At 37.2% G+C, this 72,089-nt stretch overlaps 1 protein-coding gene and 1 long non-coding RNA gene across 2 annotated transcripts; one reads left to right on the top strand and one right to left on the bottom strand.

Moving 5' to 3' along the window:
- The first annotated feature begins 43,266 nt into the window (after positions 1–43,266).
- Positions 43,267–44,520, top strand: LOC118613574 (PC-esterase domain-containing protein 1B-like). Its single transcript, XM_036235837.1, has one exon. It carries the CDS (start codon positions 43,279–43,281, stop codon positions 44,518–44,520), a length of 1,242 nt encoding a protein of 413 aa, XP_036091730.1. The 5' UTR covers positions 43,267–43,278.
- Positions 44,521–48,061: 3,541 nt separating this feature from the next.
- Positions 48,062–70,988, bottom strand: LOC118613793. Its single transcript, XR_004955874.1, has 4 exons — positions 70,342–70,988; positions 68,563–68,904; positions 52,647–52,748; positions 48,062–51,496 (listed from the first exon to the last, which is right to left on the bottom strand). It is a non-coding gene; the product is annotated as an uncharacterized LOC118613793 (long non-coding RNA).
- Between the last annotated feature and the right edge of the window lie 1,101 nt (positions 70,989–72,089).

Here is a 72,089-nt window from a genome sequence, read left to right as displayed (position 1 = left end):
TCGTTGGAATGGTGTTTTTGTAACTGGATTAGACTTTTATTACACTCAAACAATTGAGCTAGTGCTGTCCTCTTTGAAAAAATGACTCCATTCTTTCAAATTATATAAATTCTCCCATCTTTCAAGGTTCATCTCAAGCCCAATTTTCTCCTTGAACACTCCCTCAAAATTCTACCCTATACTGGCAGAATTTTTATTGCATATCAGGGTTGCACCTTATCATGCGTAGTTTTGCAGTATTCTTTCATTGCTTCACGTCTAATTGCATCATATATACATACTAAATTTCCCAAAATTTACTCTGAGAGAAGGATGAGATGGGAACCAACCCTGTACTTTTATTATACCAGACACTTTAGTGTGATCTTTAATCTTCACAGCTACTCCCTAAGACATGTGTTATTATCCTCATTTTTCAGATGAGAAAATAGAATTCCAGAAATACTATATGCCTTACTTATAGTACACACCTACTTAAGTGGCACTGTTGGATACAGACTCAAACTAACTTTATTTCCAAATCACTCACCACAATATCTTTCCCAAAACTGCTCTGTATGCTTTCTGTATTGTAGAAATTGAACCTAGTTCCTTGAATCTGTGATATCATCGCTGCCACTAAGTGGAATGGGCTTCAGATACTGGAAACTAGAGTTCCAATCCTACTACTCCGAATGCCAGTCTCTTCTCTTTTTGAGATATACATACAAAATTTATCAAATTTCCAAAGTATACAGTCAGCCTACAAATTGTACATTTAATGTGCATTTTTTTTTCAGAAGTAGTATACAATAGTACTCAGGTTGGGCTTTACAGTAAAAAGAAATCTGGGTTTAAATTCAGGTGTCTACCATTCTGGAGTCATCCTAATTTCAGCAAATCATTTAATTTCTCAAAGCCACATATTCTCATTGGTAAAGTGGATTTAATAATCACCATCTCATTGGATCATTAAAGGATTAAATGAGATTATATATGCAAATTCTTTAGCATTTTGCTGGCCCATAGTATGTGCTTCATAAAACTATCATTTGTACTCGTACCCACTGAATTAATAAAATATAGGCATTTATGCTATAAGTACATTAATGTTATTATAAGTACATTAACATAGAAACTAAATCAAAACAAAAAAGTTTGAAATATATTATTATAAAAGTTTAGAAAATGTTATTATAATTCCCATTAGTTTGGGTATCTGATACTTAGTAGGTCCAAAGTCAAAGTACTAATCAGGGTATGGTTACAATTCATGGCTGTGTAGTCAGAAATATTTTTGAAAATTTGTAAGAAAAAAATTCACCTTTTCCTGAAATGACTGGAAGATAACTGCATCATAGAAGGTTATCTCAGTCACTTGTTTTTGCTTTATCACAAAATTTAGTAAAATGATGAGCAGAAACTCATAAAGACACACTTCAAGAATACTGTGTATTAGTGGAGATAGTGAAAACATAAAATTATCTTATTTTCTCACTGTTGTCTGTATTTAAAGTAATAAAAATAAAGCTAGACAGATCTAGAACCAGTAAAAATGACTCGTGTAGAAATAGTGAACATAGACTTTATTTTTCTTGGTGAAAATGTTTTTAAAAATCATCAAAAAAAAACACATTACTTTTAAATGAGGTCTCAAGTCAGCATATGTTCTAAGGTTTCTACAGAAATTTGCAAATGAAGTTAGCAGAGCCTTTGCATGTGACATTATATTGGAAACATATTTATAGATAGGAAATATGACAATATTTTTTTAAGTTTCTTAAATTGAAAACAGCTTCAAAAAAATGCAGGTTCGACTGAGTCAAACTTTACCCCTAAAGCTTATATACTTGTTTGAAAGAACTTCACTTGAATGAATACTGGCCTATCAAGTCAAGCACAGCTATTTTAGAAAGAGAAAACAAAATGGACAGCAGGAGTTAAATTTGATGTTCATTAACATTAAAAGAAATTTCTTGCACCATTTAACTAATATCTTAGTTGGTACAATGTGACAAACAAGTTTTAGTTGTTAAAATCTATTATACCTGATTTAAATTGCATCTCCCTGAAGCCAGAGGCTCACTAGTTGGTTCAATTCAATTTGAGTTGCTAGGGGCTGTTAATGAGTAGGTTTTTCCATTTATTCTCTTAATTGTTCTCTGTCTAAATTATCACTGATGATGAAATCTTATGTGCACTACATTCCCACATAATCAGAAGGTCTAAATAATTTTTCCTCTTCAAGATAATGATATGGAACTTAAGGCCTGTAAAAATCTTTAGGGATGGTTCTTTTGGTTGTTTTGTTGTTGTTGTTATTGTTTGTTTTTATAATGTGCCATATTTAATTTCAACATAAATAATTCCACTTTGGCTTCAACAGCATTAAAACAATATGGAAATAACAAACAAACAAACAGTATTATAATTGCTAAACCCACAGTAGATTCTTTAAAAATGTGTACTGATTGACTATCAGAGTGTATTTCTAGCATTAGAATGCCCTTCGAAATCTTTAAAATGTAAATTGTTCTGTCTTAAGTACAGCTTTATAACTAATGTGTTATGCGCATGATATGACACTGATAAGCCATTTTTTAAATTAGTTACTGAGTTTATGATATAATGGCCAGCATAAATCACAATGAATTGGAAAGGAAAATCTATACCAATCACTTCCAGCAGAGGTCTCTACAGAGCAACTAAAATTATAGAAATAAGGGATGCATGTTCAGTAATTTTAAGTACAAAATTTAACTCTTCAGCTTTATGTGAGCCCTTTCTTTTCACCCACGCCCCTTTCTCTTTTGATGTCTGTGCTCCTTCATCAGATAAAAGGCTGTCTAAAACACTGATCAGAAGTAGACACAAGAGAATAGGTTAATCCCAAGTGCACCGGTGTAATGTGTCACAAAACAGACAATGTAATTATCTCAGCAGCCTGTTTAACCAGCTAATTCGGCAGCTTTGCATACCAGGGGTGAGCTCATCTGTTCACTATATTACCAGCCAGGACATTTTTCACCAATATCACTACAGTTTTACAAAAGCTTGTAAAAGCCTGAGGATTGAGTGTTTCCTTGGATGTGGTATAACAGCTTTTTGCAATCTTTTATCTATAGGGAAGCAACAGACTAACAAAGAGAAGAAAATGGAGATGAGGACTGCATGATACCAAAAAAATTAAAAAATAAAGAATGGAGTCAATGATATAAATCTCTGTATGTGTTCATGTAAAATAAAATACCCTATCTTTACTGGGAAACCCTGGAGAAATGTTAAACAATTTAACAGAAATGTGATTTTGATGGTAAAGACTTATAAATCTGGTTCTGCTTTTCTTAAAAGTAAATTTATTTGCTCCAAATGCGTTCTGTTTGGGGGAGTTGGCTTTAGAGTCACATTGACCTGAACTTGAATCCTGGTTCTTGGGCTTTTTCATCTCCTGATTTGGGGCAAGTGAAACCCACAGTTTCCTAATCTTTAAAATGTGAATAATAACTAACATATCACATGGTGACTGAGGAGCTTAAATCATGGAAATGCCTGGCACAAAGAGATAAATAAATAGTTACTATTTTACTACATGATGTACACACATATACAACATACACAAATACACACACAAACACACACGCAGACACACATATACACTTTTTACATATATATTTGACCCTTAAACTATACAGTAGTTGGAGTGGCAAATCCTGCACATTCAAAAATCCACATATAACTTTTGATTTCTCAAAAACAACTACTACAATTTTTCCTCGGCGTGCATGTGGCATTGGTTCCAGGACCCCTTTCGGACACCTAAATCCGCAGATGCTCAGGTCTCCTACATAAAATGGTGTGAACCAACGCATGCAGTCAGCCTTCCACATCCACAGAATCTCAGCCATGCATAGAAAACAGTGCAGGTATGTATTGAAAATAATCTGCATATAAATGCATGCATGCAGTTCAAACTCATGTTGTTCAGAGTCAACTCTGTATGTGTGTGTGTGTATATATAATATATATACATACATACTCAGGAAAAAATAATAATAATTAACCAAAACCTCAGAAAACATTGATACATTATCCCAAATCTTTCCTTAAGTGATTACCCACTGACCACAGTGACCACAGTACATAATGTGCTGGTCCAGCATCTAGCAGTGCCTGATGTCCTCAACAATATTTGTTGAATAAAGTAAACAACTAACTCGAGGGTAAAAAGCACTGCAGAACATATAAGATTAGTCAATGATATTGACAATATTTTAAAGTGATATATTTTGCTGTTTGTTTCAAAACTAAACTTTCACATCAAAAGACAGTAAGTTCTGTGTCTAACAGCTTAGATGTAGGTTATACATTTGATGTCACATGTTCATTTGACATAGTTAAATGACAACAGTGACAGGAGAGCCAAAGTCTTTGAAAATCATGAAAATAGTCTTGAAGGTGAGGCAGAGATAAAGGAAGGTTCTGATTCACAGGAAAGTCGATCCGAGTGCCTGTTACTACACTCATGTACTGAGAAAACACAAATGGGTTACAACTGAGGAGCAAAAGGCCCAAGAGGATGACATGGAAAAACTCCAGAGACAGGTGGCTAGAAAATAGACTTATGAGTGAGCCAAGCACCATCTTCCAAAGTCTCATGGCATGGAAATCTCAGGTCTTCAATAGCAAGTTCAAAAACCGAAGAATAAAGAACCAGAAGGTCCCCCTGCCAATGGCTTCCATTTAACTCTCCACAGAGACAGACTGTTCTCCAGATGTCGGCTGAAATGAAAACGGGCTTATGCAGCTCCCCTACCTCAAATTCTCCTTCAAATTCTGCTATGATTTCCCCATCTACCTCTCTCAATTTATTTCAAACCACTCCTATTTAAAATTGCTCTCTTGAGAACTTATTGGCCTCACTGTCATTTTATTATTGTTATTACTATTATTAATATTAGTTTCAAGTATACGATACATTGGTTAGACATTTATATAGTTTATAAAATGATCCCCCTGATTGCTCTCTCTCTCCTCTGGCTCTCCACCTAGCCATTACATTACTGCTAACTGTATTCCCTGTGCTGTGCTCCCCATGCCCCTGACCATCTATCAACCACTAATTTGTACTTCTTTAACCTTTCACCCCTTTCTTTCAGTCCCCCAAAATCCCCTTCCCTCTGTCCATTATCAGGTTGTCTTCTGCATTCGTGAGTCTGTTTTTGATTAGTTTGTTCTTTTTGTTCCTTAGATTCTTCACATAAATGAAATTATATGGTATTTATTTTTCTCTGACTTACTTCACTCAGCATAATAACCTCTAGGTCCATCCATGTCACTAAGAATGGTAGGATTTTATTTTTTTAATGGATAAGTAATATTCCATTGTATATATAAACCATAACTTCTTTGTTCAATCATCTGTTGATGGGATTTAGGTTGCTTCCACATCTTAGCTATTGTGAACAGAGCTGCAGTGAACATAGGGGTGCATAGATTCTTACGAATTATTGTTTTGGTTTTCTTTGGATAAATACCCAGAAGTGCAATTGCCGGGTCAAAAGTTATATCTATTTTTAATTTTTTGAGAAACCTGCAGACTGTTTTCCATATGGCTGTACCAATTTGCAATCCCATTAACAGTGTATGAGGGTTCCCTTTTCTCCACATCCTCACCAATATTTGTTGTTCTATGATTTATTGATGATAGTCATTCTGACAGGTGTGAGGTGATATCTCATTGTGGTTTTAATTTGCATTTATCTGATGATTAGTGATCTTGAGCATCTTTTCATATGTCTATTAGTCATCTGCATTTCCTCTTTGGAGAAATGTCTGTTAAGGTCTTCTGCCCATTTTTAATTGGATTGTTTTTTGTTTCTTTGTTGTTATTTTGCTGTTGAGTTGTATGAGTCCTTTATATATTTTAGATATTAACCTCTTATCAGGTGTATCATAAGTGAATATCTTCTCCCATTCAGTTTTCTTTGTTGTTGTTGTTGTTGTTGTTGTTGTTGTTGTTGATGGTTTCCTTTGCTGTGAACAAACATTTCCATTTTCTTTTACAACAGCCCGAGTCATTTTCATCTACCATTAACTATCAGTAAGTCTCTTCCTTCTAACTTTGCAAGGCTTGTTTCTTCACTCCACTTCCCTAAGTCCCTGCTGAAATGTCATCTCCTTACAAAGGCCTTAACTGACCATCCTTTTTAAAAGTCTTCTAATGTTATCTTTTACTTTTCCTCACAGCACTTGCCTGGACTTCAGTTGACATTATTTATGTACTTTTATTTAGCATCTCTCACCCCAGTGGAATATTCGCTTGGTGAGGCCAGGTATTTAATTCATTTATTGGTCCACCTCCAATGCCTAGAGCGGTCCCTAGCATACCTGTAAGTATCCCATAACAAAGTACTGCTACTGATAGAGCTTTCCCAAGTTCTTCCCTGTGTGATGGGTGCAGAAGACTTGAAACAAAGGCAAGGGGGAGGTGTGCTTAAGGACTTGTAGCCCGAATCCATGCTTCAGTATTTGCTGGGCCACGGGAAGGAGAGAGAGGCATGGCAAGGAAAGCTTGGCATTGAGTATTTCTTGTGTTGTACTGTTTGGCTTCACTCACCGCCTGCACTTTATTAGTTGGAACTGTTTATAAAAGCAGCTTGGAAACTCCAACGGGTCACATTTGAAAAAGGCAGAACTACTACAAGCGAACTTCTGGAGGTGTTGGCGCTCTTAGGCGCGTCTACCATTGCAGCTGCATGGGGACCTACGGTACCTCGCAGTTCTCATGGGGGCCCTTCACTGTGAAGTTATTTATTGGATTTCTTTGGAGTAGCTGAACGTCTGTGTTTCCACCACATTCTGTTCATTCTAGTTTCATGCTGTACAGTAACTGTGAATTTCGCTATTCTAGCGCTGTCGTCAGTCCGCCAGCTCCTTAGGTAGGGTAGGGACTAGATCTTAATTCAACTTTGACTATGATGTCTGACACACTGTGGCACCTGAGTGTCTAGTAAACAAAAATTTTTTAAGTGAACAAAAAAAAACCTGAATATTAAAACTACTGGAGTATTTTTAAAATTGAGAATCATAGCACATTTCTAAAAGTAATTAAATATATCAGACTAATATTTCTGTGATATGAAAAATGGTTCAGTGATAATGAAAAATTTCAGACACTGATTTTATCTTATAGAATTCTCATTATACCCCTGGCAAGGTCCCATTATTGTCATTCCTTACTTATAGGTGGAAAAATTTAAGCAAAAAAATAGTTAAGCATCTTTCCCAGAATCGTGCAGTTAATAAGTGGTAGGATTTGAATCCTAATCATAACAACTCTCTTTTGGAGTCCTTCAATATCAACTCTTCAGACTGATATTCAGATATTTTAAATATTTCTTCTATACCCTTTTATTATTAATGCTTATTTCCTACTTCTCTCTTTAAACAACCAAGTTCCTATCGCTAAATTAAGAACTTAAACATTGCAAAGTTTTAGTAAGGTTTGGATATCAAACTCTTAAAACATACTTAGTAATAAATGTATATAAGGAGTTAACGAAGGTTAATGTTGTCTTTGGGGTAGCAGAATTTAAATTTCGTAAGAGTTTCCTAAACGTATCTAACAAAGAAAAACAAATGTTGCCATCTTTTTGCAAAACCTATATTTCAAGGCACTTTTATGATTTATGAACTTCTCTCCCACAGAGAACGAGTGATATATGGTTGGAGTCTAATTCATTCCAACTCGTCACATGTATTTTGTAAGTCCGTACCACCTTTTGAAATCAATAGGCAGATAACACTGAGGAGATATATTTAAGTTTGAAAGAAGATAAAAATTAGACCGTGAGCTATTCTTTGTATGAAGTCCTGTTAACATATTTTCATATGGCATCAGGTCAAACACTTTAACTTGTTTTTTTAGACTCCCTGTCCAATATTCTTCAGCTCCCATATAATTTACTCTTATATTAACTTACAGGCAATATTAATTTGCATGGGTTAAAAAGGGTCATTAGTTTATTACTAAGTATCTTATGGCCTTTGGCTGTGCATATGAAATTAATAGTTCCTTCTTCAGAACATTTTATTTTAATATTCTTAATTTTTATTTATCACATAACTTACATAGTTCTGTTCATAAAGCTCATCATTTTGAAGTATAATTGCCCTGTATACTGGCACACTGTGGCGCTTGAGAAAATAGTTGTCTAGTAAACAAAATTTTTTTTAAATGAACAAAATGTATGAATATGATAGTATGGAAAAAACAGACACAAAGAGTAAAAAAAAAAAAAAAAAGTCCAAAGGCATCTTTGAATGCCATTATAATTATAAAATCAAATGAATAGTCACAACTTCTTGGCATATTTCACATATAGGGTCAGATCCTGTGATTGAATAAAATGAAGTAATACTTTGAGGGTTACAGCAACTCTCCCCAGTAACTAAGGTAAAAAATATATACAATGTAAATGCATTTAGCTATTCTAATATCTGAGCATGCAAATCATAAGTGTATAGGTTGCCCAACATTTTACTAAGTTACTGAAGCATATTTGGAATTTATTTCTATGGAGCCTTCAAAAAAATATAGTGTTCTATCTTTTGGTCATGATTAAGGTGTGTTTGGAAAGAGAAAGGAATGGATTAACTTCTGAACCCAAAGTCCTGGTATTCTGTGCAGAAAGAAACATGTGAGATGAGGCAGGAAGTCTGGGTGTCCAAGCCAGCAGTTAACCCCATTTGGTTAAGGCATAGTGGTAGGAGAGAAGAACAGTGGGAGATAATGTTGAAAACATAATTTAGCAGGGGTATTGAAAGCTGTGCTTGGCAGATCAAGGAGTTGACGTTTCTTAGGCAGAGGAGTAACATGATCAGAACAGGGCTCTTAAAAGATAACTCTGATAATAAGATAGACAATGAATTGGGGAGGTGGGAAGAGGAGAAGCAGAGGGGCTAAAGGAGATGCCGAACCCAGTGAAGGCCTCAACTAGAAGAGTTTAACTAAAAATGTGCAGTATCACTGAGAAACAGATTAGATTTGGGTTGAGAAGAATCTGCTCACAAAATAAGACAATTTTTTTTTAGCATGTGTCTCACTAAAGTTTCTGATAATGGCAAATCAATATTTTTTTTTAAGGGTGCTTTGTCTAAGATAGTCTTTAGATAAATAAAACTGTCTCCGTAGAAAATGTTAATACTTATCAATAGTGAAATATTATATAATAATCATATATTACATTCAATTATATCCAATTAAACATTATATTCACACACACTTATTATTTTTAATAATAAACTAATATTTATTAAGCATTTACTAGATAGCATATTTAAATGTACCAGACAGCATATTAAGGATTAAATATATTACATTCATTATCTAGTTCAAACCACAACAAATCTACAGGTATTATCTTTTTTTACAAGCCAAAAAAAAAAAATTGATAATTAGAGAACTTAAGAAACATAAGCCAGACTTCTACATAAGCACTTAATTACTTGTGAAAAAATAATTACTTCACCTTGAAGACCAAAGAAGTTACAGAATTTATCCTACCTACTTATCAAAATGAAATCCTGAAATATTGTATTCACATATAATGAATGTCACTGAGCACCTACCATGTGCCAACTTCTGATTTAGAAGTTTAGGCACTGGATTTTTAAGTGCTAAATAAAACTCATTAAGTACTATGTATGTATCATGACCATGTATCATGGCCCCACATAATCTGTTTATAATAATCATTAAAGTACAAAGTTTAAGAATGAATGAATTCCATTTTCTTTGTAAATTAGAGTAGATTAAAGAACATTCTTATAATAATATTGTCATTCATTCATATTCTGAAATCCTTTTTTTTAAGAGGGTGACAATGAGGTAGAGGCATAGCCAGCAGGAAGGTAGTTGAATCTAGCCTGCAGGGAATACATAACAGCACTAAGAACAGTATCATCTACTTTAACAGAGTTTAAACTATTATAATAATATACTTAGTGGGGAAAAGAGTAGGGAATCAGGAGTAAGAGTAGGGAGTCAGGAGTGGGAGTGGAAAATCAGGGATCATGAACGGTACCCTTAAAAAAGCTCCCCCTCACTGGTAATGACTATCTATCTCTCTGTCTCCAAATTCCTTAATCCTACATTTGATCTCCTCCCAAACTCTAATACTAAGTCTGTCCTTAGATCCATAGCTGACTACAGCAAATTCAAATTTGCTTCTGTTCCTCCTCTATCTTCATATTTCAGGAAACAGTTTGTTTTCTTTTTGTTTTGTTTTGTTTTGTTTTGTTTTGCTTTACTTCCTATTTTTCCCTGAAAACAGCTTTCTCCATGGTCTTCCACCAACAATGGATTCATATTATTAAACTAGAACTTATACTCCAACAAAGGTTTGAAAAATGTATGTGAGAAAAAAAACTCTTACAATGATTACTAAATATCCTATCTTGCTTGCCTCTTTCCTATGGATTGATCTCCAAGCATCAGATACATTTTTACCCCTGACCTTACTATCATTTTGAACCTTTGCCCCAATACTTGCCCAGATTTATTTATTCATTCCTTGGCAACTTATGCATTCTTTCCTTTACAAAACAGAACAACTCTGACCTTACTCTCTTTCCAATAGTCCAGTCCTCAAATCGATCCCATCCTCAACTCTCCTGTTACTTTGCTGCTGGGTCACCAGGGAAGTGAGAAGGGCCAGGCCAGGACATGAAGACTAGCCCAACAGAATGTGAAAGCAAGAGTGGCATACAGGAGATCATGTTTGAAAAGTTCACATAGACAGGGACCATGGGTATCATGAATTCATCCAGGAAGGATCTGGGTTGGATCCTAGATTCAACCAAAAGAGACTCATAAGATACAGACTGTGAACATAAATCCTAGTTAGACATGATGAAACAAGCTAAAGATCTTCAGAGATCCAGATTAAAATTGCAATGAGTACAATGGGGTACTGGATAGAATCTGCATCACAAAACTAAGAATCATTTATTCGTGATATAAATAAACAGCCCAAACACAATAAACAACAGATATGAATGATCCTAGGGCAATGACAAAGTGCCTCTTATTCTGGTTATAAATGTCTTGTTTGGTGTAGGTAACCTTGACTGCTCTAAAGAGTGACTCAGCATTATGATGGTACTTTTTGTTGATAATTTTAACTGGTATTGCGCTACAGATTTCGATACTCTCCATTAACTTCATAATAATTATGTACCCAAATATATATTTGCCTTATATTAATAGTTTCTCCCCCAAAGCATGTAAGCATGTCTGTTCACTCAGAAATTATTTATTATTTAATCTAAACTGAATAGCAATTTATTTACTCTATAACAAAAAAACTTCATCAGTTAATTTTTTTCAAGTAACTTCTCACACAGTAAAATGTTAAATGCTGTCATCTACCAAATAATATGCATGTTTTATAACCGGTTGTGAGGGTCAGGAAAAGGTAGATAAGAGAATTAAGGGAAAAAAATTGTTGACCCAGTTCTGTACCAGAGTTAGAGTGAAAATGCAGATTTTCGTCTTTATCTTTGCCAGCACTGCTGCTGCCAAGTATGTTAGATTACCTTATTTCCTCACTCTACCCTAATGTTGACTCTTAGTGTACTACATACTATACAAGGGCTAATTGCAAAGTTGTAAGTAAAGCTACATGAGATCTTCTGAAAAATGTATTCAAGGAACCACAGCGTATTATAATTAAGACAATTTCCACAGCCTTGAAATCCTCGAAAGGCCCCAGGCTTGGTTTGGTTTGGTGCCAGAATATATCAGGTTGACAGCCAACAATCATTGCTTATTTCATTTTTTGTTAAATAAAGAGAAGCCTTCTGGCATACTACTGCATGTTACATCACCACACTACCACAGGAGTCTGATGAGTTTCCATTGATTTAAGTCAGCACTCAATATGAAATGATAGATGCTGGACTGACACGTGAGGACAGGACAGTCAATTTTATCTTGGCAAAAAAAATAAAAAATAAAAAAGAAGGAGGGCAAAGCTAGTTTCTCTTCCTTCAACAAATTAGTGCCATCTCTTTACGTTGTTTCTATTAACGTCTATCAACTGGATGGTATTCAAAAATAATTAATTAATATCACGAAGATCTAAAATTATAAATACATCCAAAGAAGGCATACGAATGGCCAAGAGGTATATGAAAACGTGTTCAACATCATTAATCATCAGGGAACTACGAATCAAAACCACAATGAAATATTACTTCGCACCTGTTAGAATGGCTATTATCAAAAAGACAAGAGATAACAAGTGTCGGCAAAGATGTGAAGAGAAGGAAACTCTTGTGTACTGTTGGTGAGAATGTAATTTGATAGACACATTACGGAAAAGAGTATGGGGTTCCTCAAAATATTAAAAATAGAACTATCATTTGACCCAGCAAACTCACTTCTATGTATCTATCCAAAATAAGTGAAATCAGTTTCTCAAAAAGATATCTGCTCCCCTATGTTCATTGCAATATTACTCATAATAGTCAAAATATGAAACAACCTAAGTGTCCACAGATGAATGGATAAAAATGTGGTATATATAACTGAATATTATTCAGCCATAAAAAAGGAAATCTTGCCATTTGCAATAATATGGATGAGTGTGGATATTATGCTAAATGTTATTTCAATTATTTGCCAGACACAGAAAAATAAATTCTGCATGAACTCATTTATATGTGTGTGTGTGTGTGCGCGCGCGTGCGCATAGATGACAGATAATAGATAGATAGATAGATAGATAGATAGACAGATATAGATATAAATATGTGTGGAATATATATACATACACACACACACTCTTAAAATATCCAACTCATAGAACCAAAGAATAAAACTTGAGCACCATTTCATACAAATTATTCTACTATTACAAGTTCCCACCTTGATTAATTTCTCTAGAAATGAGACTTTTATCTCACATTCCAATTCCTTCTCAGGTGTGCTGTACATGCTTTTTACTGCCTATCTCGTAGTCATCTCCCCACCCTCTTTCTTCCTGGTAAATATAACCCTAATTCTACACAAGTCTCAAGTAGTCATATGTGTTTAGGGAGGGTGAGCTCTTTCCCACTCCACTGGAATAGTGTTGAGCCTCTGAATTCATCACCCCCAGAATTACCTACCTTCGGTTTTCTTGTTATACGAGATAATTGGTTTTCTTGGACACATTTTATTGAATTATCTGGTTTCTTTCAATAAAAAATATTCTAAGTGGCTTATTCCAGAAGTAAAGGCTAAGAAAAACTGATTTTATTGAGATGATATTACATGTCAGATTTATGTGCATTATTTAATTTTTATAACAACCCTGTGAAGTGCATATTTGTTCTCCATTTACAGATGGGGTCTTATTCAAAAGCTTGGATTTTCCCCATAAAATTGAAAGTCATGACATCAAATTTTAGCATGCTTCTTCTAGACATCCTTGATACTAGTTTCTGAGACCTCAGACTTTTCTCTTACAAATAACAAAGTGCTGCAGTAGAACATGGGGCTATGAGTATCGATTGACATATAAGACCATTCAAACCTTTTTTATTAACTGGTAAACTAAGACAGATTACTCAGGCTCTAGATTCTGTATTATTATCTGTAAAAGACAATAATAGTATCTACTTCTAATGACTATTATAAGTATTAGATTAGATAATACCTGTATAACATTTAGCAAATATCAATACCAATTTAGTCATGTAAAATGTATGTCTTTATTTGTATGAAAACTTCTATTGCAAAATACACGGCCACTTGTTTTTTAAATCACATTCTAGGATTTTAGGACTATGAAAAACTGCAGATATGAAATTTTGTAATATTCTTCTATCAAGCAGTAAATTTTACCTAATTAAAAAACTAGCTCGGGGCAAAATATATAAATGATCTTCTTATGAGTTACTTTTAAAAAGCTAAATAGAGTGAATTTATATCACTGTTATGATAATAATCATTTGAAATTGACCAGTTAAAATATTGCAACACAATTACGAGGAAGAAGAAAGAAGAGAGCATTTAGTTAAAATTTAAGAACATGGTAATTCTTACCTGGCTGACAACTTTGTATTGTTGTGTAGTTAAAAGAACACTGAACTTGGAATCAAAAGATGTAGCTGGTATCAAGCCCCTTTTCCATTATTTATTAGTTCTGTAACTTTGTGCAAGCCCTTTACCATCTCTAAATCTCAGCTTCTTTATTCTTAAAATAGGGGTGATGATTTAGCCCTTTGCTTATCTCACAATGATTCTAATATTCAAAGAGTATACAGAAGACTTTTATACATTGAAATGTCCAATATGTTTGTAAGGAAAACAATAAAAATTTCAGTTGACATAAATGGTGAAAACTTCAGACTCTGCATTCTGTAACATGTTCTTCAAGTTCCCTCCCCCCTTGAGATATTTACTCATTACTTATTCTGAAGCATCAGCAGCCTTTTTGAAACTTCACAGTACTAACACAGCTCAGTGCTAAGGACTGCTGCAGATTCAACCAGAGCCTTTTGATGATGATGATCTTTGAAGGTTTCCCATATACAGAGTTGCACTCACTTTGCTCACTCTAGTTGACGGAATAGAGCTACAGGCTTAGCATGTGCTAGTCTGTTTAAGCCAAGGTTGGAAATCACTCAATCAAGAAACCACTCAATCACTATGTCTAGAAAACAAATGGATTAGAGAAGAAAAACCAAGATGACTCAGACCCAATTCTGAAAGTGTTTTAATGGGGCATTGATTTAGCCTCTCCTGAATATTTGCTAAAAATAAAAAATAACATTGGCAATACTCTTTGTGATGCCTCTTCCAGACAGCTGTGACATCTGAGAACACTTAGAACATTGCATATAACGCTTATATAAATAGCATCATCTTTATCTATCATTATTTTTCTCATTCCAAAAGGCCTTGAATAAAATGAGCTGTTTTCCAGGAATGTCAGAAAGCTCTAGAAATTAGTAAATTAGATATCATGTCTCACATTTTCAGTTGGTATAATAGTCCAGGATTCCTTTTCACCATAGAAACTATGTTTTAAATAGTGGTTAGATTCTCCCACTGGCTCAAAGACTGATGGCAAACTCGGCGTGATACAAAATGGAAAGGGTCTGCTCAGAAAACTAAGGTAATCACTGACACCACAGTGGACACTATACAAGAGCCAGAGCAAACTAGGAGCAAGAGGATCATATTCTAATTCTGGGGGCTATGTTTGAGGAGGAAGACATCCAGAAAAGATCAGAGAATCATGTAGAAATCACGTTCTCTCTCTCTTTCCTTTCACAGCCGAGCATCTAAAAGTGTAGTCTATGTTGGTTGACTGTGCTCCTGTTCATTTAAAAATGCATAATATTTGATAATACAAATGGAGATAATAAGTTTGGATATATTACAAACTAGAGCATACATCTAGGAATGCAGTTATTTGGTTTTAGGGAATGCAAATGCCCAGCGGTTCAAGGAAATGTCGAACTGTTTTCTGAAGTTATTGTACCAATTTATTATCCCCGTGGCAGTATACGAATTTTCACATAGTTCTCTATCCTTTCCTTACTTGATATAGTTAGATTTCTTGATTTCTGTCTATCTAATGGGTATAAAATTATATCTGATAATGCTCTTAACTTGAATTTTTATGATTATTAAAGAAATTAAACATCTTTTTTATGTATTCTGAATTGTGTTTCATGTCTGTTCATTCCATTTGTCTACTTTTCTATTAGGTTACTTGTTTTTTCATTGATTTATAAGAATTTTTAAATATGTATATATAATATTGGAAACGAATCCTTGGTTAGTTAAATGTGTTGTAAATTTTGTCTACAGTTTACTGCTTGTCTTTTTACTTTATCTTTTGATGAAGAGAAACTCTTCAATCCAATGGAGTTAAATATATCAGTTTTTTATGTTAGTACTTTTTGTCTCTTCTTTAAAAAATCCTTTCTTACCAAGAAGGCATAAGATAGTCTCCTTTGATTCTTTTCTAAAAGACTTAACTATTTCACATTTAAGCCCTTAATCTACCTAGAAGTAATTTCTGAGCATGATGTGGTCCTCCAAAAACTTTTCAATCCATGCATTTTTAGCTGTGCTGTAGACTTCCCCTAAAATTGCTCTGGTTCAGGTCATCGTTTTCACATTATCAAATCCAACAAGCAATTTCCTGTCTCTGATTTTCTTTCTTTTTTTTCATTATTATTATGATGATGATGATTATTATTACAGCATTAAAGAATCTCCGGAACCCTTTCCTTTTTGAAGCTCTGTCTTTCGCTTCATCTGTTAATCACTCTTCCCCAACTTTATTGGCCTGATCATTTTTAGCCTTCAACAGCTTTCTCTATCGGCATCCTAAATGATGGTGTGACCCAGGAGCCCATCTTGACCACTCTACTTCTCATCTATTTGATCTTTTCCAGTGTCCCTCCACACATGTTTAAATAGACAGTATATTCTAATGACTCACACATCCATTAAACTCAGCTTAGGCCTGTGTCCATAATTCTAGGTCCCTGTAGCCAAATGCCTATTGGATATTGCTCTTGGAAAACTAACTAAGGAATCTCAAAATAAACGTTTTTAAGAGAACCCTCATTCCATTCCTCTACCTTCCAAAATCTGTTCCTCTTGTTTTATTATCAAACCCAGAGACTGATACTGCCCTCTACCTGGCCAAGAAATCAGAAATAGAAGCCGCTCTACTTCCCCTGCCATCGCTCTCCTTCGTCCTCCATATCTCATCAATCACCTAGTCCTATGGATTCTTTCACCTAAATGTAGCTGACATGCACAGGCTCCTTTCCATTCCCTCTGCTGCTACCTTAGTTCGAGGACCCATCATTTTTAACCTGGGTTGTTGCAGTAGGCTTTAAAACTGTTTTCCTGGATCCAGACTGGTCTTCCAGAAACCATCATCTGCACCTGTCAGAGTGATCGTCATAAAATGCGTATCTTATCATGAGGCAGGAAGGGAAAGCCTTATCCTCACATATACAAATTCCTACACCCCTCAATCATGCTGCTCCAGACCACACTTCCAGGCACACTATTCCACACAGAGATGGCCATCAGTCCTCCTGAAATTTCCATCAAAGAAACTTCTGCTGAGCTGTTACACCTGGATTAAGGAGGATGCTGTGCCTACCAGTACTTGCTTTTGCCAGTTCCTGGCCCACCAAGCTGCCACCACATTAAGGATATTCACCTCAGCTCCTCCCTTTATTAAATTACCACATGCAAATCCTCTTCTTAGCCCTTTGACTCTGATCACTGACTCTCCCTTTCCACAACTAAATGACTCTATGAATCTAAATTTTTCACCAAATCTTTCCTATAGCTCGTCACCTGAACTAAAATCTGACTCACCTAAAGATATATCAACCATCACAGATCATGCAGGTACTTTTGTTACCCAACAACACCTACTACACAGCCTGCAGGAAGTCCCTGCCATCCTTGCTCCTCACTACCACCTCCACGCTGTGACTGCTTCACCTTTATGTAAAATACTCTCTTCCCTGTGTCATTCTGCTGCATGGACCTGTATTCCTCATAGCGCCTTTACCGGCAGATTTTCTGATCCTCTCTCCATTCATCGACAAATTTAATATCTGCTACAGCCTTTTCCATATTATAAGTGTGTTCAACATCATGGTGTCATAAATATTTACAAAGACAACACGCTCAAACTTCAGCTGCTCATTTCTTGACCTAAGCCCTAGTAACCTACGACTTAACTACTCCACTATTCTTCTCACTCTATATGTCTTCTTTCTGAGCAATTTTGTCCTTTTGCATAGCTCTAAGGACTTTCTATATTCCTACCAAAATTCTATGTCCAGCCATACTCATACTTTGAGCGCCCAATGTGTATATTTAACTCCTGCTGAATATTTCCATTTAAATGTCTTCTAAACACCTTAAACTCAAAACTGAATTCATTACGTGCATCTCTCTTCAAACTTTCTCTTCCTCCATTATACCATATCTCAAATAATGGTACCACTATCTAGCCAGTTACAAAAGAAGTCTTTATTTCCTCTCTTTGTTCATTCTTCCTCAAATTAAATCGATCATGAATTACCACCTCCTGAATATGTCTCAAATCTCCTTCTTTATTCCCATCCTCATGCTGCCATCCTAGATCAAATGACTGTACTCCTTTGCCTAATATAGCAACATCCTTTTGATGGGTTCCCCTTTTTCTAGCCCTTCTTTGTCTTAATGTAGCTTCACATGGCATGGCAACAGGAGTCATTTTCCAAAAATGCAAATCTGTTCATGTCCCCTGTTAAAATCCCTTGGAAAACTTAGCACTTCTTCCCTGATATGAAATGGAGTTGGGGAGTGGCAGTGGGGTACAGTTCCTGCTTCCAAACGCTCTTACTTTTCTGGGTCAAGAACACAAAAGGAATCTGGATGTCTGTATAAAACTATCCTTGACTTCTGACTAAAGTTGTGTTATGCCCTGACTCGTATCTCCACGAACCACCAAGAAGCCAACAGTGATGCAAGAGCAAGAGGGAGTTTATTTCAGACTCGAGTCCGGACCGCAGTCGCACACCAACGCAGCAGTGAGAAGGAGGCGGTCCCGAACATGGGGCCTCAGGGGTATTTGAAGGGAAAAATCGTAAGCATGGGGAGCGATGTCTTGGCGTTACAGGATTGGTACCACGAGCTTGTCTCTTAGCAGGATTGGCTGGGTGATGGCGCCAAGGAACAAGGCGGGGAATTTGGAGAGTTACTTTCTAGAGTTGCTCTGATTGGCTGAGTCTAGGGTGAGGTGATCGTCTCGCTATCTGCGGCTTTTCCGGGAACTGGCCTGTGCTTAAGATGGAGTCTTATACCTAAGATGAAGTCACTTTGGTTGTTCAGTTGTAGTAACTCATAAGCATTAGAAGGTCTACAAGAGAGCTATAGAGATCCGGGAACAACCTCTCCACCCTATCCCACTAACCTCCCCACCACCCGCATGCTCAGCCTCAGAAGCTTTTAGCTCTTTTGAACTTGTATCCTCTTTCCTCTTAACGAGTATTTTTGATGTCTCCTTTGCCTCATTCTCAAGGTTGTACCTCTTCTTGTGCAAGGTGACCATCAGTTTTGTTGACTTTCCTGATAGATAGGGATGGAGAAGAGATACCAGGAAAGAAAACCTCACAGTGGTGAATTCTCAGTGATGGGCTCTTCTTGAGTGATATCTGCAAGATAATAAGAATTTCCACCTCCCTGTATAGCTTTATTATCTCAAAAGAGTGCTTGTTCCTCCCTTGTCCTAGCTGAAATATGCTTGACTCCAGAAAGAGGAAAATAAGTATTTTTTTTAAATGTAGCCATATTTTATAGTGTATAACTGCCCTTAGTATAATTATTAATGTCTACTTTTTCTACCTCACCTTTCCTTGTGCTCTGACTGACACTTGCTTATAGTACATGTCGGTCCCTCCTCCGTGTCTATCAACATTCACCATTTCTGTATGTACTGACAGTTTCATTTAAGTACCTGTGACTGCCTGATTGCTTCCTCATTTATGTGAGAAAATAATATATGTATGTCATGTACGTCAGTATGCTTGGCAATTGTTTAGGTCAGGTCAGAAGTGCTGGAAAGACACTCAGGAGCAGCCCTTGATCAACTGTGGATGGGAATTGGTGAATAAATTCCCTTAGTTTCCTAACCCCTTGAGTGGAACAGTTTGAAGAATGTTCTATATAGTCTTTCAGAGGTCCCCTGTGGGATTAGGCCCTACTGATCCAAAAAGATAATTGGGTCATTAATGTACCCTGTAATGGCTTTGCTAACTTCTCAGTCTCTCTTCTCCCAATTATGTAAAAAAAAAAAAAAAAAAGAAAGAAAAAAAAAACACTTTTTCAGACTTCTCTAATAAGCTACCTATGCTCAAATTTTTAAGACCTGTACAATTTAAGACAATTAGTACCAGAAATAGGCCTAAGCAAACATTCGGGACTAGATTTTGGAATTCGATCATTCATTCACCAGATAGCAACAAGAACCCCACTGCTGGTGACAAGTCAGCTCATGATGCTAACATGCTGCAGCATCACTATTACTTAGGTCTCATTTTTAATGAACTGAAATCAGAGGTAGGAAAAAGCCAATGATCTTAAGGACTATGAAGCCCTGAAGGAAGAAAATGACATTCTCAGGTCAACCGACTATCAGTCAACGTTCAGGTTAAAACCAGAATGCCTTCATGGCAGCATTTTATAATACTCTCATTTCCCATTGTCAGAAGGCAGATTTTTTTTTTTTTTAATTATCTATGCCTATAGCACCTGGTCTTCCTAGGTGGTCTCCCTTCCAAGTACTAACCAGGCCCAATCCTGCTTAGCTCGCAAGATCAGACACTCGGCTTGTTCATGGCGGCATGGTAACAGACCACGGACTATAGATCTATTGGGGTGTGAACCCAGGACCTTCTGTGTGTAAAGCAGACGTGCTAACCACCACACTATAGAACCATGTCCCAGGCATTGTTTTAAATCAGGCCCAAACTTGGATTATAGGAGTAAAAGAAAGAGTTTCAAAAGCAGCTGAATTTAAAACTCCAAAGCTTCCTATGCCAATGTCAGGAAAAGAATAATATCCTATGACTCAGGATGCAGACATTTGAGTGAATAAGTTTGAGAACTTTAAACCTCCAGATTTCTCTGGGCCAGTAAAAGTGGTTCCCTCCACTTACTAGAGGGCAGGCTTCTATTGCCTGAACTCCATGAAAAACTCTCCCCAGCCCTAAGGCAAATGATTTACAAGAGAATGCTTGACTCCTTAAGATCTATTCAAGCCGCACCTCATTGTTTCTGTATTAGCAATTAAGAGTCACATCTCCATGTCCTCTGAGTAGGGAAGTATTGTACTCACCACCCAGAGGATAGCAAGTATTCACTGAAATAATGAGAAGACTTGGCTAAAGCAAGAACTAGGGGAAGATGCCTGGGGACAGATATAAGGGTGATCGATGGGACTTGTGGACAGGAATATAAGCTGCATACTATAGTCTATGGATATAAGAGACCTATTCTGTGTCTCTGGTTTACTATCCTAATATGGATGCCTACAGATAGTGTTAATGTTATACCACAACGTCTATTTGAAGTTTAGAAAAAATAATAGCCGATAGTACATTAAGCAGAGATGACAAAACAGCTTTGATAAAGTACTGAGAAAGGAGTCAAGGCCTTAGAGATTTGCAAAGGCTAAGATGAATTTACTACATAATATGAGAAAGTTCAGTGATTTTCTCTGCTCCCCCTCCCCCTTGAAGGTAGGAGCAGGGCAGAAGAAAACTTTTCACTAAAACAATAACGATTAAGAAATGCACTAGTTCGTGAATGGGTCACCAGCCCCATTAAAAAGCTCACTGGTGGCTGTTCTATATAGATGGAAGGAGATGCTGCGATGAGTGTCAATAGGGATGTTAGGATTTTGTAATAGCGGAGGCCCACTAACGACAGTTACGATATATAGTAACAAGGCCAAAATGGCAACTATGGGACTTGACATGTAGATATTTGAGGTAATGGCTAATAGGTTATTAGTGTTGCTAGTAATGGTAGAGAAGGACAGCCTATGAGTGTGTAATTTGACTGCCGCAATAACAAAAATATCAAGAACAGGTAAGCAAAAAGCTTATTGTATTTTATCACTTACTGCAGTAGAAAATCACAATTCTTCGCCTAGTCTCCACATTTGAGTCGGTTTTCTGACATAGGGTCCCCTCAGGTAGAGAACAGGATGGCTGCCTTGATGAAGGACCCCATAATGTCACATATATACACAACAGCCTTTCCCCCAATCCTTTTTCACAGTGAGCTAAAGTTGTTTACCAAAGTCACTGTATGCAAGGAAAAAGGGAATATTCAAATCTTCTGAGAGCCACTTAATATAAGGTCTGAGCCGATGTTGATAAGAGGGGACCCAGCACACAGTCACAGACCCTATTAAAGTGCAAGCATATGGAGATGGGGTGATAAATGAGTCCTGGTTAAAGTCCATCTTCCTGAGTCCATTGATCCTTTGGTCATTTACTTGAATCTACATGCACGATTTTATTGGTTATTTTTTGGTTACTAGAAGAATCTCTACAATAGTTCCCTAACATGTGGAGTTAGAGTCATTACTACAATAACAGCTGAGTGACACTCCTGAAACTATCCATATATCCTCCTTGCAGGCTAGATAGAAAATTAAAAGCCATACTACAGTCTAGGTAGAATGGCAAAGAATTACGCCTCCACTAAAAATTAAATGATGCATGTATGGTGTTTCTCACTCATCGCCATTTAATTCACTGCTATGACCCTACAAAACCAGATGGATTAAGACAGGTCTTAATGTGAAAGACTGAGAAAGTGAAAGTGTGTGTGTCTGTGTGTGTGTGTGTGTGTGTGTGTGTGTGTGTCTGTCCTGGTTCCTGGTACAAAGCTCTTAAAATCCTTGTAATTTCCTAAACGATAAGAGCACTAGGGGCATCTTTCATTCTAATATTCTGTCATTGACCCTGGTTCCTGATACAGAGCTCCTAAATCCCTTAGAATTTCCTGGGTGATAGCAATGTCTTTTGTTCTAATAAGGCAAGGCTTGGTGGGCTTCTGGATTGGGGCTGTCCACCAGAAAGACCAAGCTGTGATTAGTGTCTTGGAATTTTCAGCCCCACACCCCATTCTCCAGAGAGAGAGAAATTAATTTAATGATCCATCATGCCTATGTAATAAAGCTTCCATAAAAATCCCAATAGTAAAATGAGTAGACCATTTTCCTGAGTTCTGGGAGCTGCTCTAACAAATTAATTGAACTTGAAGAGGGAGTGGTGGGAACTTTCAATTTATAGCTGATTAATCAGAAGCAGAGGTACCAAACTAGACTTACAATTGGCAGCTGATCTGGGGCAGGGAGCCAGGGGTCTTGTAGGACTAAACCTTTAACCTGTGGTATCTGGTGCTATATACAGGTAGATAGTGTCAGAATTGAGTTAAATTGTAGGTTACCCAGCTGGCGTTGCAAAATTGCTTGGCATGGACAAGCCCCACAACACAACTGATATCCAAAGTGTTGTGAGAGTATTAGTAGTGTGAGAGTAAAGGAGAAACACAGAAATAGTGTGGCTTTTCTACACAAAGACCCAACTGCAGATGCTCTGCCAGATGTGATCTCAATTAGAACAGATCACCATAGGCTCTGGAACTTGACGTCAGGCTATTTATCAAGAGATTGCGTTATTTTCAATCGACGTCGAAACAGGAGGATCAAGAGCAATTTGCTTTCACTTTGGGTTGGGCACCAGTACATATCTATAGTTTTGCCTCCAGCCTAAGTTAACTCTCCTGTTTTCTATTACAGTACAGTCCAAAGCAGCTTTGATAATCTTGATATGTTCACAAACATCACACTGACCTATTATATAAATGAATCTGAAGTGCAGGAAGTGACATATACATGTGTCACACATGTGAACCAGAGGGTGATAGATAAACCCTAAAATGATGGAAGATCCTGTCATGTTGGTGAGGTTGTTAGAAATTCATTGTCTGAAGATATTCTTGGATATCTCCTCTAAGTTAAAGGACAAGTTTGCATACCTTTCCCCTTTTAATACTAAAAAAGAAGCACAGCACTTAATAAGTCTTCTTATATTTTAGATATAGCATATACCACATCTGGAACTTCTGCTCCTACGCATTTATAGGATATTTAGACAGCTTCCAAATTTAACTGGAGATATAGAAAGAGAAAGCTCTGCAGTAGATTAAGGCCACTGTACAAGCAGACCTTCCACTTGGCCATCTGACACACCAGATTCCATTTTACTAGAGATATCTGAAGTAAATAAAAACACTATGTTGAATCTAAGATTTTTGAGCAAGGTCAATTGATACACAGCAGAGAACGAGTTTTAAAAGCAACTTCTGGCATGCTACTAACAGAAACTAAGTACATGGGCCCTAGTAGAGGCTAATCCTACCAGACAAGCAATTTAGAACAGCAAAAGTGTTGAGTAAGGCAAGGGGAATCTAAAATAACTGGTAGAGGACACAAATGATATATTCCATATTTGGCCTTGGAACCAGTTGCAACAGGAGGGTCTATAGCTTGTCCTACTATCTCTTCCACCATTAGTTTTTCTTTTTTTTAATTGTGACGAACAACTTTGAAGATCCATTGGCAGAAAAGAGAGTAGTCAGTCTGAGATATCACATCTTAACACATTTTACTGCAAGCATCTGTGGCTCTGTATGAGAGCTTTCTCCAGCTCTAGGAGCTTGTTCAGCGTACATGCTGGCCAACCTGGAAATGTTGGGGAGTTAATATGAAAAACTTTCAATAAATTACAGATGGAACTTGATAGATAAATAATCTGGCTTCCTTACTCCTCAGATACCAAAATTCTGAGGCATGCTCTTCACAGTCCTTCAGAGTTGCACAGTGGGATTGAGCCCCAATTGTTGAAAGAGGTAACTTGATCATTAATGTTTTCTGTTCAGAGTTTAACCTCCCAATGTTACTTCCCCACTCTACTCTGATGATGAAAACAAACTATTTCCATTAAAATTCTTGTCTTAGGATCTACTTCTGGAGAATCCAACCAAAGACAATATGAAGAAATTCTTGGTTATCTCCTCTAAGTTAAAGGACAAGTTCACACACTAAAAGGACATTATCGGCTCTGTTTCCTCTTCCGGTAGGTACATTTTCCCCACCCCCTGAACCTCTACCTCCCAGGTTCTCATAGCTAAGTTTCATTTGTGTTTTTAGTCTTATCATAAAAATTATTCCCTTGAGAAGGGTGACTGTAATCCCAGGATAAATGAGATTCTAGAAATGTATGCCTTCATAGCTTTCCATATGTCCCTTATCATAGCACTACATTTATTGGCATTGTCTCTTTATTTTCCAATTGACTGCAAGTATTTAAAAAACAGAAATGATGTCTTTGTTCACAGCAAATCCCAAATGTCAAGCACAAGACTAGTATACAATAGGCACTCAATAAATATTTGTTAAATGAAGTCGCTTAAAACTTATCATAGTGGCTTCCCTCTACCTCAGTGTAGCAGAGAAAGTCTTGTTCCCTTTCTAATGGAATCTCTAGCTATTCCCTTAAATAATCCTTCACTCCAGAGAATTAAACTGCTGTATTTCCCTACTATATACATCATAGTTATATTGCCAAGGCTTTGCACATTTGTTTCTTATGCTACTATTGTTTCCTCTTCCAACTCTCCACCTGGCTTATTTCTACCTATGTTTCAAGTCTCATTTAAGTATAACCATCTCTGGAAATCTTTCCATAATGCCCCATAATACTCAGAGGTCTCTGCTCCCAAAGAACCCGAAGAATAATTCTATAATGTCTTTAATACACTATAATCATTTTTTAAACTTTTCTTCCCCAAAAACCTGTAAGCTGCCAAGAAATTAATTTCTGAGTGTTTTGTTTTTATACAGCGCCTACCATATTGCCTGGGGAAATAGTATGTGCCTGACAAATATTTTCTAGCTAAAGATGAATATAAAGTATTATTAAAGAAGTAGGGATGTTTAGCCTGAAAAGAAGTCTTAAGGAAAGCAGGACATCTATCCTCAAGTGTGCAAGGATTATGTAAAGGAAGAAGTACGCATCGCAACTGAGGTGTTTTATCAGTGTATTATAGCTAAATGCTTTATGACTTTATAGAATAAGATGCTGAGAATGTTAAAGAGAGAGAGAGAAAGAGAGAGAGAGAGGAAACTTGTTGATTGCAACAACTGCTGGTGTGGGTACATCCTTATATCAATTACTAAATACTGCTGTTGGCAGTTAAGTTTGATGTGTATCTATACTTGTTAATAGCAGGACTTGGAATCTAGCTGCTTGGGTTCAATTATCAACTCTGTCTCCTAAAAGTGGCACAACCTAGGGCAATTCAATGTAGTCTTTGAATGCCTCAGTTTCCACATTGGCAGAATGGGGTTAACAAAAGTACCTACTTCCCAGGGTTGTTGTGAGAGTTAAATGAATTAACATATATGAAGCACTCAATAAGGCTACAGAGATGTTTTCTATAATAATAAAAAAAAAATCTTTTTTATTAATCCACTAGGCAAAGGTAGGTCTTAATGAATGCCAATATTAGGAGAAAACCTTGATTCAATCTAAAAATGACTTACTGACAAATTTATGTTATCCAACAGTGGAATCAGCTGTCTTGCAATAGTAAACATCACATCACTAAAAATCAAACCATCTAACCGAGCTGTGGCTACCTATTCTGGAATTTAGTAGATTTTTTTTTTTTTAATTCTAAGATTTTCTGATTACATGACTTCTTCAGCACCGCATTGTGATACCACTTTCCACTCCCTTAAAATTTTAAACTTTCTTCTCCCTTTCAAAGGTAGAAACTAAAAATTGATCCAAGTGAGCAAAAGAAAACATTTATCTTTAACTCTTTCTTTAATATCCCTTCCAACTTAATAACAACCATAATAGAAGAGCTCACTATTACGGGCTGGCTAAAACCATAAGTTAGAACATGAGCGTGGACTTTCTCTCGGACAATATTATATCTTAGCTGAAAAACTTCCTGGGATAAGCGGTCTAAATAACACATACTGGAGAGTCATAATATTGCTACTTAGGCTACCATGGGCATAGGTGGAGGAATGCTGGAGAAAAGAAAGTTTGAAAAACATGAGAAAGCATAATGAAGTTCTAAATCCTCATTTACTTTGAAAGAGCCTACAAGTCCCATAAAGAAAAGTTAAACAATAATTCTCTAAGGCCCATCCCTGAGGTTTGGTCTGGAGAAAGCACTATTTTTTCCTAATTCTCCATATTATACAGCACCAAGACTATGAGCATCATCACTCTTCTCCACAGATAACTTATCTAACCATGCTCACAGGAACTCTCTGCACAAACAGATCTCTATTTTTTACTGACAAGGCCATTATATTAGATTGTATTCCTTGTTTCATCTCCATTTTTCTTCTTTCAAGTAGTGCTTTGGGTTGCATAAATCCAAGAATTAAAAAAAAATAAATTAATACAGAGATTGAATTGAATTGTTCAAGCAGAAAAGTCACTTTGAAAGTTCTCTAATGACATTAGTGCAAGACCTGGAATTCACCAATGAAGTTTCTAAAAAATGTATAGGTCTTATTGCATGCATTTTTTGGACCATTCTCTAAATGCAAACTGCGTAGAACACTAAAACTTCAATTGGCACAGAATTGTTCTCTCCCAAAAGCATGGAGACAAGTTGTAGCTCTGAAAAACCAACTCTATTAATTATACAGTTTTTAAATTGTCACCATACTCTCCTCTCTTCTGTTATATATTAATTAAAATTTGCTCCTTAGAAAATAATATTTATAATTTCTAGTTGGAACTCTAAAGTGGTATTATTTATAAGGTGGCTTTTCCCTAGACCAAATCCATAAAATAGCCTATTTATGCCTTTTACGGTCTCCCCATTATAGCATTCTTGTCATAACTGTGTATATTAAAGTCTATGAGTATGAGAGACTTGTCTTCCACAAGGTAAACAAACCCACTGGTTTAAATTCCCAGAGCAATGACATATGAAAACTAAAACTCTCTTTGGCAAGTAAACTTTTTATTGCTTTTTCTCTTTCTTTTCTATGAAAGAAAAAAAGAAAACTCTTTGGAGCCAAGTAAACAAAAGAATAATTGTAGCTGACAGAAATGCCTCCCCCCATATTGTTATTAAATAGTCTATAAAATAAAATCTTTTCATGAACATTTATTCAGTCAGTCTTCAAAGTATCTTTTTTTTTTTTTCTAGTTCTACCCTTTGGAGCTTATTTTAGGATCCTGAGTAGGTCTTTTAGCCTACTTTCTATACCCTGTAAAGTAAAAGGGTAATGGAAGTCTGAGCTCACGGACCATTTCGAGAATTCCATCTTAAAGCCACCGGTAGACAAGCTCTCAAACTGCAGTCTTTGTACTAGGAATGTTTGTCTTGATGAGCCACAACATCTGGGGCACACAGGTTAGCTCCTTGCCAGCTCATTGCTCTAACTGACCGTTGCCTCTTATATTCCATTAAATATTCCAGAGAAACAGGTATTGAAAGTATGGTAGAACTGGCATGACTCAGAAGGCAATCCATAGTTCAATGTTTTGTTTTGTTTTAAACAGAGAATGTAGTATCTGCTGGAAATTTTGTTATGAGTTCAAATTCAAAGAAGCCCAGGAGTTTGCGGGCAGTATTTACTCTAGTTCTATGCCCCATCCCCCCCAAAAAACTCAAAGATTAAGAACTTGCCCTATATATGAGTTATCTGAAGTGTCTATTACACTGGGCTAAATTGTGACTTTTTTCTCTAAAATCTCTGTCTTCCCAGAAAATGCCACAGGATGCAGAACTCTTTCCTTAATTTCCTCATTTCCCTTGTCCAGCTTATGTGGTAGATGGTTAATGGCCTCAAATTTCTCCTATCCCAGTAGGCATGCCTCTTTTTAATGTGACTTGGCAGTTTCTCTTATCCAGAGGTGGAGTTTATTTTTCTGCTCTTTGAATACGGGCTGGCCCTGTGACTGTCTTCCTAAGAATGTAGCAGAAGTGATGTGTAAGTTCAAGTGTCCAAACCTTAAGAGGATTTTTGGCTCCTGCCTTTGCTCTCTTGGAATAATCCCCTGAAACCTTCAGGTAAGAAAGGCAGTCTAGCCTACAGAAAGAATAGAAGCTACATAGAGACATAAAGTGACCCAGCTGACAGCAGCACCAACTGCCATCTTGGACATTCCTGCTGATCCTCTAGCAAAATGAAGTCACCTGAATGCCCCAAGACAAAACAGCATAGGAATCACCTTGCCAACCCACAAAATTACGAAATAATAAATCATATTTAACAAAGCCAATAATTTAGGGGTGGTTTGTATACAGACATAGATAACTAGAACATCTTATGTGAAAGTCCCATTTTCTCTAGTTCATTCTGGGTTTCTGGTGTAATTGAAATAGTAGCAGTTTATGCTTCTCACCTCTCCAGTTCTAGAGAAAGTGAGAATACAAGAGTCTGAACCTGGATTGATTCATGCTGTTCAATGTTACTAGCTAACTCTATGCTGCTAAAATGTGTACACTGGGTTTGGAGCTTTGAATCTTTTATTAAATCATTCTTTGTTAGAAGAAAAAAAAAAAGGAATAAGTCTTCCAATTTTATTTACCTGTAATTTTATTCAAGGTGTGGAAGGATGAATACCCATGGGTTAGTAGCAAACTATCTGACATGGAAGCAGGTTTAGGATTTTAGGACAATGAACTCCAGTCTATTGTTTTAATCTAATGATAGCTTTGTGGTCTAGTCTCATATTTTTGGACTTTGCCTGGAAAGAAGGAGCCATCCTGGCAAAATGCCTTTGCAGCTTTTTGGAAGGGATTCAATCTGAAAGTGGCCATAAATGCAAACAATAAAATATTAAGATCTTGGTATTATATCTTTCCCCCCACTGTCCAGTGGTCATAGTATATTCAAAAAATAAGGGGTGAGCCATCGTGGCTAGTATTTAGTGACAAATTTGTGATTTGTTTTTTTCTATCTGACTAGAACAAAACAGGCCAAGGATTCTGTAAGCATATAAGTGCTGTTTTGTTAGAGTAGATCCAAAAAAGAAAGATAGCGATGTGGTCTAGTGGTTTCCATATGTATTTGAGTGTCAGCAACTCTGAGCTGTAATCTCATCTAACTGTCTTTCTGGCTGATTCAGATTACTTAAGGAAAATTACCTAACTTCTCTCTGTCTCATTTTTCCTATCTATAAATTGGAAGAAATTGTCCTTACTGCACAGAGAGAATTTTAAAAAATCGATACCTATAAACAACCTGGAGATACAAATAATAATTATCCAAAATACATGCAGATATAGACATGCACATATACATTTTGGGGGTCGTAAAATTTCTTTTTCTCCATTCAAAATCTTGGAGAAGAATTAAGATGGGTGTAGGGAGGTTTATGATTTTTCTTTTCCCATGTTTAAAGGCAACTCACTCCTAGCTCAGCGGCATGGATAAAGATTTGTTGTTAGCTCCTGTGCTGGGCAGTGATTCAAATTCCCCAGGTTAGTGGCAGCATCTCAGAGAGATTCTCAGAGATTTTCAAAGCTCCATTTTCTTTTAATTAGTTCCCTCTCTGCCTCAGGCAACAAGTTCAGGGAATCAATAGGTTAGACTGAGTTATAGACTTTGCAGGTATCAGGAGCTACGGTATGTTGGGACTTGTCAGACCCTAGATTCAGGTTTCAGGAGGTAAGCATCACTGGTCCAAGAATGTTTAGAAAGGAGATTTCAAACAGAATTAGCTCTCCAGTTTCTGGAGATTATCAGACTATGACTCCAAGATAGGGACTATCATTTCATTCAACCACACTTTGGACATGCTCATCACCAAAGCTCCAGGGCTTGGTCTCAAGGCTTGCAGACCTATCCAGACACTGGTTAAAAGTTAATACCACACCTGAGAGACGCTGCAAGCAAGAATTCAGATGAGGTGTGAAAATACTCACTGAGAGGTTCTCAATTCCCTGAACTATCTGTTCCCCTGTTTTTATTATTTCTTCTGTCATCATAAGGCTTTATCTGCACCATTTTGACTAATACTAGCTATATTCTCACTTTGTGAATAAATATAATTCGTGAAATTATTATTCTTTATTTGTTATAAATATGAGCTGCACAGAAGGCTGACAACAGCTTTGCTAAGGTAGACACAGTGGATTTGGTTCAAAAGTTCAGACCCCGAGTGAATAGTTCCTGCTGCTTTAGGTGTTCCAATAATTGTTCCGGCATGAATTATAAAAGTCAAGGACAGAATATTTGGGATTCTTTGTGAGCATTTATTTATACTAAGAATGGAATACCGAAATGACTTGTTAAAAAAAATCAGATTCAGTGACATGGAGAAATAAAAAAGACAAAGCCCTAGTAATATGTCAATTAGTAGCCAGTATTAAGTGACAGTAAATACCAATAGGCCCTGTTCTGTTTGAAGCTGGAAGCAGTATGACTCTGAATGTTTACCTAAAAGAATCACAATACACTGTATATAAAAAGTTAGGGAACCTAGGCAAACATCGTTATATTGTGCTATATTTTTAAAATATGCTTAAAATATTTAGGGGTGCAATATCTCTAAATTTCAAGCAATGGGTTTAATTTTTAATCTAAACAGGTACACTGAATGTACTCTTGAGGATCTAAAAAGTCTAGAAATGCAGAGAAAGTAGTGTATTTATTTGTTTATTGGTTCATTTTTTTCTTTCAGATAAACACTTGAACCCATTACTTTAAATTTAAAAATACTTCAGCTAAAAATGCGTCTGGTGGCTGAAGGAAAACCTATTGAACTTATTATTTGAAATGTGACTAACATACTATTTAACACTGATGACTAACTTTTTTGGACACCCCGTACAATGATAAAAGATCCAGTTCTGCACATACCAAAGATCAGAAGAAAGGGATTAACCAGAGTCAATCATTTATTTGAACAAAGCTGAAGAGGAGGGTTGAGTATATGGAGAGAAAGAAAGGTGTGATTGTCAGGGGGTAAGATGGTAGGTAATCAAGAATTTAAAAATTGCTGTATGGAGTTTGAGAAATAAACATTGGGACAGGGATTCTGTTTACTTTATGGGTATATTGGCCGAGGGGCATTTTATCATGCCTCCCCATGGCTGAGATGGAACATCTCTTGAGGCAGACAATCTTCCTTTGCTTTAAATTCTTGCTCTTGAGGAAACCTTTAGGATTGCTAATTTCTGCTTTCCAGATATCTCAAGCCTGGGAAAGGGAGTACTTTCACTCCAATTTAAGCGTGAGGCGCACACACACACACAAATGTATATCAATCTGCTCTTATTCTGGTTTCAACTTTCTTTTCTAATGTGTGTGAGACCAAAGGAAGCCTAGTTGCTATTCCGGATCTTAAAGCTGAGCACCATTCATGGTGGTGCAGAGATCAAAATATTAAACACATAAATTCTCTTCAACCTTTCTTCTTCCCCTCAATCACAGATATTAGGCATTTCATAAACTTTGGGGATGGGAGAGAGTGAGAGGTCCGTGCCCAGACTTAGTCCCTGATACAAGGAAAGTTAGCTACACTAAATCAAACTCTTCTCTGACCATTGCTAGCCACCCGACAGTTATTGTTGAGCCCTTACAGCCTTTCGATAGAAAGCAAGTGTAGAAAACCCATGGCAGGTGTGACCCCTGGGGTCTCTGTAATGGCGGAGAGATGGCAAGCAGAGGCCTCACTTGTCTGATTGACAGGGGTCTATACTCTCCACTCTCTAATAGCAAAACTGAAAGACTGGTCAGCCATGATTAGAAATCCTCTGACTCTTTACTTTTGCAAGAGTGTTACTTTTCCTCACATTTATCCAACAAATCTCTCCACCTTTCTTTATGTTTTTTCCTCAATACATGATACAAATAATCAAAGCAATAAGGTATACCTATTTGGACAATAAGCACTTGTCGAACTCATTTTATCCTATAATATGTAGATAGTAAATCAAGCAGACATGTTAACGTGATAAATTAATCATAATTCATTATAACAAATAAGATACCATTCTACTGAGGCTTTAGTTAGTAGCATCACTCTGCAGTACTCTCTGTGGGTACCAACAAAATAAGAGTTTTCAGACCTGCGAAATTGAGGATTAGAGTCTACAATCTGATTAATTCACATATAGGCATATTCCTATTTCTTAAAATTTCAATGTCTGAAATTCCAGTTTTGCTTGTCCAGACTTTATCTTTACAATTTCCTGTACCTATGAGCACTTTCATAATAGACTTGGACCAAACCTTGAAAAGGATAGAAGCATCACTCAAATTCCATGGTTTTCTAAAGAAATAGAAAACTTAAGTTTCAGTAAACAAGTATAGCTTGAGGGAGACCTTGCTTTAACATCTGGGGTCTAATAGTTTTTTTCAAGTCACATTTCTATCTTATGGGTTTCATTTTTTTGTTTGTTTGTTTTAATTGGTGGGTAATTTTGACAGCCCTAGAAAGAAAGGCCCTAATAGTAAGTAGTGTCAAGGGCCAAGGATTCAACAAGCTTCTCTGCATCACCCCTGTGTCTCACACAAGGGCTGTACCAAATGTCTAATTTTAGTACTTGGCTCAATACCAAACACCTGGAAATGGCACTCAGCCAGAGATGCACACAAAGCTAAACAGTAGGTGAGCAAGCGCATCTGTCTCCTCTTGTGCTCTCCTTCTCAGCTATTAGGTAATAAGCTAATTATTAGGTAAATAAGGTAGTTATTAAATGATGACTTATGCAAAACCTACAATTTTAGTGTTCATTTTTCATCTTACCAACATTTATCAGGCTCCCCAGTAAGCAACATTTTGACAGTCTTTATTATGAAAACCAGCTGGACTTCTACGGAATACTAACTTTGAAGATAGATTTTGACCTGTTTTCCTCCTAGATCGGAACGTATACATGAAGCGTGTATAGTGTCAAATTTGTTGAAACAGAAAATTCAAAACTGATAAGTGTTCAATCACTTGTTTCTGCATGAGCACATTTCTAGGACACTCCACACGTGTATGTCAGAGCACTCAGGACTCCTGACTCCATTTCTTTACCCACAGAAACCACATTTCCTGTCACTCCTTCTCACTTCACCAATCCACAAACCCTTTAACTACCCCTGAAATATGGAGATATTTCCCGACATCTCCACAAATATAACAGAAAGCTTTCGTGGTCTTGTGTAACCCAACTTATCACCATATGCATGCCCCGTGTGACCAAGAAAATCACTCATCTCTCTGGTATGTCCAATTCAGGATTCTTTGCAATAGACCATGGTACATGGAACTTGAAGGCTAAATCCTGGTGCTCTGGATTTCAAGGCAAGTGGGCACATATACAAAAGCAAATGTTAATGCTTTCTCAAGTATATAGTTTGTTTACTCTTTTCTAAAGACTCTGGATTTTGCTTGCTCTCTGGAGAAAATATGTGGCTATTTCCCCTTGGTCTCAGAAGACCTCTATGTAAACATGATTCAAAACAAAATTTAGTAATATAATTATGAGCTCATAAACCATCTATATTCCTAATGAACCCTATATAAATACATAAACTAGCAATAAGTAGCTTTATCCTTGATAATAACTAATAACCTTTAAAATGATTTGCATGCTCTATTAATACATTCTGTGCACCTCCTTGGATTCTCTTGGTCTCATCTATCCTATTCCAGATACTAAAGTGACCACTTGGTCTGTGACAGCTCTGGTCAGCATCCCACAGACAGCACTTGGCCCCAGAACCCCATCTCTCACTTGCCACTCACGGCTTTTCTGTTGAAACTTCGAGGTGGGGACAGGGAGAGCACCTCCTCTTCATTCACACATGTATAACCCTGAGTATGGTAAAGTTAACACCCTGTATTAGCTTCCTGGGGCTGCCATAGCAAAATGCCATGGACTGGGTAGCTTAAACAATAGAAATTTATTTTCCCACAGTTCTTGAGGCTGGAAGTCTGAGATCAAGGTATCAGTAGATTTGGTGTCTTCCGAGGCCTCTCTCCTTGGCTTGCAGATAGCTGCCTTCTGGCTATGTCCTCATACGGTCTTTCCTCTGTGTGGTGTCTCCCTGTCCAAATTTCTTCTTCTTATAAGGATATCAGTCAGATTGGATCATTTTAACTTAATCACATCTTTAAAGGCTCTATCTCCAAATATAGTGACATTCAAAGATATTGGGGGTTAGCCCTTCAATATACAGTTTTGAAGGAATACAATTCAGCCTATATAATACCCCATGAGTAACCTATGGTGGGGGAAGGAAACGAATGAATAAATTCTCCTTTCACTCTTTCCCTAGACAGATGATCCTGACTTTCATTTCATGTGAAGACTTTCAGATAGTATCCTTTGTGATCAAGGAAGTAGGCACATGTAGTAGTGGCCCCCTGGCAACTCATGCTGGTGTTGACTCACTCTCCTTTCTTGTCCCTCACTCCTTCTAGTTCCCAGGATCACAAATGCCAATGAAAAACTTGCACAGAGGCTCTCCTTCCAGGAGAGCTCAGGCTAAAACACATAAGCCATCTCATGTCATCTTTACTACCACCATGCCGGATATCTTTTTATTTTTACTTCGCAAATAAAGAAACAGAACCAGAGAAGATAAATGATTTGCCAAGGGTCACACAGCTAGTTAGCTACAAAGTCAGAACTCTGATTTAAATTTTAATCTTCTGACACCCAATCCTGAACTATTTCTCAGGTACCATAGTATCTTCTAGCAATGACTATATGCATAAACTGATAAAATTTAAGCCATTTCCCATACCAATTTTTAAAACTGTTCAAATGGACTATACATAAGACACTATACATAAGTACATAATTAATCTATTATTTAAAAGCTATTCCTTTCTCCTCTCCCTAAATCTGAGTTTGATATGAAATTATTTTTAATAGAAATTATATAAACTATAATATCTTAATCTATTATTTAAAAGCTATTCCTTTCTTCTCTCCCTAAATCTGAGTTTGTATGAAATTATTTTTTAATAGAAATTATATAAATTATAATATCTTTATTGGTGCTATCATAAACTATGTCTTTCCAAGCAAACTACGTCTCCCAAATTAGTGAGGCTCTTTTATCTTAATCAAAGCTTAACAGTTTAATTGTTCATTAAACATGAGAGTAATTTAGTGCCCTACTACGCAATCATTATTGTTTCCTGAAAATCTGATGTGATGAGGTACAATAAATGCAAACTGAAATATTGCCCATAGAAGGTTATTTATTAGTTCTTCTAGCTAAAAACATTCATAACAGAAATTTATTGGTCCATACTCCCTTCATTATAAATATTTTATGTTCTGCCTCAGGGATCCATGTCTTAGCATTTAAATGTCTCAATCTTGTGTCAGTAACAGGAAGAACAAGTTCACTGGGTGGAATTTTTGCCCTTTACTTCAGAATGTTACAATAATAATAGGCTATAAATATGTTATAATTATGCCTTTGATCACCGCTGTAGTTTTCTAGTTGGAATGAATTAAATTCAAAACTAAAGCTGAAATGGTAGACAAAAACGACAGTAGTTATCTTAAACTAAGATTTTGCCGAAAGCCATAATAATATAGTGAAAATATTTAGAGTGGCAAGGATGATACTAGACTATTTTTCTTATTACTTCTGCCTTATTGTGAAGTAGCACCGATACCTATCACCATCTTTACATACCAATAATGGTTTACAGTTAGTGAAGCTTTATATTCTTAGTACTTTTAAATGCTAATCACTACAATAACCTTTGAAATATTGATCAGTTACAAACATCTCCCTTGTTCAAATGAGAACACTGAGATTCAGGTAGTTACAACAGATGTACAAATTCCGTTTTAATCTTTACATTTTTAATCATGAAATATGGTAAAATTGCACAACACATGTGAATCAGTCTTCTGTTTTCTGCCCATCTCATCTTGCGCATGAGTATAGGGGTGCAGAGGTGGAGGAGGGCATGGCAGAGAGCAAAAGACATGAGCAGGTGATAAAACAGCAGATGAGAAGTAGCCCTGTTTGCAGACATTGGGGAAATGAGCCAGAGGGAATATCCTGCATCAATCATATCCTCCCAGACCTATCTTCCCACGTCAAGCCTGCAAGAACAGGTTACTGGTACATTCACTGGGAAGTGCCTGGAAGTACCCAGGCTTTCTCAGACAGCTATGGTACCAAGAGCTGCCCTCACTAAGATGAGGTTTATTAAATCACATTTGTTAGTGGATATTTTACATATCCAATTGGAGGACATTTCAGAGATTTTTATCTTGGTCATTCTCTTCCAAATAAATTCTAGATATAAAATTTTGAGACCCACCCTACATACAAGAGCAGAGCCATGCCTTCTTGGGCACTAAATTTTCTGGCATAATCCTCTGAGCCTACATGCCCTCAAGTGTATTCCTGGAAACAATTGTTCCTCTGGATATAAATAGGTTTACACGAAAAATATTGTGTGATCAGATTATCAAATGCTGATCCCCTGAAATATTCTGTTAACAAAGCAAAGCTGGGTTTAACTCATCATGGTGAGGAAGATGGCTTCTTTGATAGCTTTAGAAGCATCTCTAAGTGGGAAGGCCAAAGGGGAGATACAAATTTATGAGATTTGAGGGACATGGTTAAAGTGGGGGTTTGATTAGGATTGTAGAAGATTCATGAGATAATAGGTTTGGCGAACCAGCATGGACATGGTTACAAAGAGACTCCTGAAGCGTTACCCTTCCTTTGATGCCATAGAATCCCGAGAAATGGTATTTACTCTGATGAAGGTAAATGGAGTATTTAGATAAATGGATTTTCTAAAAGTTCCTAAAATGAACAATAAAGTTATTTGCAACTTTAATGTCCTCTGAAAGTTTCCTTAAGAGTAAACTCATGTAATAAAGATAGCCACCTAGTAAAGTCACATTAATGTAGAGTGTAGCCAATAAACTTGTAGATGTAAATGGTTTTTGAGTTTTCAATACAATTCTGGAAATTCCTGGGTTAAAGTTTAGCAAATGTTTTTATACTGAGATTTTTAAGATTCTTTATTTTGTAAACATGTATGTAATTTTCAAGGAAGGAGTATATAATAAATAGCATTTCATAAACATTTACTATGGTATATATTTTTTTTACTCTTCTGAAAATAAAATCTGCCAGGACTAGTATGCCATGGAATATTAGTTGCAGAAACCAGTGACCACGGCTTTAGGATGCTCATTAAAAAAAAAAAAAAATGTAAACACAAAACCCAAAGTAAATAGTTTTATTTGAATTAGAGAAGGCACTAAAGTCTTAAGTAACAGGCACAAAGGTATCTGGGGATGGAATCCAGTTCATGAGTTAAACACAACCAGAATGCATTAAGGATTATAATGAAGGTTCACAGTACCAGTGGTTTGAGAGGGAAAGTGAAGCAGATGATACAAAAAAATAGGAATCCTTTCATTGGAGGTATGTTGCTTTGCTAATAAAAATAACTTATGGATTTTTTTTTTTTACGTTTTCAATTTACCCTACAGTATCAGTATAGAATCGTTACGTAGTGACAATGCTCTTATTAGGTGATACTTTTCTATGAGGCAAGAAACAGTGCTTACTAGAAGTAAACAACAGTTAAAATAGCATTTGATCTTCATGCACAAATAATTTAAATGTCAAACAGAGGTTGCGTATTTTCTATTAGTCCATAGAACAGGCTAACTACAAATAACAGGTCATCTGCTTAGCCACTGCAAGATGTCATTCCTTCATTTGATAGTGAATAGAGTCAGTCATTCTTTTATGACATGAGGATGTCCACTGTTTAAAACAAATAACTAAATGTGGACTTTCAGTGAAACAGGAGAGGGAGTAAATCAAATTTTTAAAATATCAACTCGAAAAATAATTAAATATTTACTTAGGGGGAAAAAGAAAAAAAGGTAGGCTTGATTTTTATGCCAGGAAATACTGAGTCGATTCCAGGAGACAGAGATGATTCCAGGAGTTCACATAAATGTAATTCTAACTATGCAATTGCAAATGAAGCCGCAGAGGAAGAAAAAGCCCAGGTATTCTACAGAAACCAATGTGGTTACTGAGCTAATTTTTAAGGGACGTTGTACGTATAAACCCCAAACATTGCTGGCTCTTCCCATGGCTGGCCTGAGCATGGCGCTACATGCAAGAAAGCACTGAAAAGTAATTTGGATCTTTGTAGAAGTCTCTCAAAAGATGCTGCATAAAAATGACATATTTTCCCTTTACTCCCCAGTGATTTCATGGCTGGCACCACTGACACCTACTGTCTTTCTGGATTCTCCCCTACGACGCTTCCAAAACTCTCCCACTTTTTAGCCCAAACAGTAATGCCTATAACTTCTTTTTCTAGACCTTTTTCTGTCGAAAATCAATCTCGTCTTTCTCTGTTCTAAGTACCCAAATCAAAGTTAAAAACTCAAACCCTATTGGTACAAATACCCTGATTCTCAAAGGTTCTCCATGCTCAGAATTAACAGTTATGAAAAGCAGGACTAGATTGTGCAAAAATATCAGAATAATTATAGAGTCACACTGGAAAAGTAGCAGCAGAAAGTGGATCTTGAGAGAGTAAGATGGAGGCAGAAAGTAAAGGTGGAATTTTGGATGGGGAGAATTAATTGGCATGGTCTAACCCAAGACGTGGATTCAATGTTATGCCCTTTTCGCCCCTCCCTGCCTTATTTCTTCTTCTCCTTATTATCATTAAAACTATTATTCTTAGGATATTATTTAAATAAATTACAGTACATCCATTCGATGGAATGCTATTCAGCCATTTAAAAGAATGAGCTAGCTATATCTGTAAGACACAGGAAACATGTTTCAGACATCATTACATACCACCACGGCTGACCCTTTTCATAGAACCTGTGTCCCAGCTGTTATGGCAGCATGTGACTTTTCTCAGGCCTGATTATAACTTGTCTCTTTTGCCTCAGGCCTTTTCTGTTGTTCAATTATCGGTGGCAAGGGGACCCATTCCGCACTCACACACTGGCAATCTGGAATTATAGGGGAATCGAATGCCCTATGCAGTGAATACATATGAGAGATATGGGATGGTAGATACATTTTTCTTCCTTCAACTGTCGTGAGATGAAGTAGTTTATACAGTCTTTGGAAAGAAGAGCTTATGAGATCGCAAGTGACACCCACAGACTCGGCCCCATAATGCGCTCCATCATATTTGTTCTCCTTTCTTCTCTGGCTAGCTCCAATTTCTCTGGGATTATACTTGCTAATAAATTAGCACATCAGCTTTCTCCCTAAGCTCCATTTTTTAAGGAACTTGATGCAAGGTAGATCTTTGTTATATAATGTTATATGAAAGAGCAAGTTACAGAATAATATGAAGAATGACAAATGTTATATAACAAAATGTATACATATTTAAGCATATTGTTTGTAAAAGTATAAAAGAGGTCTAAATGGATGCACACTCAATTTTTGAGAATGTGCAAGAGTAAAGACTTAATATTTATTTATAATTCTCTAAGTTTTTAAAATCATCTATAATATTTGTAATTTTAAAGAGAACTAAAATGAAAAATATTAAAAAGCTCATGTGATAGTATAACATTTAAATTGAACACATTTCAGATTTTTATATTATTGATAAAGAACTTTAGGCATTAGAAAAAAACAACAGTTGAAAAACTGGTTACATTGGAAAATGAGTTAAAGTAAGTATTCACATCTTTCCCTATTTGCATTAACATTCACTGGTCCTAAATTAAAATGTTTCTATACTTACAGCAGGGAATAAAATACAAAGCAATGTCTTTCAAGGCTGTATTTATACAACATAATAGGAAATGCAAATCTGTCAAATAACTAAATTTTAAAAAAATCAATGTGAACAAACAAGTAGATGAAAGTATTCATAAAAACTTAACTGGCTAACTAACATACTTATTTCACTTGTGCTCTGAAGACAGTGCCAAGCTCTGCCAAAAAAAAAAAAAAAAAAAAAAAAAAAGCTCCTTAAAACATTGAAATTGTTCCATTTCCTTTAATTTCATTAGATTAAAAATTTACTTCCTGTAATTAGTATTTGGGCATATAAAAACTACAGTGATATTCTAATAAATATAATACTTCTTTAGCTATCCATATATGTAGTTTTAAAATACTGTATAAGGGCCTCTTACGATATCATCATAATTTGGTCTAAAACTTTTTTTTCTGCATTTTATGCTGTAAGTGGGGAATTCTCATTCAGAAAAAGGGTAGCATGTCCATAAAGTAACTAAAGGGTAACAAGTGATTATATGTAAGTTATTCTAAATTGACTTTAATTCTATTATTTAGTTATTACCTATAAAATGCAATATACAAACAAACCACTTTGTTTTCATAAAATAACATACAATTTCAGGTAATTCTTTTATGCACTATTGAATAATTTCTATTTGCTTTCTCGCCATTAAGGACTAACCATTGATTTTAGGGGTCCTATAGTAAGTTGCTAAACCAATATAAGCCATACTTTTGTAGTGAAGGTAAGAGAGGATCCCAATAATAAATTTGTAAAACATGAAAAGAAATTGCAAACCAGTTGATTTATAATTAGTTTTTTAAAATTTATATAATATAAAGAAAGTACGTAAAGGTGAAAAAAGTATTAATTTTCCTTTGATATATAAGCAAGCACAATTCTTGATAATACTTAAAATGCTACCTTATGACTTTTATGATTTTATGGATTTATATTTATGTCATAACTAAAAATTACAGTGACTCCAAAATAAGCTATTTCACACAAAGATCTTCATGACTCATAAATATAACTACCATAGGGGCATTTTAAAAGGGAATCGTTTACTAGCATGTTAAAAAAAAAAATTAAAAATAGGTCCAAGAAGTTTCCATCCTGGACCAAGGATAGAGAGAAGGGAGATCAGTAGTTATTCAGCAGGAAGCCCACATCCCTAAGCAAGGATAACGAGGCTAAGGTTACACAGGCTAGATGCTCATGTCCATGCCTAGAGATGAAGGAGGACTGCATGATATAGCTTGCAGTTTATATCGATATCCAAGGAAGAAGACCAGGGTTCATACAACCAGAAAGGTCATATGCAGGATATTTTTATCTATAGCCTAGAGAAGGATACTGGCCATTCAGACATTGCTGGTGGGAAGGTAAAATGATAGAACCACTCTGGAAAAGGCTGGGCATTTCTGAAAGCACTAATTTTGCAAACATTATACACCCCAGCAATCACAGTTCTAGGCTTATCCCAGAGAAATGAAAACCTAGGTTCTCACAAAAACCTTTACCAGAATGGTCACAGCAGCATGATCTGTAATAGCCAAAAACTGGAGACAACTCCAACGACCTTTTAAAGAGAAAATGGCTAAAGCGATTGTGGTACATCCACACCATAGAATAGTGCTCAGCAAACAGAAAAGGGAACAGAGTATTGACACATTCGTGCCACTGGAAAATTCACTTCATAATGCAGAAAACAGGCAGTTAGAGCTTATGAAGTAGGCATGTTAGATAAATCTCCACAAAACCTGTGTAAATCTTTAGAGAATGATGTTGAGGGAGAAAATTCAATTCCCCCAAGGTTATATACTGTGCAATTTCCATTTATACAGAATTCCCAAAATGGCAGAACTCTAAAAACGGGGAACAATTTGGCAGTTGCCAGGCATTGGGGGAATGGAGCAGGAGGGAGATGCTGCCCTGAGGAAAGAGCAATGGGAGAGATCCCGGCCAGTGAGGAAAGGCACGTATATTGAATATATCGAGGTTCACATCCTGGTTGTGGCACTGTATTATAGTTTTCCGAGATGTTGTTATCCATTGGGTAAAGTAGGTACACGGGAATCTCTGTACTGTGTCTTATAAGTGGATGAAAATCCACAATGAGATGATAATAAAGGTTAATTAAAAGAAAAAAAAAGTTGAACCATCTAGTAGTTGTACAGGGTCCGAGTACTCTACCAATCACAGCTTGGAAATCCTGGCTCTAGATCAGCCCTCAGTGGGGTTCACCCCCTGGAAATGGCACCTCTCTCACAGTGGAGTCACTCCTCAAAATCCATGAGCACAGGAGTGTGCAGGAGGTAGCTCAGAAGAAGCAAGACAGCAATGAAGAAATTCTCAAGCAGAGGCGGGAACGCAAACGCAAATCGAGACACATAACAAAGAGAGCCATCCCAGATGCGACAGTGGGCCCATGAGCGAGATAACTGGCAAAACAAAGAGCGGGCAGTGGACTGGATGTGCCCCAAAGTACAAACTAACAGCATTCCAAGTTTGAGGAACTTAAAGCACGCACATGAACAAATGCAGTGAATGCGAACGATCACTCCAAAGCCCAGGGGGGCAGGTTTCCTCTGGGGTTCTGCACCTCCCCTCCGCCAGGTGGAGCTTAGTCCCACACAAGAGCCTCCGCGGTTCAGAGGTCACGACGTCCTGGGGCAGAGTCAACTTGGCAGAGGAGGGTTCGGGACCCTGCCCGCCGCTCCCCTTCCCTTCCACTCGCGCGCGAAGGCCCCCGCGCCCCCGGCAGAACTCCACCCAACCCCACCGCCGCCCGCCCGCCCGCCCGCTGCCCTCTTTGCAGTGCGGTTCTGCCCTACCTCTGAGCTCTCTTCCGACCTGCCCTGAGGAAAGGCGAGAGCTAGGCCGTCCCCGTCTTCAGTCACCATGGCCCACCTGCGGGCCTGCGAAGTCCAGCAGCTGCTGCACAACAAGTTCGTGGTCGTCATGGGGGACTCAATCCAGAGGGTCGTGTACAAGGACCTGGTGCTCCTGCTGCAGAAGGATTGTCTGCTCTCTTCCAGTCAGCTGAAGACCAAGGGTGAGCTGAGTTTCGAGCAGGACGTGCTGCTGGAGGGCGGCAGGCGGGGCCGCATGCACAACGGCCCCCACTACCGCGAGGTGCGCCAGTTCTGCTCCGGCCACCACCTGGTGCGCTTCTACTTCCTCACGCGCGTGTACTCTCAGTACGTCGTGGAAGTCCTGGAAGAGCTGCGGCGGGGCGAGCACGCCCCGGACGTGGTCATCATGAACTCCTGCCTCTGGGACCTCTCGAGGTACGGGCAGAACTTCCGGAGGGGCTACCGCGAGAATCTGGAGAGCCTGTTCGGGCTCCTAGACCAGGTGCTGTCCATGTCCTGCCTCCTGGTGTGGAACACGGCCATGCCGGTGGCCGAGGTCGTCTCGGGCGGCTTCCTCGCGACCCAGCACCAGCTCCAGGGCGCCCACCTGCGGGAAGACGTGATGGAGGCCAACTTCTACAGCTCGGCTGAGGCCAGCAGGCACGGCTTCGATGTGCTGGACCTACATTTCCACTTCCGACATGCCGGGCAGCACCGGCAGCGAGACGGCGTGCACTGGGACGAGCGCGCGCACCGCCATCTCTCCCAGCTGCTGCTGGCGCACGTGGCTGATGCCTGGGGCGTGGACCTCCCGTGCCGCTACCCAGTGGGCAGGTGGATAAGGAATGGCCCCACCAGCGGAAGTACGAGCCAGGCGAGCGGGAGGCAGTCCCGGGACCGCAGAGGTGACTCGGGCGAACAAGCCGTAACCTGGCCCCTGCCCACGTCCTCCTGCCTCCGTGCCCCACAGCGACCTTCTACACCCTTTCCCCAAGATCGGCCTTTGTTCCCGACATACGGACATGGCACCTGTACTCCCGCTTACTCATCTTTACAACGCTGGCAGCTCTCCAGTGACCTTTCGACACTCCAGGTGGGATATACTGGCGAAGCAAACTCGAGGATTGCCCCCCAACTGCGTCTGGGCCCCATCCGCAGAGCCTCTACCCAGCAGCAGAGCAGAGGGCCTCCTCCCTACTCTCTCCGGTGCCCCAGCAGGCCGCGCAGACGCCGGCGAAGGCGCACAGACAGACAGACCCAAGCACGCCCTGAGGCAAGGCCTCAGTAGCCAGACTTAGACCTAGGCTCATTCCCAGAGTGGTCATTAGTTTTTAGGTCATTAGGCCTAGTCTTCAGCAACCCTGCTATTGTGAGGGCTCCTTAGGCTTCTTACTCTCACCAGTGAACAGCCTCACATTCTTCTTTGCCAGAGCCTCCACCCCACTTCTTGGTGAGGGGCAAGAACCCAGACCACCACACCATTCTCCTCTTAGCATTTGTGCAGAAATGAACTCTAGGTGAAAAATTACACACACACACACACACACACACGGTTAAGTCTTAGCTGAATATAAGCCTTTGAACAATATTCTCTATGCATTTTTCCTTAAAAAAATAAATAACAATTTAGATCCTTAAAACGTAACACTACGTTTTCATTGAGTTCAGTATCACCATTGGTTTTTAGGTACATTGGTGGAGCTTCATCTTCACCATAAGATGTCTTGCAGCTTCTTTAATTAAATTTATCTGTTCTTCTACAGAACATTTATCCTTAAAAAAGTAATCCATTCACTAATGCAAGATTTTTTTTTTGTTAGAAATAGAAATCGCTGTTCTCAGACTCATTAGATGCTTAGCATATTTACAAATATATATATATATAGACTTTACTTTTTAGTACAATTTTAGATTCACAGCAAAATTGAGAGGAAAGTAAAGTTCTCATATACTCCCCATACACAGACACCTGAAGTATGCACATCCCACATGAAGATGGCACATTTGTTACTTAAAACAAAACTATATCGTTACGTCATTATCACCCAAAGTCCATTTTTTCATTAGGGTTTACTGTTGGTGTTGCATGTTCTATGGGTTTTGACAGATGTATAATGATATGTGTCCATCATTGTAGTATCATACAGAATAGTTTCACTGCCGGGAAAGTCCTCTCTGTTCCTCCTCTTTATCCCTCCCCTGCCAAAATCCTGGCAGCCACCCATCTGTAACTGTCTCCATAATTTTGCCTATTCTAGAATATTGTGTAGTTAGAATCATACAGTAAGTAGCCTTTTGAGATTGGCTTCTTTCACTTAATAATATGCACTTAAGTTTCTTCCATTGTCTTCGTGGCCTGATAGCTCATTTATTTTTAGTGCTTTTCCCATTGTCTGCATGTACCACTGTTTATCCATTGACCTACTGAAGAATATCTTAGTTGCTTCTGAGTTTTAGCAATTATGAATAAAGTTGCTTTAAACATTCATGTGCAGATTTTTGTGTGAATACAAGTTTTCAACTACTTTGGATAAATACCAAGGAATACATTGCTGGATCGCATGCTAAGAGTTTGTTTAGTTTTATAAGAAACTGCCAAACTGTCTTCCAAAGTGACTGCCATTTTTCATCCCATCAGCAATGAATGAGAGTTCCTGTTGCCATGATTTGGTGTTGTCAGTGTTTTGGATTTTCACCATTCTAATAGGTATGTGATGGTATCTCATTATTTCAGTCTGCAATTCCCTGATGTCACAGAATATTAAGCATTTTTTTTCTATGCTTATTTGCCTTCTGTATATCTTTGGAAGTGAGGCGGCTGTTCAGATCTTTTTGCCCATTTTCAATCACTTATTTGTTTTCCTATTGTTGAGTCTTAAGAGTTCTTGTATATTTTGGATAACAGTATTTTATCAGCTATGTCTTTTAGAAATATTTTCTCCTAGTCTGTGTCTGCTTTTTTATTCTTTTGACAGTGTCTTTTGCAGAGCAGAAGTTTTTAATTTTAACGAAGTCCAACTTACCAGTAGGTTTCTTCATAAATTGTGCCTTTTGTAGTGTATCTAAAAAGTTATCACCAAATCTAAGACCTTCTTTGTTATCCTCTATTTTTTATTTTTAGTTTTGCAATTAACTTTTGGTCCATGATCTATTTTAAGCTAATATTTGTAGAAGGGTATAAAGTCTGTCTAGATTTATTTATTTATTTATTTATTTATTTATTTATTTATTTATTTGCATATGGATGTCCAGGTGTTCTAAAACCATTTGTTACCTGAAGTTGGATAGTGTCAGTTTTCCAAATTTATTATTTTCCTTTAATATTATATAGTCTGGTTCTTTGGTCTCCATGTAAACTTTAGAATCAGCTAGTCAGCATCCACTGGGATAGCACTGAATTTGTAGATGAAGTTGGAAATAATTGACATTTTGACAATATAGTATCTGCCTATCTAAGAATATGGCCTATATTTCCATTTATTTAGTTCTTTAATTCTTTCATCAGTATTTTATAATTTTCCTCATGTAGATATTGTACATATTTTATATTTATACTTATTTCAATTGGGGGGATGCTAATGTAAATGACATGTGATTTTTAATTTCAAATTCCAGTTATTCATTGTTGGTATGTAGAAAAGCAACTGGTTTTTCTAGGTTTACCTTCTATCACACAACCTCAATGTAATTGCTTATTAGTTCCAGAAGTATTTTTGTTGATTCTCTCAAATTTTCTAAATAGTCATGTCATCAACTAACAGGTAAAGTTTTATTTCTTTTTGCCCAATCCATATACCTTCTATTTCTTTTATTTTTCTTTTTTTTTTTTTATCTTAGAGCATTAGCTAGGGCTTCCAGTATACTATTGAAAAGGAATAATGAGAAATATAACCTTGCCTTCCTCCTCATCTTAGAAAGCTTATAGTTTCTCACCATTTAAGATGTTAAATGTAGGTTTTTGAATATGTTTTTTAATCAAGTCAAGGGCATTGCCCTCAATTTCTGTTTTGCTAAGTTTTTATCATCAATAGGGTTTGATATGAGCATGTGTTTTTTCTTCTACAGCTTGTTGATATGACGGATTATATTAATTTGATCTTTGAATGTGGAACCAGCTTTGGATATATAATATAAGTCCTACTTGGCCATGGTGCATAACTTTTTATACATCTTTGGATTTGATTTGCTAATACTCTGTTGAGTATTATTGCATCTATGTTCTTAAAAGTTATTGGTCTGTAAATTTCTTGTGATATCTTTGGTGTTGGTATTAAGAGTAATACTGGCCTCACAGAGCGAGTTAGGATTTATCCCTCTGCTTTTGTCTTCCAGAAGAAATTGTAAAGAATTGGGTATAATTTCTTACATAAATGTTTAGTAGAATTCACCAGTGAACCCATTTGGGCCTGGTGCTTTCTATTTTGCAAGATTATTAATAGTAATTCAATTTCTTTGCTAAATATAAGCCTAGTCAGTCTATTCTTGTATGAGTTTTGGCAGACTGTCTTTCAAGGAATTGGTCCACTTCACCTAGTTTTAAAAAATTGAGGGCATAGAGTTGTTCAAAACATTTTTAAATTATTCTTATTATGATTTTAATGTCCATAAGATCTACAGTGATGATTTTTCATTCATTTTTGAAATTAATAATTGTGTCCTTTCTCTTCTTCTCTTAGTTTTATTGATTTTTTTCAAAGAACTAGCTTCTGCTTTCATTGATTTTACTGCGTGTATTCTCTTTTCAATTTGTTCATTTTGTGCTCTAATTTTTATTTTCCATTTTCTGCTCTATTTTTTTTTTTCTTCTTCTGACTTTAGATTTAATTTTCTTTTTTTTCTAGTTCTCTGATGTGGAAGCACAAATTATTGATTTTAGATCTTCCGTCTTTCCTAATACTTCAATCAGTGCTATAAATTTCCCTTTAAGCATTATTTTCACTACATTCCAATAAATTCTAATAAGTTGTATTTTTATTTTCATTTAGTTAAAATATTTTTAAATTCCTCTTAAGGTTTCTTCTTTGACCCATGTTTTATTTAAAAATGTGCTGTTTAATCTCCCAGTATGTGGGGATTTTTCACTATTCTACTATTGTTAATTTCTGGGGTAATTCCATTGTAGGCTGAGAGCAGACATTGTGATTTCTGTTCTTTCTAATTTGTTAAGGTGTGTTTTATGGACAGGAATGTGATCTATCATGGTGAATTTTCCCTGTGAACTTGAGAAGAATGTTTATTCTGCTCTTCTTGGATGAAGTATTCTATTGTTGCCATTTATATTTAGTTATTTGATGGTGCTATGGAATTCAGTTATGTCCTCATTACTTTTTTGCCTGCTGGATCTGTCCATTACTGATAGATGGTACTGAAATCTTCGACTATAGTTTCTCCTTGCTATTATACCAGTTTTGCCTCATGTATTCTGATGCTCTTTTGTTAGGTACATACATATGAAGGATTGTTATGTCTTCTTAGAATGTTGGTCTTTTATGGTCATGTAATATCCTTCTTTATCCCTGATAATTTTCTTTGTTTTGACATGAGCTTTCTTTGATTCATGTTAGCATGATATATCTCTCTCCATCCTTTACTTTTAATTGATATGTGTCTTTGTATCTAAAGTGGGTTTTTTTGTGTGGAACATAGAGTTGAGTCTTTTGATCCACTCTGACAATCTCTGTCTTAATTGCTGCATTTAGACCAATATCATTAAACATAATTAATGATATCATTTGATTAATAACTACCATATTTTTAACTTTTCTATTTGTCACCCTTGTTCTTTGGTCCCATGTTTTTCTTCCATTCTTTTCCTATCCTTTTTGGCTTTAATTGAGCATTTTGTGTGATTCTATTTTTCTCCTTTCTTAGCATATCAACTATTACTTTTTTTTTACTTTGTTAAGTGAGTGTTCTAGAATTTTCAGTATATATTACAACTTATCGAAGTTAACTTGAAATAACTATATAGCTTCATGAGTAATGCAGGGTAATCATACATTATACACATTGTTGCTATTATTATGAACTTAACTGTTCAATCAATTATGAATAAAAAATTAAATTTTTTACTTTAACTTATTCCTTCTCTAATCTTTATATAGATTGAGTTTCTGGAATATCATGTTTCTTTTCTATGAAAATACTTTGATAATTTCATCAGGTACAGAATTCTAGGTTAGTGTTTGTATTTTCCTCTTGACTCTACATATTTTGCTTTACCCTATTCTTGTTATAATTTCCGACAAGAAGTTTGATGTCATTCTTATCTTTGCTCTTCCATAGGTCAGGTGGTTCTGGCTTTTTTCAAGATTTTTCTTTATCTTTGATTTTTATGCAATTTAAGTATGATATACCTAGATGTAGATTTTTTTACATTTATTCTGTTTAATGTTCTCTGATCTTGCTGAATCCGTGGTTTGGTGTCTATGACATTAATTTGAGGAAATTCTCAGTCTTTATTGCTTCAAAAATTTTGTTGTTTCTTTTGTTCTTTTCCTCTGGTATTTCCATTATGCCTATGTTAAACCCGTGTAGTTATCCCATAGTTCTTGGATATTCTATTAATTTTTTTCTCAGTCTTTTATCTCTGCTTTTTAGTTCTGGACCATCTATTGATCTACCTTCCAGCTCACTGATTCTTCCCCCAGCTGTGTCAGTCTGCTAATGAGACCATCAAAGGCAGTTGTTATTTCTGGTATAGCATTTTCTATGTCTACGATTCTTTTTTCCTCTTTCTTAGAATTTCCGTCTCTTTGCCTATATTACCCATCTGTTCTTGCACATTGTGTGTTTTTTTCCTTAAGAGCCCTTAGCATATTAATTATAGTTGTTTTAAATTCCTGACATGATCACTTCAACATCTCTGCCATATCTGAGTCTCATTCTGATACTCACTCTGTCTTTTTAAATGGTGAATTTTGCCTTTTAGTATGCCTTGTAATTTTTTGTTGTTGTTGATAGCTAGACATGATGTACTTGTAAAAGAAACTGTGATAAATAAGCTTTTGGTGATATGGGTAGGGAGAGGTAGGGAGAGGAAGCATTCTTTAACCCCCCAGGCCGTATACCAGGTTCATTGCCTATTAGGAACTCGCCTCGCAGCAGGAGGGGCAGCTGCTCCCCAGCACTAGCATCACCACCTCAGCTCCACCTCAGATCATTGGGCATTAGATTCTCATAGGAGCACTGGTCCCTGGTGCCAAAAAGGGTGGGGACTGCTGCTTTAGCCCTATTATTAGGTCTCAGTCTTTCTGTGAATCTGAGACCCTGGACTGTGACCTTCATAAATGTTTTTTTATTCCCACTCCCCACCTTAGATGGGACAGCATGACTAGCAGGGTTGGAGTTTGATATTTCCCTTCTGCTGCATTAGTTAGGCTCTGAAAAATTCTAGTATTTGAGGCCCTGATAAAATAGTTTCTCTCGAGGGCAGGCTTTGTTAAGGACAGAGTGCTCTGGCATCTTTGAGCATTGCTTCTTTTCCTCTTCTTGCTGGAATCATGAGAAGATTTTTTTTTTCCCCCCTCATCTTCACAGTGAGAAGTTTGTAGGGCTCCTGGAGGTAAAGCTCACAAAGCTGGTGTGGGGAGGGGGTGCTACCCTGGAGTTTTTCAGTTTCAGATTTGTCAATTCTGAACTTCCAGCAAATTTTCAATTACAGTTTAGCTTTTCCTGTCTTAGAACTGGTTGCCACAAAGGTTCTGTTTGTGGGTTTGTGCTCCAATAAGCTGTGATTCTCTGTATCTACCCGTCTCTCCAGTTTTGGGGACAGTAGTTTGCCCTGTGGCCTCAATTCTCTGAAAGATCTAAAGAGAGTTGTTAATTTTCAGTTTATTCAGCTTTTTACTTGTCAGAATGAAGTGATGACTTTCAAACTCCTTACTTGCTAGACTGGAAACCAGAAGTCCAGTCTAGCATATTTTGAAATGGCTCAGGGAATTGAAGCATATTGCATTGTAAGCAAGAGGCCTTGTGAATCAATCTAACAATCTTCTTGTGCATCTTTGTATTCTTTGACACTATCTTCTTTCATAGTTTATGCATTGTTTAAACTTTTGATTTAAAAATGAGTATACTTCCCTGTGAACTATCCTCAATTAGAATCATACTACTGGTTACCTTTACCAGAAATACTACCCCCTATATGATGTGACAAAGTGTGGATTTATACCAGCTTGTTGTCAATCTCTGTCTTTGCATCCTTTCCCCAGCTTCAGTGTGGTCATCGCCTTGGGTTAGAAGCCCTTCTGCCGGGTTACGTGCTGCAGAATGGTAAAGTAAAAACAAAATGAACATCATTACACATTCAGCTTTATTACAGGAAATTAAAAGCAACATTTCCATCACATTTCCTCAATAATCAATGCCATGGAGTTTCAATAATGAAAGAGGGAGAGTAACACATTGTGATGTAGAGTGTTCTCAGGGAATTAGGATATTGCCTGAAAATAAATATAGCTGAACATTCTCTCACCGTTAAGTTTATGCTGGGCCCCCTTATGTCTCACGTGTCATAATTCTCCACAGCAGGTTCCTTAGAAAAAGGCTCCATTCTTTTCCCATCCTTTCTCAGACTCTCCCCACATTTTCATAGGCCCATAAACTTGCTAATGCATACCCATGGCAGGGAGCAAGTGTCATCTCAGTACATCTTGTGTCACAGTGCACCCATCAATCCACCACGCACGGAGAAAAGACTCCAGCCGTACCACCCCTTTACTAGGGTTTTGTGCATGCTGCTTAATTTCACTGCGTTTGTCAAGCCATTCTTTATCGGAGAGTCTAACAGCCTTTGAGTGCGCAGTGCTCTATCACTTATGTAGGGGTTATATTGATCTTTCTGGTGTGTGCTCTAAAGTGGCTGGCATCAAAAGCCAGTGAGGCAGCCAGTTTGAGCAGTATGGGTCATTTACAAACTTCAGGATGAAATGCCGCAGGATGCCAGGGAAAACGTTTTTGTTTTTCCAGAGGGAACCATAGTTCATGAAATGTGGTTAACATACAATATTTGTATACCCTTAAAATCATTTTATAACCACACTGAGTGCCTCTAAACATTAAATATATTTTATAAGTAGTTGGTTAACTAGCTGTTGTGTGCTTTAAATAGTAAATAAAATGGAAAGGCACTAAACAGTGACTATATTTCATAGAGTAAGATGCTTTTTCAGCCACTCAATAATTCTCAATGTTAAGAAAAATTGATTTTCTAACTGCTGAGTGCCTCTAAAAATTAGCATCTTATCTTCCTACAGGGGATGCTTTTCAGTTAGCCTCTTTTCTTCCAGCTTTTGACTTAATGATCTCTAAGGTTCTCGTCTTGCGAAAATATTCTATAGGTTTTATTGGACTATATTTGACTTGGGCATACATGGAATTGGGCAAAATATATAAAACAAAAATCCATCTTACTTTTTTTGAATGTTCACTTCAAAAGCAGGAGTTCTTCACTCACTAACTGCTCATTTTCTGCCACCAACTCTCTCTCCCCTCAAGAGGACTGTATGGAGAGACCTATGTATGACAATGACATAGAACTTAAGAGTACTAATTTCCAAGTACCTTCACATAGCATGTCTATACAATGGATGCATTTTGCATTTGTGAAAGCTTAATAAAGGAAAAGAATTCTCTAAGAGTTGGTAATAGTGCTATATCTTAATGCCAAACTAAATCTTCCCAGTTCTTTATAAACTCTGACCTCTAAGAAACTCATATTGCCAATGCTGAGACCTTCCAAACAGTTGTAAAAATGTCTCATAGCATCACAAAACTTGAAAGCTAAAATAATCAGACACTTCACAATGATAGGAAACAGTATTAAAGAAGACTAAACTCTTAGTTCTGCATAAACCACAACCAGCTGGGTGACCTTTAGGATGTCACAGAGTCTTCCTGAGTAATCTGTGGTAACCTTGTCTAGGTAACCTCATCAGGAAAATGAATGGTTTGAGCGAGATTGTAGAATTTAGCTGCTGGATAATCTACTTGAGCCCCTTTTAAATTGAATAATTTAAATTCCCCTCTGTCCTCTCATTACATTCTGAAGAACAGTGTGTCTCTGGTGTGCTCACCAGTTCCACAGCACTAGGTGACTGGCATGCTGGAGCCTGAGAAAGGGCAGATAAGCATCAAGCTGCCTGGGACATGTGCTTATACTTAGGAAGAATGCAACAAGTGAATACATTTTTCTCAGATACACCCTCAGAATTCCTACTAATGTATCTGGGAACTACATGGGATCAGATGATGACAGGTTGCTGATTTGGGGCCAATCCCAGTGATGAGCTAGCACTTAGTTATCCATGTTAGACTGATGTGTTCTCCTGTTTCATAGGCTTGAACAAAGATGTGGCCAAGAACAAAACACTCCCAGGAGAGTGTAAGCTCTCTGGGGTGAGTGTGTTGTCTGAGTCACCATTTTATCCCTAGCATCTCTAGTCAGTAGTATTTGCTCAGTAAACATCTGTGGAACTAAACCGAATGTCCTAAGCAAATGCAGCCTGCCAGACAGAAATATAAAATGTCTAAAATGGAAAATCCCAGAAAACTCAAGATATCACTCAATATAAACCCTTTATTCAATAGTTTTACAAGAGAAACATCATGAAAATCATAATGGTCCAAAAAAGAAATCATTCTGCTGATTGGATTTAACCCATAAACTGCTTTTCTAGCTGAAAAGCATAGTAAGGTCTCACGCCTCCTTCCAAATTCATACATCCCAAAAGACAGAAGAGAAAATGGAGAACAGAGATCTGAAAGTTATAGAGTTTCACCTTACTGCTGAAGTAAGCCATAGTAATTAACATTAATTGATGCCATACTATGTGCCAGCTACTGTTCTAAGAGACCTGTATGTATTACCTAATTTAAATCTCAGTCCAGGCCTATTATGCACACATTATTAGTAGCATTTTATAAATAAGGGGAAAAAGCACCAGTAATTTTGAAGAACCTCGAAGTCTGGGCAATTCAAAAGACAGACCACTGAATCTATAGCAGTAGTCATTGTAGATAGCTCAGTATTTAAAATCTGAACTTTTAGTGGCAACCATTATTTAAATAAAATTATTCTCCAATTAATGTAAAACTCCATAATGTGAAAAATTATCATAGAAAAGAATATGAAACACAGGAAATGAATCAGCAAACCAGAAGACGAAATTGATGTGGCCAGGGTAAAAAACAATTACCATAGCCACAACTGGAGAAAGATTTTATCTGTCTCATTGGGTATGATCTCAGTGAGTATAATCCCAGTGAACAGAACATGTATATATTCATATCTTTCGATGCATTAGAAAAAGAGGCCAGCAGTTATATATATACGAAAGGGCATTTTTTCTGTGGCTGGCCCTAGGCAAAATTGTTGATTACAATGGAGTCATGGGCTTATGTTTCAGATCTGGGTACTAGTTGTGATTCTATTACCAACTGGTCACATGACCTTGGACAAGGTCACTAAATCTAAGTCTCAGTTTCTCTCAAATTGTAAATGAAGGACATGAGCTAAATAAAATCAAAGTCCCCTTCTAACTTGAAAGGTCCAGGTCTTGGATGGTTGGTTTATATTGATGTCCTCCTGGATCCAAACTCTTGTCTTTCCTGAATCTGTTTTCTGACATATCTCTGACCCAATGCATCTGTTCTTTCTTTACAGCCTCCTCATAGTTCTCTTTTTTCTTGTGAAATATGTATCAGTCAGGGTATCAGCTGGAAACAAATATGGCACATTCAAACAAAGATAACCCAAGAAGATTTAGTAAAAGGACTAGGAACGAAGGTGTAGAAAAGATGTATAGAAGACTTAGTAAATGCCTTGGATAAGAGAGTAGTTAGGATATAGAAGGAGAGAGATGTATAGACAGGGCCATGTTGAGAAAAGCTGTGACTTTGGAATCAAGGGAATATATACCAAAATTTGTACTTCTTTCCTCTGATATCCTACGGGAGCTTCACATAGGACGATCCCAACTGGACACAAGATGAAAGAAAGCTAGTTGATTTATGTCACACTGCTTTATCACATAGGACACAAAACAGGCAGAGGGTATAAAACATCTGGAGGGCATATGGAAGATATCCCACAGATTCATCCTTAAAGAAGGCTCCACTATTGATCCATCTATTATATTTCAGGGTAAATTATGTCACTGTTTTGAAGATGTCACATATACCATTTTTGCTTTCTTAATAATAGATAATGCACATACATTAATGAGTAAATAAAAGAAGCAAACAACTTCAAAGAGAATAAAAGTTTTCTTCACTTTTAAAAAGTAAGTTTTCCTTTCACACCTCACCCCTAATGTCCGGCCTGTCCTTCTCACCCCCACTTCTCTTCAACTCTCATCACATTTAGTGCCTTTCTGAAAAAGTAGAAAAATCCCCTGGGAAAACCCCCAGGGCAGTGCAGTCCCCGGTCAGGCACGGAATTTACGTAGCAACCCTGGCAGGAGTTCACTTACGCCCTTTCAGCCAACACGTGTGCAGCTCACAACTTGCACTGTGTCCATGACCATCCTGACGGAGGCCCATGTCCCCATCCTGAAGAACCACCATGGCTAACTAGTATATTTTAATTCTTCCTTTTAATTGTGGGATGCAAACTCATATTAAGATTTGGGGAAAACAGGTTAGTAAAGAAGAGAGGAATAAACATGACTTTTGAGACATCTACTCATTTTTAGCTAGTGGCATCTACTTTGCCCATGTAAAGGACCAACCCTGATTGTGATTCAGTGTTTAGGCTGTGTGTCAGGTACTGATCTAGGTTCTGGGAATAAATTAGTGGGAAAGGTCTCTACAAACATTATTCACCAGTGAGACTAACAAATATAGTGAAGCACTGATAAGTGCTATGGAGAAGTATAAAGTAGGCTAAGTGCTTTGGGGCAGAGGAGGGAAGTGTGGTTATAATAGCTGATTATGGAAGGTATAATAGAAATTATATTTATCACAGAACTGAAGGAGGTGAAGGGCCAAGTCATGCAAGTACTTGGAGAAAAGTATGAAATACAAAAGTTCGGAAGTATGTAGTAAATAGTCCAGTAGTCTTAATATCTGCTTTCTTGCTGTCTTTACAAACAGTTCTTTGGGAAACAATGTTGCTTTAGACCCAGTCCAAAGGTTATTTTGCCCTTTTTTTTTTTTTTTGCATTTTATTTTATGATAAGTTTAAAGTGTACAGTACATTGGTTAGACATTTATATAGTTTATGAAAAGATTCCCCTAATTACTCTATCACCCATTTGGCTCTACACATAGCCATTACCTTACTGCCAACGATACCACTGTGCCATGCTCCCCATCCCCGTGACCATCTCTCAACTTCTTCAACTCCACCCCTTTCCACAGCATTGAGGGGCAAGACCTGCAAGGCAGTTCCTCAGGGATGGCGGCTCCAACTGCATTTTAAAGAGGCTTCACTCATTCATTCGTTTTTACAGTGAGGACTTTGGATTTTATTGCACAAGAGATGAAAAACATGGGAGGATTATATGGTGACATATAGGTTTCCAAAGGACTGTACTGCTGCTAGGTTGAGAACAGGAAGGAGGCAGGATAGATCGAGTTAGGAGGTGATTGCGAATCCAACTGGGCAAAAATTTTTGATAGAAGTAGTGAGAAAAGATTTGGTAGATATTTGGGGGTTAAAGCCTCAGGTTTTGCTGCTGGATTGGAGGAAACATGGTGCAAGGAAACAGAGGCAAGAATGACTCAGTTTTTTGCCTAAGCAGCCAGAATATTAACTAAGTGATTACAATATAACAATTTTATTTCCTCAAAGTCATGTGTTTAACTTTCAGGGTAGGTGTGGCACCACAGAACTTATCAGCACACACACACAGAAAAGAAAAATAATTCTTACTGAATTATATTTATCTCCCAAAATGTGTTGAGGTCATTTAAAATATTAAAACCTAAATAAAGCCAAATAGTTGGAATGGAAATGAAAACATGAATAGGACTGGAAGACATAAAAACCTAAGAAATATTTCCTATTTTTTGTCTGTCACTGAAAGAACAAGCTAATTTACTTGAATAAAGAACTTCAAATCAAGAGAGAGATTTTCTGACATGCTCCACCTAAACTTTAATAGTTATTAAGCCCCACCTCACAAATACAGAATTAACACAATTTGCTAAAGAAGGCCAGCACCTGCCCAAAGATGCATCAGGGACAAATAATCCAGAGTAAGAGAAAAAGGTCATTCCCCAGATTTGGATCCTTAAAGAATACGTAATTACCCGCTTCTCCACCCTGAACGCCCGAATCTCTCCTGCCAATTCCCTCACTCTGCTGAGTCTCAGTTCCTAAATAAAGAGCCCCTCCCTTTTTTCTAAAGTCTTCCTAAAGGTTTAAGTTTTTCTCCCAACCGTTTCTCACTCAAATTAATACTCTTTCTGAGCTAAAACTATTCGTGTTCTATAGGACCTCTTTTGTTTCCCAGAGACCCTTAGGCATATTCCTAATGTGGTATAGAAGGAACCAGCATACCTCTCTTCTCCCTACTTAAAGGAATGTGTGAGAGTCATTTCCTTTGAGCCATTGCCCTAACACCCGGTGTTTTTATAAGGGATTAACAAACTGTCAGGTTCAACCAGACTTCAAACTCTTCATAGGCATCCTCAGAATTTAAAGTCACCAGTACTAAGGTTACTCATTTTTTCAGTTTCTAATATGAGCTTCATGTTTAGTAACTTAACCAAACTGACGTCATTTGCACTGATTCCTCAGTTATTCAGCATAGGATTTGCTGAAATCCCGGGAGATTGTCCTAAGGGAGGCTCAGAAAACACTATATAATTCCGTCTATCCTGCAAGATTTGAGGAAATGGAATTAGAAGAATGGAAATACCTTAGAGTCTGGCACCCATGCCCGACTTTTCATGGACATGGTCTAAAAATTTGGATCTGATGAGAGAGTTAAAAATACTTCAACTGAGAGAAACAAACTAAGTTGTTTAGCCTGCCTGAAGAAACCTAGTAAATCTTTCTATTAAAGTAGTGGAGAGAAGCAGAGCCCCCAGATCTTTTTCATGGAGTTAGCAGCAAAAGCCAAATGGCCAAGAGAAGCAAGGGAGCCAGACATAGCCACTCTTGAAATAAAAGTCAGAAAATGGGAACATAAGAATCTATTGCCACCATTCCCATCTACAAACTCTGACCTGTTTGTGAGGCTAGGGGGACACCTCACATCCTCCACAGGCTGAGTCACAGATACTGGCATAAGAATATCTTCGCTAATAGATAATATCTTTGAATATCTCCAGAACTGTTCTCAGACATCTGTATGTCATTTTGACATAGATATTTCCCTTACAATAATTTTTATTGATCACTTATTGTGTTTCAGGACTGTACAATTTCTTATAGGTTATAATAATTTCAGGGAGTGAGCTTCTTCCCCTTAAGATATATATTTCTTAGCCACAGTAGACTTTCATTCATCTAATTCTAAATCTGCTCTACACTGTTCTTTGGATGTTCAGGAGTAATAATAGTTGGTGTTGAAAAGCCTTTTTTTTTTTTTTTGCCATTTAAAAATTGCCTTCAGATTCTGCAGAATCATATCAATAAGCTATTCTATTTCCTAAAAATTGTTTGACATAGATTTCACATGGACTTTTCAAGCAATTTTCAAGTAAATTTTTAACTTAAAAGTTTCAGTGTATATTCAAATACAACACTCTAAAGAAGTTTCTAATTTTTTTTTCTAGGATCTATTTTTACACTTTTATTTATTAGCAAAGGATAAGTTGTTTTGAGTAAGTTTCTAATTTAAAAATTTTTAAGTATATACACACCTCACAGAGCTTACAGCTTTAGTTTAGTCTTCAAAAATTACAGAGAATCAGAATAGAATTTTCTTAATCTACTTGTTATAAATTCAGGGAACAAGACTATTCTTGATTTTCTTACTGTATGGTGCTAAATGAAATCATTATTAATAATAAGTGGGACAAGTTAACACATCATCCTTATTAGTATACAGAAATCTAGATAACAGTGAAGATCAAAGTAACAGAATTTCTGACATACTGTAAGAGTTGAATAAACAAACAAGGGTTTTTTCTACGATACAACTTTTAAAAATTGAGGTGTATTTAAATTCTAAGTTCAACAAATTAGCATGATTGATTTCAAGTTGCTGGTTATGAAAAGTTCCTTTTCAACACTAGTAAATTGTGTTTTTGAACCAAAAAGCGAACAAATTTGCCCTGAATGTTTACTATCTACATGATCCTATTAGGCGATGATGACGATGGATACAAAGAACTATACAACATGACTATTATCTACTTGAAGCTTAAGATCACATTAGAAAAGAAATAATATTATGCAAAAAAAAATTACAATACTAATGAATATTCTGCACATTAATTTGTATTTCCCATGTTCTTATTCTTTTTTTAAATCCTCAAGAAGCAACATGTGACTTTTAGAAAAGATGATAATGAAGACAACACTTAAAAATGGCAGAAAGAATAGGCCTACATAAATATTTACCCCTAGAAGAAAGCAGCCTTGGTACAAAGAAATGTATGCAGGATCAGAAAGGCTTCAATTGGAGAGCTTTCTTACTCTCTGAACCCTACAGAGTACAAAAACCACATGGATGCATTCTTAATCATTTCTTCGCACAACACAGAAGCATAAGGGCGCTTCAAAATTCCAGCTAAAAAATAGGACCTTGGGAATCCAATGGACATACACATAAAGAAGTCTTTTAAGAAAGTAGAGAATGAACTATTGTGCAACAAGAAAGGCTAACAGGCCAGGAGAGGCCCCAGAGTATATCATTCTCTATGTGTGCGATAATTTGTATAAGAAGGTAGTAGCAAGGGTGGATATCTACCTCACAGATTACTCATCTAGAAAACCTGTTAAGGACAATAAAAAAGCAGACCAAAAGTACTAGTAGAATATATTTCCTTATAAAAAAAAATCTTATTATGTAGAAAGAAGTGTACTTTTTATTAGCAAGGTCACAGTCACCTTCAGGAAACACATCTGGGAGTTAGTGTGGAACACCTTGTGTTTGGTGTAGAGAGAGAAAAACAGGGCACATGTGAAGCACTTACCTCCTGTCACTTACCATGCTTACTTATTAAGTTAACAAGTAAATAAAGATGAGGGCTTACTATAACTCAGTTTACAAAACAGAAGCAGTACAGAAAACCATAAAGAGCAACAGGAATATTATTGCTGCTAAAGATCAAATGATTTGAGAGCTAGATAGGGACAGATAGCAGATGCTAAGAAGCTTAAGTTTGGGGGCTCCAATCCATGACAATGGAGGGCCCATTAACTTTCCTTGCAGGGCCAAGAAGGCTAAGGAAGGGAGCCCATTGGAGAATATGAATAAAACCCCCTTTCAAGAAAATTTATCCGTCAGTGTCCATAACCCAAATCAAAGGAATGAAAAACCAGAATCCAAAAATCCAGTTAAGAAACTACCACTACAACCCAGATATGATAATTAGGTGGTGAAAAATTCAACAACAGCAACAGAGAAGTTTCATGGCCATGGGAAGAAACTCTTCTTTTGTGGAAGATATGATAATTCCGTTTAAGAAATACTGAGTTTGATGTATAGGAAGGACCCCATATGAAGATTTATAATAGGAAATTGAAATTTTCATCTGGAACCCAAGATCGCAGTCATGGCTAGAAATATAGCTATGTGTGATCTACATAAAGGTGATGGTTGACTTATAAAGGGGAAGTGTCTTTGGAAGAAGAGGGAGGGTCCAGACTGATGCCTGCTGGGAAGACGGACTAAGGAAGAGAGTTTAAAAAGGAAAGGAATAGAAAAAGCAGCTTAATCAATAGAAATGGAAGCAGGAGAGACACCAGGAGAAGAGGAGATCCTCACAGTTGTGGAATGAGGCAGAGATGGCAAAGAGAATGAGGTTTGAGAAAAATCTATGATGATAGTGGTAAACGCAGGAGCACAAGGTGGTGAATAATAATATGTGGAAAATGAGAGAGTTAATTACTAAGAGAAGCTCAATAGTAAAAACCAAGAGAAATATGGGAGATCGACATCTAAAATGCAGACACACCATATAGGCAGCTGCCAAATGAAATCCCTTATGATGCAACTTGGCACACCATTTTCCATGATGAAAAGCAAACAGTGGCACTTGCCCACCCATAGGATTCGGTCTGTATCTCCTTATACCAGCATCCAAAAACCTACACAATTGGCCCTTGCTTATTTCTTCTATTCTGCTCCAGTCAAACTGGTCACTGTTGCCAGCTTAACTGACATGTTTGTATCTCAGCACCATTGCCATTCAATTTCTCTTAACACACTTAATTCTCTTGTTTAACCCTAATATTTAATAACTGCCCTTTTTTCATATGTTTTCCCAGGAAGACCACTTTTGATATCATTCATATCACCAAGAAAGGAATGCTGATAGTATTGTCTGCTCTCCTTGTCCCATAATTCACCTCTCCTAAGTCAATTCATTTGTCCAATGTTGGCTTTTATACTCATACTTCAGAACTTTGCTGAATAAAGTTGCGTAATTGGTTCATTTTTAAATATCTCCTACCAAGGCAATGTTTTCAGTGCACTAGAAGACTTTCATATCTCTCCTTTAACTCAGTCTCATTCTCCCCAACCTCTTTAAATTATCCAAGTGATTTTTCAACACTAACCTTCTGCCCCAGCCTCCTTTCTCAGCCTTTTTGGCTTAGTCAGCAGAAATGATTTCCTTTGATGGAAATTCCTTCAATTTTCCCTCCCAGGTATAAAACCTCTCCAAATTTCCAAGGCAAAAACCTCTCCATATCCACACTCATATTTAAGGTTTTGCTAGAGGAAGGACTTCCTTTTCTCCTAAAAACTTCTCCTGTGCTCTAGGTATTAGGTTCTCCCACCTTTCGAAGCTATTCTTTCTTAATCAACTCTAGGTCCTTCTTAAACCTTCACCACCCCCCACCTCTTCTTTCAAAGCAAGTTTCTTGAAAGAATCTGGACACTCTGTCTCTTCGCCTTCTCTCTCCCTTCTGTCCTCAGTCCAATGTAATCAGGCTTCTGTCCATCATCCTTTGAATCTATTCCCTTCAGGGTTGCTGGACATCTTATAATACTCAAATCCAGTGACCACGTTGATGTATCTGTGACATTTAACAGTCGGCCACATCTTCACTCCTTTAATGGCACAGTGGGACTTTTTCTTGCATCTCCTCCTATCTCTAGTGTTGCTTTTTCGCTTGCACTCTTTCTTAGCCTCTGTTTGGAGTTATCCCACCTGTGCAAATTTCTTAACTCAGTCTTTTTCAATTCTGGCTGACCATTAGAATAACCTGCATAGTATTTCTAAAAAACTAATGCATGAGACCCACCTCCAGAGATTCTAGTTCAGTGGAACTGGAATGTAGCCCAGGCAGCATTCTTTTTTCAAGCTTCCCAAATGATTCTAATGTGTACATGTGGTTAAAAACCACTGCCTTAACTCATGCTTCCCAAAATTGTCTCATCAGAGGTATCACGTGGAAGCAGTTGTTAAACATAAATCTACCCAGATCCCTCGTCCTGGACATTCTAGTTGAATAGGCCAAAGTTCAGAAACCCAAAAGTAACCAGAGACTCTTCCTGCCACTCACATCTGTTGGGCAACACTTATAGCCATAACCTTTTTGAGCATGTACTATGTGCTGGAAACTCACATTTATTTTCTAATACAGAGTGACCCTCAAGTGAAGAGCTTTCTGCTATGTGCTCTTAGAGTACTTTCCAAATATCAGTTACCTGTTTGTTTGTGCCTCCTTTATTTGACTGTGAATTCCTGCAGTGCAAAGATTCTGTCTTATCTGTTTTTATATGAATTTTACATGAACCAGCAAAGTGTCTACTACATATCAACATATATATGTATATGTTATATATAGAGAGAGGTTATATAGAAAGAGAGAGTTGTGAAATAATAATGAATGAACAATTAAATTATTTTTATATATCTATTCTGTTTCTAACACAAAATATAGATGGCGTTCTAAGACTTTTGTATTCTTTGCACATACAAATTAAGTTAGTGTTAATAACAAGGAATGAAAATTTTCTGTCTTTAATCGCATTGGCCCCTTCTAGAATGTGCTACATTCTTTGCTGCCTGGAAAATGCTTGTCCCTGAAAACCCTCCTGATTTAGGCTTAGTCATTTCTTCCTCTGTACTACCTCTATCTGGACACAGACTTTTTTATCTTTTCAGTTATCATAATGAGTTGTAATTTTGGTTTACAAGTTCTGTCCAGTAGATTTCAAGCATCTCTAAAGCAAAGATCGAGTTTTATTAATTTTTCATATCCCAGGGCTGAGTGTGATGCTAATGTATGGACACTAAATATTTGTGGGATTGAATTACTCCTGGAACCAGACTTTCACTCCACCTTTACCTTCAAATCTTCCCAAACACTATTTTCTCACCATTTTTCAACATTAACTTTGGAGTCGAAGAACTCAAAGATCAAATGTTTGCTGGCTCTTTTTTTTTTTAACTGTAAAATGGAAGTTCTTAGACTTACATACGGTCCTGCTCATAAAATTAAATAATGACTAGAAATAGCTTAGCACAATAAGTATTCAAAACAAGTACTCAATAATTGCTGATAATGTGGTAGTTGCCATAATTCTGGTGTTTTGGTTTGGTTTTGGACTGTAGGGTTCTACTAGTAAACTGTGGTACTGAAAATGCAGCACTCTGGCATGCTGGATAAACGTAAACCTTTCTTTTTTTGGCATTTCTATCACAAACTCTTAAATTCCTTTTCTCACCTTCTGTGCTTTCTTGGATGCTTCTCCAAATGATGAGGGTGCTGAGTAATCCTTTCTGCAGATAACACAATCTTGTTTCTGGACTAATCTCATCATGCCCTACATTCCTGTTTACTTCAGTCATCCCCCATATCCACAAGTCACCTCTATTACTTGAATTCTTATTCCCACAGCGATTTTATCATCACCTAATCTGAAGCAATCTGCCACTCCTCCCTTCTCCCTTAAATCCTTCCACTGTGCCCTCTGGAATTCCTGATAACTCATTAACTTAATCCCCAGGATTTTCAAATTCTTCTTTAAACCTGGCCTTCACTTTCTTGCTCTAACAAAAACCTGGTTGCTCCTGTGGAGACTTCATGCCCACAATTTAGAAGGTGGGGTACATGTTCTCCTTTGTTTCTTGTACTTTGTTTCTTTGTATGCCCAAACTAGCAGTACTTCCTTCCTCGAAAATAAAAGATCTCAGCTCCTTTGAAGTTCATGTCACATGGCAACTTCTTACCCATAGCCCACTTTCCCTTGTTCCATCATGTTCAGATACCAAGTTCACCTTTCTTCATTCAGGGAAAATTTAGCAAGTAGCTCACTGACTTTTCACCCCTACTCTTTCATCATCCTCAGTGATTTTGATATCCATGCAACTCGCATCATGGAGAATCCTCTCAATGTACTGGTGCTCACTGCCTTGACCTCCGCATGTCCAGGGATCTTTGCCTCACCTCCTTCAGCCGTTTGCTTCCAGGAATTATCCTAGATCTTGTTGTACCATCAACCACAGGTATCAATAACCTCTATTTGAAATACCCTAATTCGTGATCACCTCTTTTTATTTGTCTCCAGTTAATCCCTTTCATATGCCATCCAGAGATTCTTGAGTTTCATAGGGAGCCTGATCCTATCGACTTTTGCCTTTCATCCTCTTCGCATCCTCACTTTCCTCATAACCCAGCCTAAAAGACATCACCCATCATTATAATCACTCTTCACACAAACCCTTGACAATATTGATCTCTCTTCCTTTATCGTATAGTTGCCTGAAAACCTCCACCCCAATTGACTCCAGCTTTTGCCTATTCTGTGCTTGACTCTGAGAAGCTGGATATGATTTGACAAAACATATGACTATGCTTACCTGTCTCACTTAAGACATCTGACAACTTCATACAGTGAACCCATGGAGCTCTCAGCAATACAATTGTCTGTCCCAATTCAGTTTACCTCACTACTGCCCACAATGATTATTTTATCACTTATCCTTTCTCTTCAGAATCTCTAACCTACTCTTTGCTCTTTACTTCAGCTGATGCCCTCATTTTATATCTTACTGCTAAAGTACCAGCAATCAGAAAGGAATAGCCACGTGTTCCCACCATGCAATGTATACTTCACTGTATCTCAACCAAGTACTTTGCCTTCTTTCCAGTTGCAATGGATGTACCCATATCTAAAGTCAACCCATCACCTCATACCTGTCAGAGAAACTAAAAATAATAATTAAAAGAAAACATTATTTAAAAAGGGGGAAAAGATAGGAAACAACAGAAGAGGATCTGAAGATAAGGAAACACTTGTGCACTGTTGGTGGTATTGTAAATTGACAGTCATTATGGAAAACAGTATGGAAATTCCTCTAAATATTAAAAATTGAACTAACACGTGGTTCAGCAATCCCACTATTGGGTACATATGTAAAGGAAATGAAATTAATTATATTGAAGAGACATCCGCATCCCCATATTCATTGCAACATTAATTCTCAATAGCCAAGCTACCGAAACCACTTAAGTGTCTGTCCACACATGAATGGATAAAGAAAATGTGATGTGTGTGTGCACACATGTGTGTGCACATACAGGAATATCATTTAGCCACAAAAAAGGAAGGAAATCTTGCCATTTGTAATAACATGGATAATTCTCGAGGACATTATGCTAAGGGAAATAAGCCAGACACAGAAAGACAGATACTTATGATCTCACTTATATGTAGAATCTGAAATAGTTAAATTCATGGAATCACTGAGTAGAAAGGTGCTTGCCAGGAGTTTGGAGAAATGGGGAGGTGTTAGTCAAATAATACAAAGTTTTGGTTCTTCAAGATAAATAAGTCCTGGGGATCTAATTCACAGTGCGGTGACTATAGTTAACAATGCTGTATTGTATACTTGAAAGTTGCTAAAAGGGTAGATCTTAAGTGTTCTTATGACATACACACACACACAAAACTAACTATATGAGGTGGTATATATGTCAACTAGCTTGATTATGGTTATCATTTCACAGTATATACACATATCAAAACATCAAGCAGTACACCTTAAACATATACAATTTCTATTTGTCAACTATACCCCAATAAAGCTGAAAAGAAAATAAAGTCAACTCTTTCATATAACCTTTCCATTGTCTATCCACTAGACCCCATTCCCACTCACCTTAATCAAGGGCTTTGTTTCTATAAATGTCCTCAACCTCTCTTGAATCCTCATTTATCCTTTATCTACTGGGATAATTAATATACTGGTATGCTATACTCTATAATTTAAAACACTTTCTCTGAGTCCACATTCCCATTTTATATTCCCATCCTCTATTTCTCCTTTCACTTTTCCATTGCTGCTCTCTTTTACACAAAGCTGATAAAAATTTTGTCTGCACCAACATCTCTACTTCCTTCGCTTCCCTGAAAGCCCTCTAGTCAGTCTTTCGATCCCCAACTCCATGGAAACCTCTCTGGTCAACATTGTCTTCACATTGCCGAATCTAACAAGCAGATGTACTTGCTCTCATAGCAGCATTTAACACAGTTAACCAGCCTCCTTGAAGTGTTTCATATTCTCAGCTTCTAAAATATCTATTCCCATTCTGTTCCCATCTCAATGTCCTTCTAACTTCTGGATTTTTCCTGTTAATGTATTCTCAACACAGCAACCAAATCGATTTGGTCAAATCATGGATGAGATTATTTCATTGCTCTGTTCACCAAAACTACATAACATCCTGTATCACTCAGTTGGCAAACAATATTATGTTAGTTTCAGGTATACAACATAGCGATTAGACATTTATATAAATTAAGAAATGATAACCCTGATAAATCTAGTACCCACCTGTCACCATACATAGTTATTATGATATTGTTGACTACATTCCCTATGCTATACTTTACATCCCCATTACTATTTTATAACTACCTATGTGTACTTCTTAACCCCTTCACATTTTCACCCAGACTCCCAAACCACATCCCATCTGGCAGCCCTCAAAATGTTCTCTGTATCTATGAGTCTATTTCTGTTTTGTTTATTTATTTTCTTTAGATTCCACATGTAAGTGAAATCATGTGGCATTTTTCTTTCTCTGTCTGACTTATTCTACTCAGTACAATACCCTCTAGGTCCATCCATGTTGTTACAGATGGCAAGATTTCACTTTTGTTTTATGGCTGAGAAAAGAGAACTTCTTAAAAATGGCTATACCCTCTCCCCCTTTGGTAGTCCCTGTCTAACCCATTAACTAGCTTCATTTTTCTTTACAGTGCTTAATACCACCCGATACATAACATATTGTTTGTTTGTTTGTTATTTCTCTTCCCCACATGGAATCAAACCCCATGAGACCAGGAATAGTATTTTGTTGTTGTTGTTCACTATTGTATCACCAGCAATTAACATAGTTTATTGTGCAACAAATATTGTTGAATGACTAAACAAAATTCTTCTTTTGAATGTCTACGTTCTTGTCATCAGCATCTGCATATGCCTTCCTAAAACCATTAAACATCTTTATCCACATCTTAAACCAAATCTCTCTCACAGTAAATTGAGAATTTAGGCAAATAGTTTGGACATAACCCTCTGTTGAATGTCTTTTCTCTGTCCTAGCACTAAATTTATTGACTTAGTCTTAAAACTCTATCCATTTCCCATGAAATGCAGAGTGATTGCAGTCCAAAATCAATAAAAATAAGAATGCTTAGAGCAGGAAAGAAGAAAAAAGAGATAAGGAAAGGAGAAAACATGATAAAGAACCCATAAACATAACTATATTTGGGAATCGAAGATCGTGCAGAAGAGGACACCTCGAAAGCATGTCCTCCCTCTTCCTCCCCTTCCTCTGTAGTAGATTCTTCCTTAGACTGGATGGTGCTCTATCACGCAGAGTAAAGGATAAACCTTTTGGCCTCAGTTTCTATTTGAGTCCAGATAAAGACAAACAGAATAGGCCCAAGGCAAAACTGTCAAGTGGAAAAACTCGGCTTATTCTGGAAATTCCCTCGTGTGCTCCCTCCCCACTTGGAGGTATCCTCCCTTCACCTCTACTGCCAGTACTCTGCCGCTTCTAAAATCTTCCCTGTATCAAAAAATAAAAAGGAATGCCTTAGAATATTTATACCCAGGTTGTAATTTCACTGTTAAATTGTAAAGATGATGCAGAGTTTGAATTTTCCTGATGACTGACCTGACCTTCCACTAGATAGCAAGGCACAGTATTAGACTTAATCTAGGCCACGAAGCTCATGCCCACCTGCTGTCTTTAAGCAGAATGTTCACGTCAATACTCAGTGTCTCTGAGTAAAATTTGCAGACTTCTATTTTCCTCCTCTTGGCATTTAAATCTGTGGGACTCCATGGCATTTTCACAGGTTCTGGCTTCAGAGTAACTCACTCATTCCGTTTCTTGAATTGGTGACCGCTGAGTTTCATAGGCCCATCTGCCTCTTTCTGGAGGTGACAGGTGGTATCTGCTGCTCAGCTCTCTGTCTCAACTTCCCGGTCTCCTGCTCGTCTTTGTTCTAAGATTAACCCTCCGCGGCTTAATAACTCCTCTCAGCAGCTCCATTTTCCTCCTTCTGGAATATAGGAACTTCTGGAAGCAGAGAAGCAGAAGCGCTGCCTCAGGCCTCGCTCTCTATCCATCTCTTTCCAACATGTCATCTATCTCCTGGCCCATGCTGAATATGAGAATTCTCCTAGACACTGGCATCCCAGTAAGCCTGCCACTGTTAAGGTGATGCCAGGCCTCCTACACTGACAATCTGAGCCCCGACGAGGGGAAGTCAAGGACTTCGGCATTTCTTTCCTTACTTTCTGCTCCCTTCTCATTCCCACACTCCATGGGCCAGAGTCATTCTCATCCTATCAGACTCTATGTATCCTCTTAATAATAAATAATTTTTGTGACTGCTTTTGCTATTCTAAAATGAAAATTATAGATAATATAACTCTCCTCGCATAACTTCAGAAAATCAATATCATAGTCTAACTGTAATAAAAAGAGAAATAAGCCAAAGTAATTTATTCTTTATGTATTTCAAAATGAAAACAAGTGCTTTGTCATAACTATAAGGAAAGACATCCTGAAATGGTCCGATGGTTAAGTCTATATGCAGAATCACCTGAATGTGACTGTTATGAATTCTCTACTGGAGGCTTAAACTCCACGAGTGTTTTGTTGATGATATTCTGAGTTAGTGACCAAACCTCAGTAAACTTACAAGTGAAACAAAGTACAATTTTCTTACAGCTTATACTATAATACATTTATGGAAAATTTAGTGCATAGTAAACTGAGCAAAAAAAGCAAAAAGAAAAAAAAAGAAAAATACTTTTTGTTTTTATGTCAGATGGAATTAGGTTCCAGGCTGAGATGATTTTAAACAAGTTTTATATCTGCCCATGGGCCATGATACTACTTTATTTCAGTGAACTAGGCCACTTGTTCTAGCTGTCTAGAATCCCTGGACTCTACTCATTAAATACGAAATGTGGCCTCCAAGCATTGTGTGATGGCAATAACAAAAGAGGCCCACAACTTTCCAAAATGATCCCCAAGGGGGGCAATTTTCCACCTCTTCTAAGAATTACTTCTTCACACCACTTCCTCCTTCTTCGCTTGACAAGGCTCATGGTGCAGCTGTCACCGCAGAAGAGATATCCGCTCCTCTTTTATAACTGAGAAGAACTACCCATGATCTGAGTTTTCTAGTGTGGCTCTTGATCTGGGAGCCTAATGGGTAGAACTGCAGTTAATGATTTCTAAGGATAAAAGTACATTGATTTAATACTCCCAAAATATAATCTCTATTACACATCGAAACTCATTTCTGTTGTTAGATTACCCAGATATTAGCACCTTAAACTGCTTTAATCTAATTTGTTAATTTGATATTTTCCAAATAACAGAAGCAATACATGACTCTGGTAATAAGTTCAACAACATGCAGGTGACAACAAAAATTATTTTTTTTCTTGTCTCATTTAATTTCCTGGCCTATATGTAAACACACACCACTCACATACATACCCCCACACAGTCCTCCTGGTTCCAGGAAGAACGTGAACTCAGCCACTTGTTCAGCAGCTCCCCAATTCCATGAGAGCCAGCAGACCACACTCACTTGAGCAGGTTGGTACCAACTTTCATGGTAGGAGTTCTCGGATCCCTGCAGCCCAGCTTCTCCTCAGAATATGATATGCTCTCCCATGCCACTGTCCAGGCCGCTGTCCGGCCCCTGGGAGTGAAGGCACAGCATCAGTTCTCTTTTTCAGACACTGGCAGACCCGGGCTTCCCTGGCACTCCGCAGACCAGCTCTGCCTTGTGGGCCTTAGCATTCGTTCACTCAGAAGAAGAGAATGGAAAGGGTGAGAAGGTTTGTCATCTTCCAAGAATCCCCCAAGGTTACTGGTTTTGATTATAGAATTAGGAGACTGTTGAGAGGAAGAAAAGGTCTTACTTTTCTTCTTAAACCTGTTGAACCCAGTGTCTTCATTTTTGGAATTGAGATATTGCTACCTATTTTATAAAACAGAAAGAATGCCTCCTATTCTAAGGGTTAAATGAGGGGTTTGGGGGAAGAATGAAATGTACAAGAGGGGTCAAAAGGCACAAACTCCCAATTATAAAATAAGTGTCATGGGATGTAATGTACAGAAGAGTGACTATTGTTAAAAATACTGTATTGCATATTTTAAATTGCTAGGAAAGTAGATCTTAAAAGCTCTCATCACAAGAAAAAAATTTGTAACTATGTGTGGGAAGAGATGTTAACTAGACTCATGGTGGTGATCATTTCACAATATACACAAATATCGAATCATTATGTTGTATACCCTGAACCTAATATGTCAATTATACCTCAATTTAAGAAAAAGGGTTCAATGAGACAGCATGTGCTAGGTACCTGGTATGGTGCTTGGTCAATGGTGCTCAATTAGTAATCATTGACATCTTGCCTACTTTATCTAATATAATGCCGAGTACATAGAGAGCACTCTAAAATAGCTATGGATAGATAGATTGTTAATATTAAACCCAGAGGGAAACTTGAACAAAAGTGAGCTGCATAATAGTATGATAGCAAAAAGTAATTTTGCTCTTTCTCCACTTTATTTATAAATTCAATATTTTTCATTGTTCATAATGACATAAGGAGAGCATATATTATATAAATGGCAACAGATACTACAAGTATTTTTCAAATTCATTCTGGAGTCAAACTTCAAAATATGGTATAATAGTCATGTTTTGGAACCATCCCAATATTACCACAAAAACAAAAGTGCATAACCATAGCTGTGAAATGAATGAAATCACCATGTAAAATTCCACATGTGCTTCAGTATTCAGAGATTCCTTCAAAATAAAGTAAACCAAGAGACTATTTTGGAAACAGGATTATGCAATATATTTCATGATTTCCATTGCACATCAGCATGCGCATTCCTAATGCCTCCGATTAATCAGAAAAACAGTTACTCTTCATGGCAACCAGTTGCCTACGTATGGGCTGTGGGAAGGGAAAGTAATGACGCAAAAAGTGGATTAAGTATTATTTTTCCAAGAACGGAAAGAGGAAAATGGCTCTCAAAACTTTTTTTGGTTCTGTGTACTATTGCTCAATATCTCCTGACATTAATTTATCATAAATTTCTCTTTACTAATAAGGGTTCTAGACAATTAACCCACTCACTCTTCTGAGTATCAAGTGGGCAGTACCTACCGATTAGAGTGAATAGCCATGTCACACAGAAGCACAAGGGGAAACGGAATT

The sequence above is a fragment of the Rousettus aegyptiacus genome, unplaced genomic scaffold (assembly GCF_014176215.1).
Source record: "Rousettus aegyptiacus isolate mRouAeg1 unplaced genomic scaffold, mRouAeg1.p scaffold_m13_p_2, whole genome shotgun sequence".
In the NCBI taxonomy this organism is placed as follows: Eukaryota; Metazoa; Chordata; class Mammalia; order Chiroptera; family Pteropodidae; genus Rousettus; species Rousettus aegyptiacus.
Note: the sequence above shows the minus strand (reverse complement) of the source record. Positions and strands in the feature narration are given on the sequence as shown.

What these genes read in the sequence shown, in the direction of transcription:
- LOC118613574 (XM_036235837.1), top strand. Translation starts at nt 43,279, where the DNA reads ATGGCCCACCTGCGGGCCTGCGAAGTCCAGCAGCTGCTGCACAACAAG.